Genomic DNA, 70,908 nt, shown 5'->3' with positions numbered 1-70,908 from the left:
CAACTCTGACCCTGATCATTCTGGAAACACAACTTACTCAGCCGACAACCTTCTGGTACTCTCCGAGTACTGCAACTGGACCCATAGGGATTCACCCATTCTTTCCTCACGCGATTCCCTTGCCTTCCCAAGGCGATGCCCCAAAACAACTATCTCCCCTGCCACTGTGAAGATCCTATCTTCACCAAATCCATTACTCCCGCTACTTCCAGTATGGGTCATTATCGCCAGTATCCACTAGGCATTCTTTCTACTATAATTGGTGTTGAGCACCCCACGACCAACTATCTGAATTTCACCATAGACTGCTTACCAGCACTGTTACTGACTGGAAATTTCTGCTATTCCTTATCTGCCTTTCGGATGAACTGAGACCACCCTGGTCCCTACCAATCTACCAATATCTGGATTACCGGCCCCCACCGGTCGCTAGCCCCAACTCAACTCCTAGTCGCTCCCAGCGACTTTCGAAGAAACTTCACCAATAACCGCTCAATCCACTCTGCCACTAAACCATACACCTAATACATTCGCTCTAACGAATAGGGACTGATGAATGCTACGGGCCACCCCGTAGTCTTACAACACTTCTACGCTGCCAGCCAACCAAAGCTACGGGCCGCCCCGCAGTCTTGCTAAACCAGTGCTACAGGCCACACCGTAGCCTAACCCTACTCCCATACGATTGTTGCGGGCCGCACCGCAGTCTTGCTAATCTAATGCTACGGGCCACACTGCAGTCTTACTAATCTAATGCTACGGGCCACATCGCAGTCTTACTAAACCAGTGCTACGGGCCACACCGTAGCCTAACCATACTCTCATACGATTGCTGCGGGCCGCACCGCAGTCATGCTAATCTAATGCTACAGGCCACACCGCAGTCTTAATATACTTCTCTTACTATTTAGCCACTAGTGAATGCTACGGCCATCCGGTAGTCTGACAACACCTTTCCACACCGACTAGCTGCTAGTGGATGCTACGACTAACCCGTAGTTGATCATACAACACAATCGAGTACTCCCAAGTGGTACTCATGTCCCAAATGGAACTCCCAACCGATTCCTATGTAATACGCGACCAGAAATTTCGAGAATGAGGTCTCACAATTGGCAAGTTTTCCCAACTTCCAATTTACACTATCCTCCAATCATACAGTCACCTGAGCCGTCTTTCAGAAATTTCGAAGTAGCATAATTTATGAAGATCAACCTCAAAATAGGTAATGTAAAATGCTTTTTTTCTATTTACCTCAATCATGTTATTTTATATATCCAACATGAACTTCAAGTTAGATCTATACTTGCTCAAAAAAGTATATACAGCTCAAAGTCGGTTATGATGGGTTTTGAGCATAACAAACAATCCTATTTGTGCATGAAACCCTAGATGTTGGATCTATGTTTTCTCTATTAGACATACAAGCATTGAACACAAAACTAAAAACCCTATGAGGTAATTATAGTTTTCAAAATTAAGAATAACTAGGGTTAGGATACGTACCTTGATTGTTATATTGTAATAGCAATGAAATCCTTGAAGACCTTGAACTTTAAGAGCAAGTGCCAGATGTGTAACACCTCTAATGGGTTACAAATACACCAAGCAAGAGGATGAGAGGAGAGAGGATGAGGAAGCTCTAGAAATCGACTCTTCTTAGGTTTGGAAGCATTGGACGAAATCAATAGGTTGTGGCTCTTTATATAGTTGTTTGTTGCTTAGAGCTAAAGCTAGGGTTTGCTGGAAACCCTAATCTCCAGCTTAAGGCTTAAGTAGCCCATGGACTCCCCATCTTTTAGGTCATAGATGAAAAATCTAGGGCCTCCCTAGAAGTTTTTGTCCATCCCTTCTAGGATGGTCCAAGACCCTAAATTCACAACTATTAATCAATTGCTAAACAACCCTTATACTTTTAATTAACTCATTTAATCCCAAAATTAATTTCAAATTAATTTCTGATTAAATATTAATTAAATAACATGATGTCTAATTAATATATTATTTTCATAAAATATTAATAAATCATTTTATATATTAATTTATTATTCCAAATAATAAATTCTTCCTCTTTCTCAATTGGTTATCATGTCTAGTTGCTAGTATGAAGACAACCCAAAAAGACTGTGTTATTATCAATTCAAATACATATCAATTATAGTTATGAGTTTAGACACCTAATCCAACGGTTATTGTATTAACAATGTTTTTTTTGAAGTTTTATATTAAGCTTTACAAAATTATTTTTTTCTTTAAAAGTTATAACTTTATATAACTATTGTTTATATTTGTTTGGTGTTGTAAATATTAAGCGTGTTTGAATTTATGTTATAACAAAACAAAAATGGTAAAGGGTGTTTGGAACTATGAAAGTTGTAAAATGTGTTTGTATTATTTAAGATAAATAGTTAAAAATAGATAATTAGTTATAACACAACGGAAGGTCGAAGATAGTCTCCGGTGAGTATCAATTATCTAAAATACTAATAGTAAGATTATCATTGCTTAAGCATTTGATAAATTTTAATTATGCAAATAATTAATTATTGAAAACATTAATATTTACACACATAATTTACCAACCGACATTAAAAAAAATATGACATGTAATTTTAAAGATTGCACAATATTGATTTGAATCTTATACAATTCATCAGTTTCCAACTAATTAACTATCACTGATTTAATGTAATTTTAAGAAATTAAACTTATTTTTAATTTTAAATAAAATGTCTCATTTTCAATTTTCACATCATATCATATCATCATAATCATAATCATAATCATAATGTATTATAAATGAAACATTTTTCATTTCACCACATTCATTTGAAACTCTCAATGCATTTTTCCTTTCACCACATTCATTTGAAACTCCTATGACTTTTCAATTTATTTCTAATAATATTTATAAGAAAAAACATCATAAATGGTCCCTGTGGTTTCCCAAAATCTAAAGTTTAGTACCCGTAGCTTAGAACGTCATAGATGGTCCCTGTGCTTTCAAAACTTTTGACGATTGGTCCTTATTACTAACTCCGTTAAGTTTTATCCGTTAACTGAAGGGCATTTTCGTCATTTCACTACCACATGGACTATTTATGATGTTTTCTTTTATTTTATAAAAAAATAATAATATGCAAATGGGTTATACCCCTCTCTCTCTCTCTCTCTCTCTCTCTCTTCTTTTCGTTCTTATAGCACCAGCCACCACCACCATCGTGTTTCTTACTCTTTGCTGTTGACCGGAGCTAGCCAAAAATCCTCATATGTGCTGTTGTTACTGCTTGCATCGCTCCATCGAACCAGCTCCCTCCGACCACCTTACCACATGGACTATTTATGATGTTTTCTTTTATTTTATAAAAAAAAATATGCAAAGGGGTTATACCCTCTCTCTCTCTCTCTATCTCTCTTCTTTTCGTTCTTATAGCACCAACCACCACCACCATCGTGTTTCTTACTCTTTGCTGTTGACCGGAGCTAGCCAAAAATCCTCACATGTGCTGCTGTTACTGCTTGCGTCGCTCCATCGAACCAGCTCCCTCCGACCACCTTTCACCGTTCACCACCCCTCCCTTTCAGTTCACGTCGGCAGAAAACAAACGAGCAAGGCAATGGAACTGTCATTGCACGTCGCCACCACCTGCTGCCACCGCGAGGACTCCGATCACCACCACCTATTGTCTCTTTCTTTCGTTGATCCCATCACAACCCATATTTTCTTCTTTACTCTTGTACCTAGCTGTCGTTCTGTTTTATGGAGGGTTTCGCTCCAAATCTTGATCCCAATGTTTCTACGTCATTGGAAGGACAATTGGATACAACAAAATTAGGCTCAAAATTGGTTACTGTTTTCACCTCGAATCTTCCTTCTTGTACTTATCAAGCTATTAAAGTGTCTATATGTGTTAAGAAATTCAATCCAGATGAAAAATTGGCTAAACCTAGGGTTACCAGTTTGGAAAATAGCGATCTTCTGAAGAAATTGAGCTCCAATCCTCCGATTCAGTTACATTACAGGTATGCCCTCCCTCCCTCTTCCTTATTTTTTATTCGATCAAAGCCACTCCTCCTCTTTTCCTTTTCGTGTTTTCTGCAGATTTAACGGGTATGCCCTCCTCCCCTATCTACAACCAAGATCCTTACCCCTTCTGATCATATCGATGGTTGTCTGATCATCTAAGGAATAATTTAAAACCCACACGCACACACAAATTGGTACCTGATGTTCTTGGTTAATTTTTTGATTCCTCTTCCATCCAAAATGAAGTTTTGTCTTAAAGTTTTGGTTTTGTTTGACTGTGTTTGATTCTTGGTTTGTCTGTTTACAAGCATTAAAATCAATGGCTCCTCCTATAAATTTGATTATAGTCTTTGTTTAACTATTTTTCATTATCGACTTGCTTCTTTAATTCTCGGCTCTGTTGGATTCTTGGGTTGTTTGACTATTGGATTTGTTTGATTGTGATTGAAATCAACTGATTCTTAGTTTGTTTGATTAATCATGCATATGATTAAGGATTGTAAAGAACTCTTATCTTTTCTCAAACAGCCGGAACTTTGTCAAATCAAACAGTTGGAGACGAATTGTGTTCAAGATCGTCGGTGCTAAAAGGTTGCTTTGGTTGGAGATGACAGGAGGGAAAAGGGGGGGTCGTGTGTGATGTTTCCGGAATAGAGGGAGGAGACATGTGTGGTGTTTTTGGGATGGAGAAATCAATGGTCGGTAATGGAATGGTACTCACCGGAAGTACCTATGTCGCTTTTCTAGAACAGGGCACCTGAGAGAGAGAGAGTTTATATATTAAATACTTATATTTAGTTTTTCTTTTAAAAAATAACAGAAAGGAACATAAATGGTCCCCGTGGTGGTGAAATGACAAAAATACCCTTCAGTTAACGGACAAACTTAACGGAGTTAGCAAAAAGGACCAAATATCAAAAGTTTTGAAAACATAGGGACCATCTATGAGGTTTTAAACCACGGGGACTAAACTTCAGATTTTGGGTAACCACAGGGACCATTTATGATATTTTTTTCTATTTATAAGTTGGTTAATAAGGTTAAATAAATATCAAACCTAAAGTATAATCATACATAAACTAAATTTCAATATTAAAATAATATCTCTACTTCTACTTATAAAGTTATGTTTTTTTTTTAACTTCTAACATATTAAACTTCATTTATTAGTTTTAATATAGTATTGCATTTAACCATTATCATTTTAAAAATACAATTTTGGAATAATTTATATAAAATAATTAAATTATTAATTTAAATATAACATGACATGGTAAACTTAAATATAAATTTAAGTTTAACTTAAACAACCCAAAAAATATTTTGAAAATAGTTAAAAGTGATAAATTGTAGTGTCTTTCTAATAATGATTATAAATTGGTTAAGAAAGTTAAATAAATATCAAACCTAAAGTGTAATCATAAATAAACTAAATTTCAATTTTAAAATAATTCTCTACTTCTACCTATAAAGTTATGTATTTAACTTTTAATATATTATATACTTAATTTATTAGATTTAAAATATTATTGTATGTAAACCACTATCAATTTGAAGCTATAAATTTTGAACAGTTTCAACAAAATACTTAATTTATTAATTTAAATATAACGTTATAGTATCAACTTAAATATAAATTTCAGTTCTACTTAAAAAATCAAAAAATAATTTGTAAATAGTTAAAAGTGATAAATGCAAAAACTAAATTGTAATCCCAATTTAATTAAAATATTTCCTAAAGATATTTTTATAATCGTTAAAAGTTTTCAAATAAGTAGTTTAAAATACTTACAATAACAATAGTTAAAAATAACTCTATATAAATGATTATATTGTTACCTTTAAAATAAAAAAACAATGTTTGATGTTTTAAAAAATTACAATGATAGAAATTAAAACATTAAGCAAATACATTTAAAAAAATAATTAACAATAACAACAACTATAAATCACATTAAACCACATATTATATTTAAATTTATTCATGTGTAACGCGGGTAGAAATCATTCAAAAGATTGACTATACTACAATATTAAAATCTCACATTATATTTCTATTTATAAAACTATGATTTTATCTTTTTAACATATTATAATTAACTTATTAGTTTAAATATGTTGTCTTATGTGAGCAATTATCATTTTAAAGTCACAACATTTATATAATTTATGAGTTGATGCAAAATAGTTAAATTATTAATTTCAATATAATATTAAACAATTAACTTAAATCAAAATTTCAGTTAAACTTGAAAAAAATCGACAGCCTATTTTATAAATAGTTAAAAATTATAAATTATAGTGTTAAACCTAAATTCTAATCCAAAATTAACAAAAAAAAACATGAAACTATATTTTATAATCATTAACAATTTTTAAATAAGTAGCTTAAAAATAAATTACAATAAGGATAGTTAAAAGTAATATTATATAAAAAACTATAATATTTTCTTTAAAAACAAAAACAATGTTTTTTTGTTTTAAATAACTACAATAATAGAAACTAACAATATTCATCAAATAAATATTAAAAACATTAAATTTCTGAAACCAAATTAAAATAATTAAGAGTTTTGAAATACGTTATTTTAAATAACTTACAACAACAATAGTTATATAAAAAATTATATTGTTTTTCTTTAAAAAAAATAATGTTTGATGTTTTAAATAATTACAATGATAGAAATTAAAATCTCAAGCAAATAAACTTTTTAAAATTAATTAATCATAACAATAACTGTAAATATTATTAAATCATATATTATATTTAATTTTATTCATAAGTAATCTGTAGGTAGAATTCATTAAGACACTTAGGATTATATAATTTTAAAAGATGTCTACATTATCATATAATTCAAAACAAACAATATTTATATCAACTTATTATAAGATTTATTATTTAAAAGCTAATAACAAGGTAGTTGATATATTTAAAAAACATATATTTGTAAAAATTTCAAATATATTTTTGTATTCTATGCAACGCGTGAGTATTTGCCTAGTAAAATATGTACTTAAGCTATTGATTTCACATACATATTCATTTTAAACATATTAACTTTTTAGATTCCAACTTATTAACAATCATTAATTTGATTTTTAGTACATTTAACTCATTTATTGATTTGAAAATTATACAACTCATCAACTTCCAATTAATTAACTATTTTTAATTTCATTTTTAATAATTAAAGTCAATTCTAATTTCAACTTTAATTCCAAATCTTCAAATCCAACATAAAATATACTTATGTTATTGATGTCGTATATCATGTTGACTTGAAACTTACACCATTTTTCAAATTCCAACTAATTAATCATCATTAAATTGATTTTAGTAATTTGTAATTTTAAATTTAGTGCTAACTCATCAACTTTTAAAATAAAATATACTTAAAACTTATTGATTTATGTCAAATAAAAATGAAAATATTTGAAAGACTATTTTTAAATATTTTAAAATAATAATAATAATAAATGGTTACATATAAAACATAAATCGAAATGTCAAATTAATTAAAAGGTTAATTACAAACTATTTTTTGCAATAATAATATTTTTCCAAATTGATAGTTTTCGAGTTAATTAACAATAACAAGTAGATTAAATAATTAAAAACTATACCACGTTATTTTAAAAACGACATTTATATTTCGAACAATAATTACAAAAAAAATCAAATAATTTTTTAAAAATAACTAACAATAATAATAGTTAAAAATAATATTGGTTGAAAACATGTATTTAGTTTGATTTCCACAGACAAATACACATACACACACACACACACACATATATATATATATATATATATATATATATATATATATATATATATACACACATACTGTTACGATGATAAGAGTATAAAATATTTATCGCAATTAAATAATTTTAATAATAACTAAAAAATAATAACAACTAAAAATATAATTTAACTATTTTCATGCATAACCTACATATAAAACCGATTAAGATGATATTGTTTTAATATATTTTTATATTGTCATATATTTAAAATATTAAATATATCTTATATCAACTTTATAGTAAAATTATTATTTTATAATTTATAATAGCAAAATATTTTATTAAATTATGCGCTACATGTATTCGCTAGTTGAGTATTAAAACAAGATAATTAGGAGGCCATTATGCCAAACGATTTTTTTTTTTTTTTTTTTTATAGTTTTTTCCTAAAAGCTTCCAAAGCACTGTGTCATTTTTGTCATATTTTTTGGTATAGTATCCAAAAATTCATAATATTATTTTGTTTAAAATTTTTGTTTTATTTTAAAATTTAATGATTTAGTTTGGTTAAACATATTTGATGTCTTAAAGCTTGTTACATTTTATTTTCTCTAAAAAATTAATCTCAAGATTATGAACTTATATTTTGTAATTTTATATTTTATCTTTAACTTTTTGTTATAATTTTAAAATTAATAATTTTGTTGTCTTAAAAGCTTGTTACATTTTCTTTCCTGGTAACATCAATGAACATCTATTTTGGATCACACATTCCTGTTCTTAACAAATGTCATTTTGGAGATTAAAAATTAAATTAACCTTTTACTGGATATCTTATAAAATCAAATTATTTTTTTCTAGAGAAATTGGTAATTAGATTATATTTAATTTAATTATGGGAACTTGTACAAGACTTGAGAATTTATCATCCATAAAATAAGGCAGCATTAATGTGACTGTAAATCGTGCGTCTTCGTGCATTATGGAGCTGAGGTATTTACGCCACAACTCTAGTTAGAAACCATTGTATAGAGTTGCAAACAATTGAATTTTATAGTTTAATTATAACAAATAATTATTATATATATTAAATAAAAGATGTATTTTTTAAATTTATCATATTTCACAGCTAGTCAGAACATCTCCAATGAGAAGTTTTTTAATAATTTATTATTATGCATTTTTTTTTAAACAAACACTTATTATTATTATACAACATTGTTTTTTAGTTTTTTCATTTTGACCAATATATATTTAATGGTCAATATGTTTTCGCAATGTGTACATATAACCCCTTATAGTTTAACAATATTTCAATTTAGCATTTTTATTATACCTCAATTTTATTTTTTTTATTTACTATTTAATTAATCTTATTAAATATTAATAACATCTTATTTATAAAATAGAACTTTTATGAAGATAATATAATATTTTCAATGTTTTTATATTATTTTTGTAACTATAACATAATAATTTTTCATATTTTACTTACATAAATAATTAAATGATAAATTTGTATACTCAATAATTATTTTGTTAAATAATAGACTAATTAAATGAAAAAAAAACATTTTAAAAAGATAATGATAAATTAGTTAAATTTATAAAAAAAAATAAGTTTAACCATTATAGTAGTATTTTTTGTAGAGGTCAAAATTAATTGAATATTTAACATTTATTTATAATGTAACCATTGGAGATACTCTTGTATCGGAATAACTATGTTTCATCTTTTATCGCATAGTCACAAACTTCGCTAAAAATTATTCTACAAATTCATGATAGTCTTGATAAAAACAAGAGTTAATGTCATCAAAAACCTTAAATTTTCAGTTTTTTGTTGGTTTTGCCCAAAATTGAAATTTATGTTCGCTTATGCCTGAAATATTGGAAAATTTGTTTAGTTTTGCCCATTTACCTTTTATGGTCGATCAATGCATAGTTGATTGGAGGGAAGAGGTTGAGTAGGAGTTGACATAGCAAGCCAAGTTAGCGTTGTTGCCTTTAAATGAAAAACACAAATTTTGAACACAATGGAGACCGAGAGGATTCGAACTAGGCATCGCATGCTACTGGCAACGACTTGAACAACCAAGCTAAAAGGATTTTTGGTTTTATTTTCTAACTTAATATACATAATGTGTTATGCTGGAGCAATTGTTATTATTATTATTATTACAATTTTTCGAACATTTTATATAATGAACACTGTAATTTTTTATTTTTAAATATATATATATATATCGCATAAAAATGTATTTAATATGTATATGTGTATTTATTTTTTCTATAAAAAACATATTGATGTATTTTTATGTGTATGAAAAACGTTTTTAAACGTCTAAATATGTATAGAAACATTATTTATAAAAACGTTATCTATACATATAAAAACATTTTTATACATATATAAACGTATAGAGATATTTTTGAATGTATTTATATGGTATTTTCAAATTTGTATGTATACAGTATGTTTTATACGAAATAACTACATATGCACATACTAAATACATTTAAATACGCTATTTATACGTCGTTATACATAATATATACATATAAATATGCAAAAAAAATATTTATACATAATGAATAAATATAATTATGTATAAAAACATAATGATGTGTCTTTTTATTTATAAAAAACGTATTTATATGTTTATATGTATTAAAAAGTTATGTATACTTATAAAAACATTTTTATACGTATAAAAACATTTTTTATACATATAAAACATATAGACATTTTTAAACGTATTTTATGTGGTATTTTCATATTTTATACCTATAAATACCTAAATATAGGACTTTATATTTAAAAAAAAACATATTTATACATTCTAATATAGGTATTTATAATGAAAGGAAATCTCCATAAAAGTCCTAACATTTTATCCTAAGTTATGAAAAACTCTCAAACTAAAATTTATTTACTACAAAATATGAATTACCAGTAAAAATAGTGATTTGACCCCCTTTTACTAGTTTATCGGTTTCATTACTTACATGGTTTCATTAAAGTCTCATTGTTTTACCCTAGTTTATGAATAAGTCAAAAACTAAAATTTAGTGATGATTTGTGGTGGTTGTCGAGGCCAACAAAATTAATAACCCTAAATATTACACACTAAAATAGTGCATAACGGTAAATAGATCGCATCCACGGAGATTGGTTCAGTTTTATAACTCTATGAAAAATCTCTTTGTAAAAATACTTGTAAAATGACAATAAATTAAAAATGGGGGGTTTGGTCTTTTGAAATAAACTATAATTAAACTAATATTTAAATAGACAATTTCAACAAAAATAAGAGTTTGATGTAAAATCAATAAGAGAAGGATGATTGATTTAAGGTTTCCTCACTTTGGCTTTTGATGAACATATCATTAGAATCCATTGGTGCACTATTTGATTTAAATCCTTGATTTGGCTATAGTAATCCAAGAAGCTTTAGATTACCTAGACTTTTCTTAGTTGTTAAAATGATTAGAAAAGCTCATAACAATTTCCTTAGTCAAAATCACAATTTCCATTAAGCATGTAATTAGTGAAAGTCAACTAGCATTAAGAACCAAAAAGTCACCAAATCCAATAGGAGTCAAATGCTTTCACTAACATGTTTGAGGAAATGTTTTTATGATCGTGTGAAGCAAAAACAACACAAAAATCATTTGTTGCTTGCTAATTTGAGGATCATTTACTTAATCAAGAAATTAGTCAACTAATCATTACAAACACATTTAAACTCATGAATAAAAACATACAAGTAGTGATAATATGTTAAAACACAAAACATTTCCATAAAAATTTAAGAACAAGTTCATGGATTCTTCAACATTCAACAAAATCAAAGGATTCAACAAAAGTCAACCAAGATTTGTTTAGCCAAGCATGGCCAAACTCAAGAAAACAGAGTTAGAGAAGATTGTACCAAACATTTAACAAGAATCAAGAGGTAAAAAGATTATGTTCTTGAGGTCTTCTTGGCCTTCAAAAGTCTTCAAAACTCTAGAGGGAATGTTCAAAAATCGGATGTCTAAGAGTCTCCAAAAGATGGGCACCAACCTTCCTAAAATAGCCTTCCAAATGAAATTCCAAATTTGCCCTGCAGTGCTGTGCACGACCCGCGTGCGGTTACGCGGGTGGTTCCTGGATGTGGCTTCTTTGAGGCTTGGGCCTCCATAGCTTAGCCCACTTGGCCCAATTTGATTCCAATCAGCTCCTGGCCTATTTTTCTTCAAGTTTTCTTCATTTTAAGCCCTATTTGGCTTCTCCAAATCCTCCATAGCTTGTAAACTCGCTCGATTAATAACCAACGCATGCTTGAATATTCTCCCGCATCTTGCAATTTTAAATTTTATTTTCTCCAAGCCTTCAAATAATCATCAAGCCCACTCCATGCATCAACTTCATTATCACCAAGCCTAGAATTCTTGACTTCCTCTTATTCCAACCGCTTTCCATACGTCCCTACACTCCCGCTCCACTAGTCTCCATGAAATCTGCAATAAAGCTCATGAAACTAGAAAGTACCCGAAATAGTCATAAAATAGCAAAAAGGAAAATATGCATGGAAATTAAACTAGATTATGGATGAAATATGCTAAAATAAACTATAAAAAGAAGTAAATAAAATGAAACTATCAATTTGGCCTTTTTCTCCATGTAATATACATTTCATCAGTTTCATTGTTGACTTAGACACCTAGTCATTAAATTAGTTGATATGACGACACGATGGGTTATATAATGTTACATTTATTGTAAAATTTGATGTTCATCTCATCGACTCATTTATAACTATTTAATTAGGTCATCAATGAAACCAACAAAATGTGTGTTTCCAGGAAAAACGTGTTAGGCAAGTGTTTAAGGGTTTATTTCTTGATCCCTTCTCTTGGAGGAGAAGGGACATTTTTATACCTGTGGTCGGGGGGAGGGGGAGGGGGATATACCCGGAAATAGCTTTTACCTTTTCAGGTTTGGTAGTGATAGACGACCTTTGATTGGTAGATCGTGCTTCGCGAGTAGTCGTTTGCCACTGGTGCATGGTTGCCAAGAGCAACGTTCTGAGCGCTACACCTGTCGCTCTGAGAGGCGAGGCGATTGGTGTTGTTTTTTCTCTACACTGGCTTTGGTGCTTGGGCGCCAAGGAATGAATACGGGACCACGAGAGCGAGGGCAAGAGCGATGACCCGACGTTAGGCATACACCGCTCTTTACCCAAACCGTCTATAGGGTGGTGGATGCCGTCACTCGCCATCGCCGGCCACCACAAGGTTGTTATATGTGTGTGTTTAGCTTAGTTGTGTGTGTTATTTTAGAGATTAGCATTGTAAAATGTAATTTGAAATGTGAATAATGGAAAGAAACCCTAACCACCACCGTGAGATGGTGGCTGCCGCCTCCTACCGCCACTAGTCGCCGTGTTGGGTGGTGGTGTGCTTGTTGTGTTTGATTCGTTGGGATGTTTGGACAAAGGGACTAAAACCCTAATGGGCCCAATGAAACCCTAATTGACCTAAAAGCCCAAACATGTAACTAATGGGCCTAATGAACCTTAATTGATCAAAAGACCTAGCTATTAGGTCTATTGGGCTAAGGTGGGGTTGGAAACCCTAATTAGGGTTTAGAAAACCCTAATATTTGATTTATGGGTCTTGGACTTATTGGGACCCACTTTTGGGCCATTAGAATGAAATTGTGTATTAAGCCCAATCACACCATATGATTTATTTAGAAGAGTGATGGACTTAATGGATTAAGTCCTTAATGGGTTAAGTGAGAAACACTTAACCCTAATTGTCATTATATGTGAAACCCTAATTTCACTTGGGTTTATTGTTGGGCCTTGATGATTGGGTTATTGGTGGACCATCTAAGAATAATCATATGGACTAGAATAATTTAATGGGCTTTAAGATAAGGCCCATATGTGACGGTTTGGGCCCAATTTGGAAAATTGGGCCATAATTGGGCCTTCATGATTAGGTGATATTGGGCCATTAGAATGTCGAATGTTGGACATGACTAAATGGTTGGGCCTTATGGTAAGACCTTGTAAAGGTTTGGGCCTAATTTGGAAAATTAGGCCATATGTTGGGCTTTTACTCATAGTTGACTTTTAGGCCTTCCCCCAAGTATGTATTTATGGTTATGTGTTGAAACCCAATGATTAATTGGGTGATGTTTTGATATTGGCAGTTCGGGAATCTATCATCCAGCAGTTGGGGGTTGTGTCTACGGGACTTCAATAGTGTGAGGTGAGTTACCTTCCAGTAGGGGTGGGTCTAAAGCACCAATGCCGACCCACCGGTAGGTGATTATGTTTGGGATGATTGTCTTTGTGATAATTTTCTGGTTTGCCACTATTTGATATGCTTTACGTGCAGGGATGCTACGAGATATGTGTTAGTAGTAGTAGGGGTGAAATAGTCCCCAGTTACCGGTTGAAAGATACCGAAGACAATTACCGGTTGAAAGATACCGAAGGGGTAGACAGAACCCATGCATGCCTAGCAGTATGTTTATGATATGTTATTATGTGACCATTATGGTTATGATATGCTATTATGTGATCAACATGTTTATGTTATGTTATCATGGAATCAATAAGTTTATGACATGTTATTATGTGATAGTGGTAAGGGGGTGAAATAGTCCCCGGATACCGGTTGAAAGATACCGAAGGGGAGGTTATAGGTTATCTCCCAGTTATCGGTTGAAGGATACCGAAGGGGAGGTCAGTTCCCGGTTACCGTTTGAAAGATACCGAAGGGGAGCCCAGCTCCCAGATATGCCAGACAGATACCGGTTGAAAGATACCGAGGGATAGGCATTATATGGTATGTGGTATCATGGGGGGGGGGGAACTCACTAAGTTTGTGCTTACGGTTTTCAGTTTTGGTTTCAGGTACTTCGTTTTCAAAGGAAAGAAACCGGCTCGATTGCAACACATCACACTATAGTTTTCTGCACACGAGATCTTTGGGATTACACTCTGATATGGTTTTATGATACTATGTTTTGATTATTTTTATTTTTTATTTATTATTATTATTTTTTGGAACGGAAAATACCAAGCGGAAGCCCTTCCGCCTTTACAACGGAAGCCCGGGTTCGAACTCCTTTACAGGGCAAACCCTCACCCTTTTTAATGGGATTCCAAAGGAAATTTTCCCATGAGTGGCCACCAACGGGAGTCGAACTCCCCACCTTGCCCCTCAATGGTTATAAACCCAACACCTCTTTCCCAGCTGGGTTGGGCTTCATTGGTCTATGTTTTGATTATTTACATTTTGGTTTTGACACGAGATATTATTATGAATGTTTTTATACTGATGATTTTATGTAATAACTTAATTAAAATGAAATTTTTGGCCTTAAATTTTGGGATGTTACAGTTATCTTAAAGGATAGAAGACTATATAAATACTAAGTTGATTGAAAAACACTCCCAAATCAAAAAAAGGTTTTTGATAAACACTAATATTTTAAACAAAACAAGACTTTTCCAAAAAGTAATTTTTGGTTTTCCCAAAAATTTATAACCAATAAGTTGATTCAAAAACACTCCCAAATCATGTTTTATTCTATCCAATCCAGTTCTATACGGTATATGTAACAATATATTTGATTAAAATTTTGGTTAATTTAACCCAGAGAAATTTTATAAATGTTATTTGTTTCCATCCAAAGACTGGTTGGTATGTGGAAGATGATTTGTAAATGATGATGAAAGTGTTTTCCCATGATATAGTGGTGCACCAGATGATAGGGTACAGCTGTTACGTTTCCACATCTAAACCGTTCATTTCCATCATGATCGAATTAAAGCTATTGTAGTGACCACATGGCAGCTTACTATAAGTTTGTTGTATGCGGGGCCCACTCGTATTGCTTTTACCCTATCCACCCCCTGTAACCCCTCTTCTCGTGCCTTCCATATCTCACGACTTTTCTTACTCCCGCGAACAAAAAATTCAGTTTCGTTCGTTGCCGCTCTATTCGTTGTCGTTCATGAGGAATATGCAAAAAAGGAGATGAAGATTGTAATAGAGAACAAGAAAAAACCCTAATTTTGAAAGTTGATCTTCACGGTTAGTTTGCTTCTTTGCTATTTTGCAAATTTGATCCCAGATCTACACGTGTACATTTATAATACACATATATGGATGCATGAAAAGTTTATTGGGGGATTCATGTTGTGACTCACTATGTTACGGTATATCTTCTGATTCAAAGTTGTTGGAACCTATTTTACTTGTAAGAGGTCGGTGAGAATCGGATTTTGAGCGATTGATTGTGCCATTTAATATCGGATTCCGAGAAGTTGTTGATCGACGAAATTGTGTTGATGAGAAGTTGGTTCTGTGTAGGCTCGTTATGCTTAGATGAGTGTGTTGGATTGTTGTATAATTGGTATTAGAGATTGAATTGTAATCCAGTTGTTTGATAGAGTATCAGTGAGGGTTTTAATTTCTAATTCAGGAATTAGGGTTTCTGTTGTGTTTACTTGGTTTGCGTAGTTATTTATTTGAACTTAGAATGCTGTTATGCATTTTGAATTTTTTTGATACGTGATAGTTTCTGAACTTGTAGAGGGGAACATTTAGGATGGGAGAAGGGGAGGTTTGTGTGGCTGTGTTGAGCAATGTTGGGGAAATGGAAAACGAGAAAATTCAGCAAAAGCGTGACCATCAGTGGCTAACAGTTGGTTCTGATATGGAGCCCTTGCCCAAAAAACAGGCCATAGAGGGTTCAGTGGATGATGAAGTAGATTCTTGTGCTATTACTCATTCAGAAGTGGCCCTGGTTTCTATTGAACAAGAGCCATGTCCTAAAACACCTCCCACAGAGGGTTTAGATAATATTAAAAAACCAGAGCCTTCTGTTGAACAGGATAGTAAAGAATGTTCAAATGGTTTGGAGCTAGTGCAACCAACAGAAGCTCTAAACGATAATATGCCAGATGCTTCCAGTGAGGAGCCTGTCCAAGAATGTCTGAAGGTGACAGAACAACAGAATTGTGAAAGTAAGCAAGCAACTGAGAGTTTAAATAATAATAATAATGATGTAAATCCTTCTGCTGTACAGCCTGTTACAGAAGGTTTAGATGACATGGAACTAGATCCTTGTGGTGAGAATGAGAAACACACTTTAGAGGTTTCACATGACATGGAAATAGAGCCTATTGTTGAGCAGCCTGTCAAGGAGTGTCTGAATGAGATGGCAATAGAACCAGTTGTTGAGCAGCCTGTCAAAGAGTGTCTGAATGAGGTGAAACTAGAGCCTATTGTTGAACAGCCTGTCAAGGAGTGTCTGAATGAGGTGAAACTAGAGTCTAATGTTGAACAGCCTGTCAAGGAATGTCTGAATGAGGTGAAAGTAGAGGCTATTATTGAACAACCTGTCAAGGAGTGTTTGAATGAGATCCAACCTGTCAAAGAATGTCCAAGTGAGATGGAAACAGAGGTTTGTGGCAAGATGAAGACAACTGAGGCTTTGAATGAGAGTGAACCAGAATCTTCTGTTCAAAAACCTATCAAAGATTCACTGCTTGAGATGAAAATAGAGGTTTCTAGAAGTAAACAGACAACACAAAGCTTAACTGATAATGAAATAAAGCCTCCTGTTAGGAACCATATAACCCAAGCTGTAAACGATACTGGAATAGAGCCTTCTGTTATAAAGCAGACAACAGAGGCCTTAAATGATACTGAACTAGTAATAGATCCTTGCACCAAGAAGGAGGTGAAGGAGGCTTCAAATGATGATATTTGCTCTGAAGTTTCAAACCCCAATGTATCACCTCGTGACAATTCTTCAAGTTTTCAGACTGTTAATAGTCAACCAGATGGAAAACAAGTCATAAAAGATCAAACTGTTTGTGGTGAGATTACATCATCTAGCAGTGAGGGGAGCTCAAGCCAAGATGAACATGGTACTACAAATGATACATCACATGTTGTACTTGAGGTTCCAAAGCATGCAAGTACTTCTTCTGGTATTAGGAAAATTACTTTCAAATTCAGTAAACGAAAGGAAGAGTATGATAGTCAACTGTCTGCTTCTACTGCAAAGTCAACAGGCAATTCTTTCACAAACGGGACCCGTAAGGCACCTAGGTTGCATGAAACTGGGGACTCTCTTTTATATCCTAATACTCTTGAAGCAACGACTGAAAAGGTTGCTCCTCCTGAAAGTTATCCTACAACTGTTAAAAGACTCTTATCAACTGGGATTCTCGAGGGAGCAAAAGTGAAATATATTTCTGCTTCAGTAAGTTGCATATCTCTTTACTAGTATTTTCAGCAAGTATTCTTATCTTAACAGAGTTTGGGCACCAGGGGGAGCTTATTGGAATTGTGAAGGATTGTGGCTATTTATGTGGTTGTGCATCATGCAATTTTTCTAATGTTAGTTTTTTTTTTCTTTTCATTAAAATGGTGTATTTTTGGTATTGGATTTGCTTCGCTTGATTAATGATTGAATGATGCATTCAGATTCTTCGTGCTCATGAGTTTGAGGAACATGCTGGTGGAAAAACTAGGCACCCTAATAATCACATATATCTGGAGAATGGGAAACCTGTATACAGTATAATTCAGGCAATGAAGAATTCTCCTCCCAACACAGTAGATGAAGCAATAAGAAACGTAGCTGGTTCATCTGTTAATGAGGAATTCCTTCAGGTTTGGAAAGGTGAGACTGATGGCGTTTTTGTTATTTATAGATGAAAAACTTTTATTACTTCTATTTGTTACATTTTCTTGTAATCTGCAGGGGGTCTTCAAGGAAACATGGACAGGGGTAAATCAGACAACAATCATCATATGAAGCTTATGAACCTGTATCATTCTACAACAAGGTGCATACCATTTCTCTTGCTCTTATATCTTTTCTTCTGTCCTTTTTTTAAGTAGTAGTAAGTAGTAACAGCCTTTTTCTTGGATTTTATAGATTATCAAGTTATTACAATTTTTGATTTATGTTTCTTTTAGCTGCACCAATCACACAAGAGAAGATGGTTCTATCCCGTATTATTCTTATCGTAAGAGCTCAGCTTTGGAACCTCAAACATTTGTTAGTGACACCACAAAAGAGCGGAAAACCCAATTCAAAAAGTATGCTATTTCTTGTATCCTCTCTCTCTCTCTCTCACACACACACACATACATGCATATCAGTATCAGTGTATTACAATACTTCCTTGTATATGTGTATATAGGCCAAGGTCATACACATCTAGTACTGCTGTTGAAACAAAACGGAATGCTGAAGGTGGCCATAAGAAAAGGTAGGCAAAGGGTAATTTGGTCTTTGTTGCATTGGGTGTTACATTTTCACTCATGAAATCTCTTGTATGTGATGAAAATTAACAGGGATAACGATTTACACCGCTTACTATTTATGCCAAATGGACTTCCAGATGGAACTGAATTGGCTTATTATGCCAGAGGAAAGGTGACTTTTGTCTGTTGTTTAAATCAAATAATCTGATATTCCATTTTTATCATGCCATAAAATCCTCAAATATATGTTTTTTTTTTGCAGAAAATACTTGAGGGTTACAAGCAAGGAACCGGTATAGTTTGTAGCCATTGTGACACTGAGGTAAACATTATTATCATGTTCTATGTATTTCAATTTTCTTTATAAATATTAATTCATTTACTTTGCTGTGACAGATCAGTCCTTCACAATTTGAAGCTCATGCTGGTTGGGCTGCCAAACGTCAACCGTGAGTGGAGTTTCTAGAAGCAAAAATTCTAGAATGATTTCCATATTTGTGAATCTAATAATATCCATTCTCATATTTTGATTTTCAGGTATCGGCATATTTATATCCCTAATGGGCTAACACTCCATGATATAGCTCTGTTGCTTGCAAATGGTCAAAGTATCACAACCAGCAACAGTGATGACATGTGTGCAGTATGTGGAGACAGAGGAGAGCTGATGATTTGTGATGGATGCCCTCGTGCTTTCCATGCAGGTGAAAGCTTTATCTGTTCATTTTAGTTAAATATTGAATGTAAATCTAAATATCTAATATATATAAGCTTCTAGCTTTCAGTTTGTTTGGGAGTAGTAGATGGTGTTTCATCTGAAGACTGGCATTGCCCATATTGTAGAGACAGTATTGGGTCTGGTTCTGGTAGAAAAGCATCTGCTACAGAGTCAAGGCCCATTGTGATCAGACTCACACGTGTTGTTAAAGCCCGAGAATATGAAACTGGTGGTTGTGTTATTTGTAGGGCCCATGATTTCAGTGTCGCAGAGTTTGATGATCGAACAGTAATGCTATGTGATCAGGTAGGTAAATTGTAATACTAATATTAATATAAATATATATGGTATTTATTTATTTGTGTGTTTGAATATTGTTGCAGTGTGAGAAAGAGTATCATGTTGGTTGTTTAAGAGAGAGTGGGAGATGTGATCTGAAGGCGCTCCCATCGGATAAATGGTTTTGTTGTGATCACTGTGATATGATTCATGGTGCTATTCAAGATGTGGTTGTGAATGGCGCAACTGTAATTTCGGCTCCAGTTTTGAGTATAATAAACAGGAAACATCAACATGTAGACAAAGGAGGAGTCACCAATGAGATTAGATGGCGGATGTTAAGTGGGAAAAGCCGCTATCCTGAACATTTGCCCCTCCTCTCAAGGGCTGCTGCCATTTTCCGGGTGGGTTGGGCTGGATATATCTGTCCTTTTACCAATTTTTTAATTTTATTTTTAATTAATCTGGGTTTGGGTTTGGGTTTGGTGTGGCAGGAGTGTTTTGATCCCATTGTAGCAACATCTGGCCGTGATCTAATCCCTGTAATGGTATACGGGTATGCTTTGGTTGAACTTCCATCTTTTATCAACCTTGAAATTCTACAAGTTTTCAATTTGCCCCCCTCCACTTTTGCAGGAGAAATATATCTGGACAGGAGTTTGGTGGGATATATTGTGTTGTTCTGATGGCAGGGTATGTTAATGTTTTTAAATAAATAATTTGTTTTCCAAGTAATTAATTATTCAAGTGACATATATACATACATGGGCAGGTCAGTAGTTGTATCTGCAGGGCTTCTGAGAATTTTCGGGCGGGAGGTGGCTGAGCTACCCCTGGTGGCTACCAGTAGACAACACCAAGGGAAGGTGAATGCATGCAGTGTTGATAGATATTATATATTATATATTCTTTTTAGTCTGTTATTAAAATAATTTATAATTTGTAGGGATATTTTCAAGCTCTGTTCTTTTGTATTGAGGAGTTACTGTTGTCATTGGGTGTTGAACTCCTTGTGCTTCCTGCTGCTGAAGAAGCCGAGTCAATCTGGACTAAAAAATTGGGTTTCAGAAAGATGAGTGACGATCGGGTAAATATTACTATTATTTTATTTAATTTATATTTTTGGTTTTAATGGTAATAATAAATGATGTAAATTTTTGCATACAGTATACACAGTACTCGAGGGACATCCAGCTCACCATATTCAAAGGGACATCAATGCTGGAGAAGGAATTGCATCGTGCTACATCTACATCCTGATACTACTACACTACCCATCTCTTTGTTTATTATATTAAGTTTTAAGTTTTTTTTAACTGAACAAAACATATACAAACTTTTCTTTTTAGTTTTTTTATATATAGGCGGTTTGAATTCTGACTACTTTTTTTTTTCTTATGAAGCGTGAACTAAGCTTTGTTGTTTTTTCTTTCACATGTGTTGGGGAACCTACTTTGGAAGATGATGAGTTTAGATCATTTATATATAATATGGTTATTGGATAGATAAAACAAAGGAGTAAATTACAAAAAATGGTTCTTGAATTTCGTAAAATTTTGCAATTGTTTAACCTTAACTTTTATTTTTGCAATACATTGCAAGTTTTTGGGTTTTGGGTTTATGGTTTTTGTATGTTTCTTTCTCGAATATTTTACTCTTCACCTAATTTATTAATTATTTTGTGCATATTATTAAATTGTTAAAATCATCTTGGGTCCATCACTTTCACTTTTTGGAATCTTTGATCCAATGGCATAGGAAATAATTTTCAAATCAACTCGATCTTTGGAAATTAACTTGTATTGGCTAGTCAAATCATAGAGTTTAATGGAAAGCTAGTTATTCTAAAAGCAAAACTTGTTTGGTTGGTGATGTACTTGGTTACACTAACCATAAATTTGCTAAAAACTGGGAGCCGATTGTCACCAAATTAAAGTCTAAGTCGAGTCTATGGAAGATGAAAAATCTGTCATTTGGTGGTAGACTTACGGTTGGTCAAACCGGTGTTGTGTAGTCTTTTCTTATACTATTCCTCACTCTTTAAAGCCCCAAAAACGATTAGGAGGCCCTTAAAGTTTTGACAAGAAGATTTCATTGGGGTTGTTAGTAGATAAAAATAAAATATGTTGGTTCCGTGGCAAAATGCAATACCGCCTAAAAAATTTGGGTTGGAAACCTTAGATAATGCAATTTGGCTTTACTTGCTAAGTGGTTATGGAGATTAAAGAAGAAAGAAGACTAAAAAGCACAATTTCTTTGCATAATCTTACACTTTTTTTAGCTATCTATCACACAGGTTATCGAGAATCTTATGGAGGTGGGATTGGGAAATGGGTTGTGGGTTTACCGGGGGTTTAGGTATCTATCCGACTATCACACAATGTTTTGCTCTTGGTGTAGTTTGGTAACTATTCCTCCATGATCCTCTAATTATGTTATTCGTTTATCATAACTATTTGAAAAGCACGCAACTCAAAAACTTTCAATAGGTGTTTTTGCAATCCATTGTGGACCGTTGATCTTATAGCTTCAAAATCTTTTACAAATCGTCTTTTTTCCAAGCACCGGTAGTAACTACCGTTAAGTCACTATAAAATGATGTTTGTAAGTTGTAACTGCTTTTAAGTCAGTATAATATGATATTTTTATCTTGTTTGTTTATTTATTAATTACTTTATTTTATTCAGATCTAACCCCATTCACAATTTTATTTTATTTTTCTTTTCTACCAATACTCTTTCCTAAGGGTTCATTCCTCCCACCATCTCAATCAATCAATTCATATCTTCTCACTTTCATCTCTCATCAGATTCATTTTTCATACCTCCTAATTCACACAATTATTATCTTTTTAAATCAAACATTTACTAATAAATAAAACTTAAATTAAAAATATTTTCATTAAACTACTACAAACGTTAAATAAACTCATAAAATGACAATTAAATTGAAAACAATAATTAAAAAAAGAATCCTAACATGATAATTAAATTCTAAAATGAAATTCAACAATTTACAATCGTAGACCGCTGCAATTTGCCATTTTTTATGAGGTCAAATGGTTGTAGCTACGCATCTCTTTTTCCTCTTGTTTTTCCTTGAGTGCTTGTAAATCCTCCTCCACGAGTGTCATTTTCTTTTGCTCGGTAGCTTCCGTGACACACAATTTTCTTTCCGGTGTCGCTTTCTCCCATCCCTCTTCTTTGTTTTGATGGGCGAGGTCAGTGATTTCAATGACGATATTATTTTAGAAGGTTGTGAGTATGTTGATGTCGTTTTATTTCCTTTTCATTGCTTCCGTTGTGGTGTTTCAGCAAGAATCTGTTTAGCCCCAGCCTCACGTTGGAATCAGATGGAAATATGCATATGAGAGATTGTGTAAATGTTTGAGTTTGATGTTTTGGTCCTTTTGGATGGGGATTCTCACCATATACTTAGACGGTTAAACATTTGTCGTGGAATTTTAAAATATTTCATATTGTCTCTTCTAGAAAAGCTTTCGTTTTAAAATATCTCATCACGAAATTACAATGCTTCAGGAATGGAATATTGAATCGGGTTTGGGGAATTGATTGTGTATAGTAAATGATCAGATTAAAACTAGAATTATCTTTAGAGAACTGAATAGGCTATAAGAATCTTTCATGGGTAGTTTGCTATATTGGGTACTTAGAATTATTTAAGATTTGAGTTTTGGGAATGGAATATGAAAAGTTTTGAGAACCGTCTTCGATTTTATTGTATTGGTTGTCTTTGGCTTAAACTGTTTTTTTGGACTTGCCACCATTAAAATCCATTTGAAATGGGATTTGAGAAAGTTTGAATGAAAGAGGAGAGAATTTGTATTGGTTGTGTGGTATTTATAGTTTGGTCAAAAGAGAAAAAATGAATGTCAGGAAGGATCAAGTAGGGCGAGAGGATAGAGAGATGTGGGATGACAAGGGTCACCCAACCCGTTCTTCCGTCGAATCTCTAGTACCGTCTTCGCTCGATGTCGTGTAGGCAACTGTACCATTAGTACCGCCTTGAACCCGCTCCCAAACAACCAAAGTAGAAAGACTATGTGTAAGCTAAAAGCCACCATCGCCCTACCCTTTCTCATCTCTTCTAACTCTCGCCTCTTGCGACTCCTACCCATCCGCTCATGAATATAAGACCATTTTTGGAAACTTGTTTTACAACATCAATGAACAACTCCAAAATAAAAGACGATGTATCGGTTATTATCCAACTAATAAATAAAGTGACCCTTATAGTGGTCTATGTGAACCATGTGGAAAGTGGTGATTTCAACGACTCAATCTTGAAAAAACAAAAGTAAGAATTCATAAAATCAAAGGACTCCAATATTTAACCATCAGTGTCAGAAAAAATGTAACTTTTATTTCCTGAGAACTATACATTGGTCTCCTTGGTCAAATCCAATCTTGTGATTTAAGTAGTTGCTATTTAGTGAAAAAAAAAAGAATTTAACTTGTTTTTCTTTTTCTATCGTGTTACAAAAAATAGACAAAAAAATTACACTAGTATATTGAAATATCATAGTGCTAGTTTAGTAGTTTGTCTGGATTACTGGATATTTGTTAGCATATTTATTTTCCAGTAATTTATTATTAGTATAATATTACTACAAATTATTTCTTAAGTTCAAAAATGTAGCCAAAAAAAAAAAAACTCGAGTAACAAAAATGGAATTTGTATTTGTAATCCCTTTCAAATAGAGGGGCCACTTTAGACTTTTGCAGAGTCAAGTTTGAACAAGAGGAGTATAACAATTACTTGTCGATCAAAACCAAAACCCCTAAATCCTTTTTCGGAACCCTAAATTTTTCAATCTCGCGAACGAGCAATCTGTAATGGCAACAATCAATTTAAGAAAGGGAAACACAAGGCTCCCACCAGAAGTAAACAGGGTCCTCTACGTACGCAACTTGCCATTCAACATCACTTCCGAAGAGATGTACGATATTTTCGGAAAATACGGTGCAATTCGCCAGATACGTATCGGAACCAACAAGGATACGCGAGGCACTGCCTTCGTCGTCTACGAAGATATCTACGATGCCAAAACAGCAGTCGATCATCTTTCCGGTTTTAACGTTGCCAATCGCTACCTCATTGTCTTGTATTATCAGCAGGCCAAGATGAGTAAGAAGTTTGATCAAAAGAAGAAAGAAGAGGAGCTTACCAAGCTTCAGGAAAAGTATGGTGTTACTGCCAAAGATCTACAGTGATTCAGTGAGTGAGTTGCTTGTTTTATATTCTCTCTTTTCAATTGAAGACTGATTAGTGTGTACGTGAATGGAGGAGATTGCCTTTCGTTTGAAGTTGGATTGTAAATTTGAAGTACAAGTTTTAAATTTGTATGAGCACTTGTTATACTTTGTTTTTCTTTCATGATCTGATGATAGTTTCCTTGCACTCCGAGGTTGTCAATGCATTTTGGTGCAATCATTAGCTGATGAAGCAAATACTGTTCTCTTCTTTAATTTGTGTTGTGTGTTGTTTTTATGTTGTTCTTTCCATTAAACCACCACAATTGCAATACTACAAAAAGATAGCATATCATCTGAACCTAATGGATTTCAGAATTAACAGATGATGCAAATAATATTATCTTGTAACACCCCTGTTTCTAAAATTGAAGGCAAGGTACTATATTTTCAGAAATATATATACACATATTCTGTCCCTTTCAGGAAAATCGACATGTATAAAATTGTTAATACACAATTAATTATAAGGGATTAGTTAAGATCCTTGTACTATAATTAGTCATAAGCAACTATAGGGCACACTTAAGGAATGTTTGTTTTAGAAAAAATATTACAGATTTTATTTTAAAGAAAAGTTGGAAATAAGTAAGCAAACATACAAGTAGTTTACCATATGCTTACAAAGGTGCTTACATCATATAGATAGGTTCTACAACTAGGTATAGAAACGGATTTTAGCGATGAAGCTAAGCTAGTAGATGACAAATGAGAGCTAGAAGCATGAGGAGATAAGGTACAAAATACACCATGTATAATCTTCTCATGAATGTACCATGTTTTATCAGAGTTTTGGATGTATTATAAATTGTTAAAATAGATTTTGTTTTATGCACCTACGTTTATGTAATTTCGTTAACCCATGATGAAATAAAATGTATAATCCTAGTAGCACTTGAAATAAAGTGTACTAAGGATAGATGAGGTGTCACACTTGTGTGATTTGTGTTGTGTTGTTTCTTCCATTAAAACCACCACAACTGCAATACTACAAAAAGATAGCATACCATCTGAACCTAATGGGTTGCACAATTAGGGCAAGTAATACTGTTACAATTCGGATATATACCAAAACTTACAACATCAACAATGGCTCAAAAAAAAAAAAAAAAAAAAAAACTTCAATCACAATGAAAAGCCATTTTGTGTCTCGTTTTCAACAAAAAAGCATTATTACAATGTGGATGCTGTTATGATTTTGTTATTCAAGAGTTCTTCAAAGCTGACAAAGCATCCTTTGTTGCAGCCGAGATAACAGAGTCCGAAGCATTAGGCAGGTAATAGTATTTTCCTAATACACAAAAAATATCAGTCAACAATTATTATTTAAAAAAAAAAAAAAGAAGAAAAGGAAATTGGTTTGTTTGGAATAATAATTCATACCTTGAGCCACTCGAGCAATCTCTTTAGCAAAACCAGTTGAAACAAACTTATTCTCCGTGTCAATCACCAACAAAGACATTCCCGCTTTATAAATCTTACCAGCCACTTCAAGTATCTCATCCTTTCAATAAAAATATACAATTATTATTAGTGTAATAATAATATAGTTTTTATATTTTGTAAATTGTTTTTTACTACCTTCAACTCTTGAGAAGAAGGCCTTGGTGCATCTGCAGCCATTTCTGGATCATTAGATCTTTGAAGTGAAATATTGGCTCTCCCATCTGTTATTGCCACAATCATTATCCGCCCAACATCTCCACTCTTCTCCGCATTCATCCCCACCCTAACCGCCTGTCCCCCAACAAAAAATTACTTCAAATTTTATTATTTTATTTATTTAACAAAAAGAAATTACCGTGGTAAGTCCATGAGCAAGAGGAGAACCACCACCACATGGAAGCCTCTCGAGTCTTTTCCTAGCCATTGAGATTGATCTGGAAGGAGGCAAAAGTACTTCTGCAGCATCTCCACGAAACGGAATAATTGACACCTATAAATAAATTTCAACATTTTAAATAAATTATTAAAAGATTCAATAATAAATAAAATAAATTACATTACCTGATCTCTACTTGTATAGCTTTCTGCTAACAGTTTAAGCGCTGCACCTTTTGCATTTTGCATTCGATTTAATGCCATGCTTCCACTAGCATCAACCACAAATATAACCTTACAAAAAAAAAAAAACATACGAATAAAAATAATTTCTCAAATTTAGTCATCCAATATGACAATATGTCTTACTTACCAATGCACCTGCTTTCCTAGCCATTCTTTTAGCTCTCATATCTGTTTTTTCCACATAAACTTTTCTAAGACTTTGTGTGTCTTTCTCCCTACGCAATTTCTGATAAGGTGCAGCTGCTCTTAATGTTGCATCAACAGCTAATCGTTTTACAGGACCCTGTTTCAAGTCAACCCATTTGGTCAAAAGCAGAAATTTTTAAAGCTTTATAGAGTAAAAGATATATTAAAGTTAAAACGACCTTGGGAAGCATTGGTTTGATATATCGACCTCTGTCTTCCGAGAAAATGACATTTTTAGCCCTTCCAGCTTTCCCTTTTTTTCTTTGTGCTTGTTGTGCAAAAAAGAGAAGTTTTTCATCCACCAGACCACCATCTGCATCGAAGATAAATTCTTCAGGTAATTGGTCTTGTTGCTGTTCATTTTCTTCATCCTTTTCATCTTCATTATCTTCCTCCTGTTTATATAATAATAATAATAAACATCCAGTCATTAGCATCCACATATAGTATATTTTTTTTCCTACAGCAATTAATAAGGTTGACCATGTTGACCAACTCACCTCTTCCTCCTCCTCTTCTTCATTCTGGTTCTCAGAATTTTGATTTTGTGGAGGAGGTGGCGGGGGTGGAGGCTGCTGCTGCTGATCTGGCGGGTTCTCGTTTATCATTGAACGAGGAAGAATCACAAGTTCTACCTGAGAATGGAGAAAGAATTTTGAAAAAAAATGAACTATATATATATATATATATATATATATATATATTTTAAATCCAAATGAGATACTTACAGATTTCTTGAGGTCATCCACACTGACTTTTTCACGACCTTCAAAAGCAGCTAAACATTTGGCAACACGTGCAGCATATAGTTCAGCCCTATGTCCCTGTAGTAAACCCCATCAAACTTTTAAAGATCTTTATTCAGTTATAATTCATCTTTGAGCAATTATATTTCAAAGAAACTTCTTCTTCATCAGATGTCTAAATTCTTACAGATTTACCTGGCAACCACCACGCATAGCTTCCATGACCAGATACTTGAGTTGTTCACGGCTAATGCTTACATCTTTCAAATATTCTCTTGCCAAAATAATCTGTACAAAAACAGCAGATATTTATTACACTACTAATTTAGAATTTTAAAAATAACTTGCAGGAATGATTACCTGAGTCTTTGCAGAGTCTGTTTCTTCCTCCATCATTTTATAAACCTCCTTACTTTGTTCCTGAAACTGTGTTGCAATCCCTACAGCAGCAACACGATCCTCAAAGCTCATTGGAAGATCTGCACTGCAGAATAAAGATTTCAATAAATTGTATGTAGTTTTGGAATTGTTAATAAGTATAAGAAGTCTACCTTAAATTGATTGCAATACGATCGAGTAAATGTTCACGTACAGAACCCTCTTCAGGATTATAAGTAGCAATTAACAGTGGCTTGCATGGGTGACGAAAGCTGATTCCTTCTCTCTCAACAATATTAACACCATCAGTCAACACATTAAGGAGCAAATTACTTATACCCTCATCAAGTAAGTTGATTTCATCAACATAGAGAACCCCTCTATGTGCTTCAGCCAGAAGACCTGGCTGAAATACAGTTGTTCCATTCTTGACAGACTCCTCAACATCAACAGATCCAATTAATCGATCTTCTGTAACACCAAGTGGAATCTGCAAAAAGAAAGCAATTAAGGTTAAATTTAAAGAAGATGACAATGCTAAAAGTATCACAAGATTTTCCCACTGATACTACCTGCACAAACGGTGATCTAACTACTTGGGTCTTCACATTACCAGCAGAGTCATATTCCACTCTATCAGCAAGTCCATCTTCCCATCTATTATGTATCAAACAAAGTTTTGTTGTCAGCCGACTAATCACAAGGAAACATTGCAATTCTTAAAATATCAAGCATCAAGGAATGTAATCTAGAGTTCACATAAATTTTGTTAAGAGATTTGGTAACCTTACTCTTCTGGGCAGGCTGGATCAGCATTTGAAGTTGAACCAACAACTACATCGATTGGTGGCAGAATTGCATGTAATCCGCGTGCCATAACTGTTTTAGCCGTTCCTCTTTTGCCACAGATTGCGATTCCTCCAATCTCACGATCAATTGCCCCAAGTAGAAGAGCAGTTTTAATAGCATCCTGTTAGATGACATAATAATATATGAATGTTTATAGTTGATTGAATAAGCATCATTGCCAATTCCTCCAACACGTTTGAGTTGTTTCAAGATGTAATAAAAGCAAACAATACAATCTCAGATCAGCAAAAATGCATATATACGAGAAGACGTACTTGTCCAACAACTGCGGCAAGAGGGAAATACTGTCTGCCATAAGGAATACCGGAGGTGTTGACGGTGGAAGAGGGACTATCAAGGCCGACGGCTATGGTGGCAGCGCCATTGGTGGATTCAAGAGTTGTCGATGCACGAATGCGGAAACGATAGTTGTTGTGTTTGTGCTTGAGGGAGTGGTTAGTAGAAATTGGGGGTAATTTGAAGGATGTGGAAGGGAATATGAAGGGAGTGTGGATGAGAGGGCGGTTTGTCAATGGTGATTGTGTAGAACTACCACTAGTAGAAGGCGCGGATTGCAGAAGCGCCATGGAAGAGTGATGACTGGAAACTGGAAAGGGAGAGAGAGAAAGTTTGGGTCTCTCTTATCTGGTGGGATTACCGTTATCCATCCCCGCAAGATATCTTTCCGCATATTGCTAAAATCAAATTTATTGTGTCTAAAAACTAGAAACTAATCATGGCTTTGTTTGTTTGGAGAAATTAAATATCCTTTCATATTTTTTTTCTATCTATTTTCTTATTATATTTAATGACAATTATATTAAAATATTATTGATTTTATTAAATTTGATATATGTTAATATTTAAATAGAAAGAAAATATTTAGTTTCTTTATTTATTTCTCCAACTCAAATAGTTAATGAAAAAAAAAATCTAAAATAAGATTTTTCCAAAAAGAAAGTTTAAAATTTAACCACATGTCACAAATAGCCGGTTTTCATAAATGACACCTACAAATTTGTCATTTAGAGTTTTAGACTGTTAAATCATTAATGGGCTGAAAACCATCGTTTTGGGCTGTAAAAAGTATTATGGGGCTGCGAAATGGACCCGAATGTACTTCTCTATATATATATTTTTTTCTTTTTTTTTAAATCACATTTCTTAAGTTTTTTGTTGTGCTTGTTGAGAAATTCTACATAGGAAATGGAACAAAAAAACAACAATCTACCGTTTACGACAAGTTTTCCTATTTTTTTATATGTTTTATGTAGTTTTTTTTTATGTTTTTTGGATGTTTAAATTTAAATTAGAATAATGAATTTTTGTTGCAAAAATGGTTGTTAGAAAAGTTGCCACAGTTTTATTTATTTTTTTGTTTCATGTGTGAAACATGAATTTACGTAGTTTATACATTGCAGATTTTTTTTAAACAACGTCATTTTGATGATTTTGGCATGTACTTTACCAATTTTGTAGATAAGAGCTACGAAATTCATGATTGTTTCTAAAAAACAATCATTTTCTGAAATCTTTATACAGATTATTAGGATTAATATGATTGTTTATTTTTATTTTTTTTTCATTTGTTAAGAACAAATCTTCATATATGTTCTATGTGGTTTTTTATAATATTAAGTTAATTGCTTGTTTTTTGCCTCAAAGACTGTTCATGTGGTTTAAAAACTTTTCATAGATAGTCTTTTTGGCTTGCACCATCATTTTTGGTATGTTAAATCACAACACGTGCAAGACATGGGAGGGCAAAATTGTCTTTTACAAACCATATGGACCATTCATGAACTCTACCCCTCTGGCCAATCATTAGCTCATTTCTCAAGAAACACCACCACCACCCTCAGTCGTCATCTCAAAGCATGCGTCAAAACACGGCCATATAATGAAAGGCCATGGGAAGAAATGTGTGGTTCTATTTAGGGATCACGATCAAGAAAGAATGTCTCTCTCCTCATTGGAAGAGTACAATCGTTACCAATTCTCAACCCATGTTTCCACTTGTTGGCGTTCTTGTGTGACCGCTGCGACATTGTTTCGATAAAAGAACATTTACTATTATTCACATAAACAACAATGTTATTATAGTTTCAAAGATAACTAAATTAAATGATAATCATTTACAGTCTTCTCAAACAAAAGAAGACAATATGATCTACCAAAAACCTCCTTAAATGTCCCATCACAAACTGCTAAAGCTTTCCGGACTTTAACAACTTCTCCTTGAATATACACAATCCTCTCTTCTTAAGTGGTAGATATTGATGCCACTTCATTTGCCAAGAAAACATCTTTCATAAATGAAAATGATTGAATTCCTTGAGTTGCAATTTTGAAAGATTGAATTCATACTATTAGAAAGCTTGCACACTTGACAAACTATTGTTCGATTGATGATCCTTGCTTTCCGATCAGACTAAAGGGTTATATTGATGGCTAAATAGCGACATTCATGAAACTTTAATGTTCAATCAAATCAAAACTCTTAAAAAAACACCAAAACTATCATAGTTATTTATATAATAGTAAAACTATAGGATCTCAATTACAATATAGAAAAAGTGTTGGGGGCAGTTCGTAAATTTTGGAAACATGAAATAGCATTCGTAGTCTCGTAGGCCCTACTCAAAACTCAAAAGCCTTATCGTTCTTGCAAAGCTAGGGTTTATCAAGTAAACCCTGATTTCCTCCTCTTTCCCACTAATTTGCATTCATCTGTTTTTAGAGATGGCTTTTTCGTCGGCTTTTCGTCGCATTCTCAACGGACCATCTTCTATTATGAGCTCTCAGTTCGCTTCAGCTCGATTCAACTCAACTTTAACTGCCCCAAAGCTATTTATCAGCGGTAAGTTTACAGCTTTGTGAATATTTTAATTCTCTGCTTGAAATTTCAGTCTTTATTGCGTACGCGCGAACGGAATACATTCTTTTTACATCTTAATTTTCAAGTTCATGGTCAATCTGAGGTTTTATTTGTTCGATCAAATTCTCAAATACGTCGCTCCAATGATTCATTGGCCAAACTATTTATGTCAATTTTCTAGAGCAAATTAGAAGATTGCAATGGTTTTTGAAGATTGTATTTCTTGTATATTCGATAACGGAATTGGTATCTATCTCCACTTTGTTACATTGCTTGATGTTATGTGCAGGCCTGAACAGAAACACGACTGATGAAAAACTTAAAGAAGCATTTGAACCATTTGGCCAGCTTGTGGAGGGTAAAGAAACTATATTCGCTTTCTGTAAATTTCTTAGTTTTTACCATGGTGAAAACACAATGGTCCTGAATTTTTAAACTTTACAGCAAAAGTGATCATGGATAGGGCTACTCAAAGATCAAAGGGTTTTGCATTTGTGACATATGCATCAATAGAAGAAGCTGAGAAAGCTCGTGAAGGAATGAATGCAAAGTTCTTAGATGGATGGGTTATTTTTGTGGATCCAGCAAAGCCAAAGGAATATAGACCACCTGCAGATCCTGAATCACAGCAGCAATCTGAGTTTGGATTCAAAACAAACAAGACTATTGGTTGGTGTGGCTAATTGTCATGTTTAATGAGGGTTTTAGACATATTCTTACTATGATTCCCATGGGTTTGAAATGAAGTTATGTTGACACATATATGGAATTTTTAATCATTGTTTAGAATCTGTGATTGAATGGCGTTGAAGATAAGTAATTGCTTAAAAGTTTAGATAATAAAATGAGAGAACTTTTGAGTATTAGAAAAGGTAAAATAAATAATAATAAATAAATAAAACACACAACTTATTAATTATACAAGCAATAAGAATTTTTATCTACAACATAGTTGATATTATGAAGTGGAACAAAGTTACATACTTATTTGATTTCTTGATTCGGCTTGAAACCAACCTGATTGATCAATTTCCTTGTTTCTATTTGATTTCTATATTTTTTTCATTATTGGTATCTCATAAGTTGATAGAGACCGGAGAGTATGGAGGCTGAAATAGGGAAAATGACTTAGGAGGGTAACTACCTCTTATCTGTGTTCACATATTGGCAACTTCTTATTTTTTGTATATAAGAAAGCAACTAACTTGTTTTAATTATGTAACATCCCAAAAATCATGACCAAAAATTTTGTTTTTAATTTAATATTAAAACCATAATTGTCAAACCATTAATTTAATACTTTGGCATCGGACCTCGCCCGACATCAGGCCCCGCCTGGCATCGAGCTTCGCTCGGTATACAAATCTGTCTCTCTTAGGCCTCGCCTGTCTCCGGGCCCCGTCCGCTAAACACATACAATCATATAGCATGTTAACACACAAAGAAACATACTCTACTATATCCATGTCCTAAGAAACATATTTTGCTAATAATGAGATACAGAACTTCGTCCGTACTCAGCTAGTTCCAGCCAGTGCTTCAGCAGTGCAAGATGAGTCTCCTCACTGTGTGAATGGGTGTAAGGCCACAATGCCAGCCCATGTAGTCTATGAGTAGGAAGACCCAGGGGGTTAGCCCTAGGCATTGTATGCTAGTATGTTATTCCAGACCAAGGTCTGATGTCGGGCGGTGCCCGAGGAATGTTTGCTTGCTAAATTATACTTGTTGTCTGTGTGATACTTGTATGTGCCTGGTAGAGAGGTGAGTGTGACGAGGTCTCGTATCTCATCACTAGCTGAGTACGGACGATGTTCTGTATCTCATTATTAGCAGAGTATGTTTCTTAGGACAGAGATACAATATAGTATGTTTCTTTATGTGTTAGCATGTTATATGATTATATGTGTTTAGCGGGCAGAGCCCGGAGACAGGCGGGGCCTAAGTGAGACAAATATGTATACCGAGCGGGGCTCAATGTCAGGCGGGGCCTAATGTCGGGCAGGGCCTGATGCCGGACAGGGCCCGATGCCGGAATATTAAATTAATGGTTTGACAATTATGGTTTTAATATTAAATTAAAAACGAAAATTTTGTTCATGATTTTTAGGATGTTACACAGTTAAAACAAGTTAGTTGCTTTCTTATGTACAAAAAATAAGAAGTTGTCAATATATGAACACGTATAAGAGATAGTTACCCTCCTAAGTCATTTTTCCGCTGAAATAAGTGTAACTAAATTGTATTTGCATAGTATAAAGGTCTAGATAACTATATAATTTATCTTGTTTGTATTTGTCCGTCAATATTCTAGTTTCTCTTATTTTCCTTATAACTTTCAGCATGTGTGGCTATTATTTACTAAAGATTTATTGTTTTTTAGTATTTTTTTTTTTCAACACACCATTTTTTTTGTTCATCTCAAACCTACGCTTTATATTTGAGGATTTCCATGCGTGATTACAAAAAAAATATTTTATTATTTTATATACTTATTTGTATTTGATTATTTTTGCTTCTATTGGATCCTAATCCTATGGTAGATGCAGTCGACCATCCTACCTCTCTTGCTTAATTTGTATTAGATTGGGATAATATTTTTGTTGTTATAATTGGAGATTTATATCTTTTTATAATGAAAGTATCTTAAATATTACTAAAAGAGAAACCTTATGACATCATCTTAAATAATTTGGACCAGTGATTGTATTTCAATCTTATTTTTTCCACCCTTAGATCAAATTGCTGACATCATCTTTCCCATATGGAATGTATTTAATTCCAATAAATGTTTTCCAATCATCAATCAATAACTTACATTCGTTGAAATGAAATGTATTTAATTCAAATAAAAGTTTTCCATATTTTACATCTTGAATTTTCAGTTATGAAGATTTTAATATGGTCAATTTTAAAAACATATTACTAACAAATCATTTCAATCAAGACCTTAATATCAACCATTAATATAAATCCGTTTATATTAGTAAACCGTTAATATAAAAAAAAAATTTATTAGGAAATCATTAATACCGAAAAATCATATTCAAATTATCACATACATATACGATTCATCATTGAATCCGCGACTCACATTTATTTTCAATCGTTTCTTTTCTTCAAACATTCTTCTACAACATCGTTAATATTGCTTATAACTTTCATCATCATTCTCTGCTATAAACATTCGCTCTTGTGCGCTAGAAGGTCAGTGCCTTCTTTCGCTTTTTATATTTTTTTAGATTATTTTTTGTTCCTATATCAAATGTATGTATTCATATATTTCGATTTTCTTTGTCACAAATTACATGAAATCAGTTAACTACTTTTCTGAAACTTTTCAAATAAACATGAAAATATATTAGGTACCTTTAACAAAACAAAAATTAACTATCTTGGGAACTGACATTAATTACGAAAATGTTACTTTTATATATTAAAGATGAGTATGATTTTTTTTTTAATTTTTATGTCATAAGAATCCGGTTAATTTTGGCATGATTTTAAAATATCATTGAAATTATTATGTTTTTGTATATCATATCAACCTACTTTTTTATCTTTGTATAGTAACAATAAAATTTATTAATTTACACAACAAATATAGATATTTCAAATTTCGTAATATTATTATACCTTACAAAATACAACTCCCTCCAAAATAAATTTTCGCCAGTAATTTCATCTATAATTTCAACAAATTTAAATTTGTATTTTCTTTATATAAATTTTTTTAATGATCCTGATTTTTTCTCCAAAAGTATATCAAACATTTACGTCTTAGATAATACTCCCCTATTATAATTATTATTTTCCAAAAGTATATCCGTTTAATGAGGAATTTGATATAATAAAGGAAGTGAATGTTAATTAAAATGAGATATATATTTCATAATTATTACATGAGTTTATTAAAAAAATTAATATCAAGGTGTAAACATTAAGCATTTTTAAAGTGAAATTTCAAAATACATACAAACAATGATGTTGTACAATGAAATATAAAATTGAATAGACTGAAAAAAAAACACTATTAAAGCAGTCAATCTTGAAAATAACATAGTTATGAAAAATTATAAAATAAGATAAAAATTATAAGATATTAGGAGATTTGTAAAATGTACATTTAGTAAAAGCGTTACGGTTATTAGAAAAAATAAGACCCTTAAGATTAGTGAAAATACAATATATAAACTAAATTATCACAATAGTAATGAAATGTCATTATTTGATATTTCATATAATTGAAAGATATATCAAATTACATTGATGATATATCAAAGTTGCGCCAAAAACTAATGGAAAGTTCTTGGAAAGTTCCTGATTTTTTCTCCAAAAGTATATCAAACATTTACGTCTTAGATAATACTCCCCTATTATAATTATTATTTTCCAAAAGTATATCCGTTTAATGAGGAATTTGATATAATAAAGGAAGTGAATGTTAATTAAAATGAGATATATATTTCATAATTATTACATGAGTTTATTAAAAAAATTAATATCAAGGTGTAAACATTAAGCATTTTTAAAGTGAAATTTCAAAATACATACAAACAATGATGTTGTACAATGAAATATAAAATTGAATAGACTGAAAAAAAAAACACTATTAAAGCAGTCAATCTTGAAAATAACATAGTTATGAAAAATTATAAAATAAGATAAAAATTATAAGATATTAGGAGATTTGTAAAATGTACATTTAGTAAAAGCGTTACGGTTATTAGAAAAAATAAGACCCTTAAGATTAGTGAAAATACAATATATAAACTAAATTATCACAATAGTAATGAAATGTCATTATTTGATATTTCATATAATTGAAAGATATATCAAATTACATTGATGATATATCAAAGTTGCGCCAAAAACTAATGGAAAGTTCTTGCGAACACCAAATAAATAATAACAAACATAAAAACTAGCATTTATATTTATAATCAATTTAAAGTAAACCAATCATGATTTAGAAAAGAATCTACATTGACAATATACTAAAATTAAATCTATATAACATTTTATAAATTATATTACATAACTTTATTTAAATAAATGAAATAGTTGTCAATATTTAATGCAATAGAAAAAACGGTATATTAGTTGTCAATATATGTTTAAATTAGGTAACATTATTATGCAAGGAATGTCTAATTAAAATGCTTATAAATATATAAATATCATAACTATATGAGACGAGGAACTATATGAGACGAGGAAAGTCGTTCAACTAATAAAACAAAAAATGATGTCTACAAAGAGATCTTTTAATGATTATATATATATATATATATATATATATATATATATATATATATATATATATATATATATATATATATATTTATCGTTTTCAATGTATTTTCTACACATTTCAATAATACCAATAACCATATATATTTTTTTATAATCATTATACAATATCTATAAACGATTATATGTTTTTTATGTGTTTCCCGCGTTTAACGCGGGTTATAATCTAGTTATATAAAAACACAAAAGTAATAACGCGCTAGAAAAAATAAATTACATTATACAATTTAAAAATCGGAAAACAAACGTCAATCATCCAAATGTAAAGATAATGCATTCCTCCTGATTTTTGACCTAGGGATAATGACACAAATACCCTATGAAGTTTCTAGGGTTTACTCGTTGAGTCCCTAAAATTTTTGTCGGACTTTATGGGTCTCTAAACTAGGATATGACCTGCTCTTTTAGTCTCTGTCAACCTGTAATAGCCGGTTCAGTGACCTTTTATACCAAAAAAAACTTACATTGTGCCCCTATAAAGCCAAAAAAAAAAAAAAAAAAAAAAAAAAAAAAAAAAAATTGGGATCAATATGAATTTAGTGTGAATCAACTTTAGAAGTAAAGGAAAGTTTTTTTTTTGTACAGATTGATCCCCGATCTTATTTTTTTGGCTTTATAGGAGCACAATGTGAGTTTTTTTTTGTTTAATAGTCACTAAACCGGCTATTACAGGTTGACAAGGACCAAAAGAGCAGGTCATGTCCTAGTTTAGGGACCCATAAAGCCCAACAAAAACTTTAGGGACTCAACGGGTAAACCCTAGAAAGTTCGTAGCGCATTTGTGTCATTTTTCCTTTGAACTAATTAGAAGACAAATTTTATATATCACTCAACGTATACATAGGAAACTATAATAATCGGTTATAATTGTGTTTTCCAACAATTTAACAAATCATAATAACAAAGACATAATTTGTATATCATCATTCAAAGTCGAACACTTTTTCTCAAAAGCACGATATTATTCTGAGCTTTCTAAATTTTTGCCCGTCTTGATGGAGATTTATATAAAGATAATTACCAATAATAATATCTGAAAATTGGTAAACATAAATCTATCTTTCATTAATTGATTTTGAGAATAGATACAAAACTATAGCTGAAAATAATGAAAGGATAACTAAACTAGGAAAGACAATAACTAGCTACAAAGCATATGAGATAATCACAAAATCTTTTACTCCCCCTAAAATTAGAGCATGTAAGTCTCGAATACCCACTTTGCCAAGTAAACCTTTCAACTTGATTTTTTGACCGTTAACTTTCACCAAGTTTGACTTTAGATCATTTAGGGTAGTTTGAGTAGTGGATTGAGACTTGGTCCCTGTTTGTTGTATAGGTGACATGTAGAGTCGGTGTCTGGAGCAGTGATTAGTTTAGTTAACTTTTGAGCCTTAAGGTGAGTTTTCCACAAAATACTCGTGGGTCGAAGGCATCAATGTTGCCCCACTAGGGTGTATTATGTATCATGGTATATGGAATGTTGTTATGCTATAGTGACTTGTTAGATTAGTAGATATGCATAATTTCTTGTAGTTATTAATTAGTGTTTATTTGTTGCATATGTCGACATATTAGTGGTTGGATTGAGGCGGGAGGCCAACAAATCCTTTATGGTTGGGTTTTGAGGTGGTACTATTTCGTTTGGTAGACCAACAAACCCAGGATGGTTGGGTTGAGGCAATATGCCAACAAACCCTGGATGGTTGGGTTGAGGCAATATGCCAACAAACCCTGTATGTTTAGGTTGAGGCCACGGGTCAACAAACCCTATATGCATGTATTGTAATTGTTATTGTATTATTGTGTGGAGTATTTTGGGTAACTCACTAAGTTTTAGCTTAAAATTATGGATTTCAATGTTTCAGGTACTTCAGATGATCGGAGAAAGGCAAAGGTGTAACATCCCGAGTTCAGGAGTGCAAGTTCAGGGTTCAAAGTGTAAATTGTGAAAGGGCAACTCGGCGAGTCCATGGGTGGACTCGGCGAGTAGGATCGTGATTCTGGTTGCGTGTTAAGTGGGCCAACTCGGCGAGTCGGCGGCTGGACTTGGCGAGTTGGTGCTGTGTGGAGAAAACCCTAATTTCGGAGGATGAGCCCTATATAAAGGACATTATACCCTCTCCCCAGCCTCTTTACCCTCTCTTGAAGTCCAGAAAACCCTAAGGAGCGTTTGTGAGTGATTTGAGAGCATTTGGACGTTGGAGAGGAAATTTTGAAAGAGATCTTGGAGAGTTAAGAGGCTTGGAGCAAGGGGTTTTGCAAGGATTCAGATTTCTTTTCTGTTGGAGTTTCTTTTGAGGTATTATTTCGTTGTTTGGGCTGTTATTAATCTAGATTCTTCATTTTTAGAGTATTTGGAAAGAATAACTTGTGATGTTCTGAGTTTGGAGGTTAGATCTGAGGTTGCTACCTCAGATCTGGAGTGGAGAAGGTCCAGGGTGCATTAAAGTCCCTGTTCTTGAGTGATTGGTGAAGCCATCTTGTCCCAAACCCTAACCCTAGAGTGTTATATGGTTAGATCTCTTTGGATTCATGTAAAGTTTGCCACTTTACGTGATGGATGGGTTGTAGAAGGGTAGATCTATGGTTTGGATCATCTGCATGGCCTGGAAAGCTTCTGTATGGATTAAGATCTAGGGGTACTCGGCGAGTCATAAAGGTGTACTCGGTAAGTTGCTTGAAGATGGGTAGGAACTCGACGAGTTGGAAGAACAACTCGGCAAGTTGGTTGAAGATAGCCTTGGACTCGGCGAGTCTGTTCTTGGACTCGGTGAGTCTGGTCGTGAAGTCCTAACCTTCTTCTGGTTGAGCCGTGAATCGGTGAGTCGAGGGAGGACTCGGTGAGTTGACTGCAAGGGGACTCAGAGTTGTTGGACTCGGCGAGTCTCGGGGTGACTCGGCGAGTTGAGTCACGGATTGGGGAAGTTCTGAGCATGGGGACTCGACGAGTCATCGAGTTGACTCAGCGAGTAGAGTCAGTCAAGAGGTTGACTTTGACTTTGACTTTGACCAAGGGTTGACCAGTTGTCTTCCAGGGGCATTTTGGTAATTGTTGGCATTTGTTTTGTGTTCAGAGTTGGTGTTGGCTTGTGGTGGAGATCGTGTCAGTGGTCGGAACATCTCGGTCTTATCTTTTCAGTCGGCAGTTGCGAGGTGAGTTATCCTCACTATATCGACAGGGTCTACGGCACCAAGGTCGGCCCTTTATCGGATTGTGATCTGATTGTCGTTGTTATGTTATTGCTTTACTATGTTTGCATCCTAATAGTTAGGATGGTATATGTTAGAGACCTGGTTAAGGTCGGTATCCTGGTTAGGATGATGTTATGCTATGTGATCTACTGGATCGGTTTGATTGGATGTGAATTGTTGTATGATTTAATGTTTATGCTTACATGGTTGTTGGACTGGGGTTGGGTTGAGGCGGGTCCTGCTTTGTTCTGTAGGCCAACATACCCAGGGCGGACCGGTTATCCCGAAGGCCCAACGAGCGGTCCGGATAGGCTGTAGGCCCCAAGAGGGCGGACCAGACGTGTCGAGGCTCGGAGAATGGACCAGGCCGACTGAAGGCCCAGTGCGGGGGGACCAGTCATACTGTAGACTCAGAGAGTGGACCAGGTGGATTGAAGGCCCGATGCGGGCGGACCAATCACAATGTAGACTCGATGTATATGGCTAGACTCAGAGGGTGTACCAGGTGGACTGAAGGCCAGTGCGGCGGACCAGTCACACAGTAGACCCGAAGTGCATGGCTATTTTGTGTTCTGTTATGATATGGCATGTTGTGCGTGTATGGTATATGTGGTTGGTATTTTGGGGGTATCTTACTAAGATTTCGGGCTTACAGTTGTGGTTTAATGTTTTTTTCAGGTTCTTCAGGAGATCGTGGCAAGGCAAAGGCGTGATTGTACCGCTCCTCATGATTATGTTTTATGATGTGGTTCTGGGAAGGCTCTGATAATAATTGTATTGAAAACCTTTCTGTAATAACTTTATGAAACTGGGTTGTTTTTGAAAAGTTTAAATTGGTTGAAATTTTTAGAGTGTTACAAAAGGTGTGATTGTGCATATCATCCTTATATATTTTATTGATAGATGATTTTGGAATAGTTATTAAATAGTTTTGAAAAAGAAAATTTTCACTATGATTTTTGGGACGTTACATCTGGTTGTTTGTAAATATAATAAACGACCAACCAATCTTTTGTATTGATTGGCTTCAATCTGAGGGCTCTCTTCACATCGATCTAATTTGAGGTTTTGTTCTATCGGAAAAGAGTGTATTTTAGTTTGATAAGTCAAGAGTGTATTTTCTTTGACTCATGATCATTCCTTTTGATGTTGTAATGCTCGTGTACTAGGCATTCTTCATAAAGTTTCCAAGTTGGTCCCTACGTATGGCGTACGTGATAGGTACGTCGGGCGTAGATCATTTAATGAGGATCGCGGGTTCACTCAAGTATACAAGGCGTACTCATGCATGTCCCAAACCCTAATTTTTAGGGTTTGGACCTTATTTAAACATCTTAAGACCTCAAGGCCTCTTCATAACTAACCCCCACTCTCCCTATTTCTGTTATTTAGAAACGCTAGCCACCTTATGATGTTCTTGAGCTCATAGAGTGAACTTTGTGTGTTTTGGTGCATATTGAAGAAGACGGATTCCATTGGTGAGGTGTTGGGAGCTTAGAGTTTGTGGCTCCAGGCTTGGTTTTTCATCTAGCATCTTCTGGAGGTATAAAGCTTCAAACTTTATGGCTCTTTGCTTTAGATCTAGTTTTGGGTTATGTTTTGGGCATGTTTTGATCCCATGGATTAGATCTTGTTAGTAGTAGTTACTCTAGAACCTTTTAGTATCATTTTTAGCCATTTTTAGTTTGATAAGTCATAAAACTCGGATCTTGAGGGTTGCAGTCCATCCAAGCATGAGTTGTTGGTCTATTTATGAAGTTATGGACCAAGGGTAGTCTTGGGTCCTCTTAAGCCATGCAAAAGCTTAAAGTTACCAACTTTATCAGTTAAGACCTTCCCAAGAGTTAGATCTATGAATTGGACGTTTGGACTTTAAGCATTAAGAGCTTAATATAAGTTTTTTTCATCAGTGGAGTACGATATGTGTACCCTCTAGGTACGTACGACGTAACGGGTTAAGCCATATTGCCTTTTCTGTTGTGGCCCGGTACACAGGGCATAATGGGGTGGTTTGCATGGCATACCCACCATAAGTCCATTTGGGTCTTTTTTGGGCCTTGGGTCATTATGGGTTTGGGTCTTGGTTAGATGGGTCAAGTGAGGAAAGGGTAAAATGGTCTTTTACCCTTAACATGATAGAATATGATTTGAACCATTTATTATGGGTTATTACCCTGATTATTAATTAGGGGGGATGTTTGGATATGTACAGTGTGAAGAGTCGTGGTAGTAGCACCTTGAGTGTGTGATTTTGTAACGCCCCATCTCTGGTATGTTGTTTCAGTGGCATTTATTTAGAAGTTTTCTTGAGGGACTCGGCGAGTCTATGGCCTGACTCGTCGAGTAGGGTCGAGTTTTCGAGCACGTGTTAGTCGGCGACTCGGCGATTCCATATTCGGGACTCGGCGAGTCTGCCTGCCAGGTAAAAACCCTAAATCCTCGGGTTTGCACCCTATTTAAACCACCTTATGAGCCCCCAAACTCGTCCCCTTCACCCTCAGAGCATCGTTTAGAAAACCCTAATCATTTCCTTGAGTAATTGTGCATTTCTTGTGTGAATCTTGAAGTTTTGAAGAGAAGAATGAGGCTAGATCCAAAGGAGAAGAAGAAGATCCAAGGTCTTGCACCCATTTCAGAGTTCATTGAGGTATTAGCCGAATTCCTGCTGTTTCTATGATTGATTTCTCTTTAACAAGCATATTTAGCCTCTTTTAGCCATTTCTTAGTAGAGAGATCACATTAGATTGATTAGCCTTCGGATCTAGCCATGTTTCAATTCCAAAATCATAGATCTATCACCATTATGGAGCCATTTTGCATGATAACCCTAGATCTACTCTTCTAAGTGCCTTTTTAGCCTTTATCTCCTTTTTCATGTGTATGTACACGTAAAGTTGGAAACTTTATGTGGTAAATCAACCTTAGGAACTCAGATCTATAATTTGTATGCGGTGGTGTTGAGCAGAATCGAGTTCTTAGGATCTGCATGCATGTGACTCGGCGAGTCGTTCTTTGGACTCGGCGAGTGAGGTCGCGAGTCCCCGATCTTTACCCTTTGAGTGATTCCGATTGGAGGCCAGTGAGCAGTAGGATGGACTCAGTGAGTCGGAGGTTAGACTCAGTAATGGAGGGACTCGACGAGTTGTTCATACAACTCGACGAGTCCAAGGCAATCTTCTTAGCTCAAGAACAACTCGTCGAGTTGTTCATACGACTCGGTGAGTCGGATGCAGTTTGCCTGGGTTCTTGAATCGAAGAGGGGACTCGTCGAGTCGATGCCATACTCGACGAGTAGCCACGAGTAGGGTTGAGAGGTGAGACTAGAGACTCGGCGAGTTGGAGGCCCAACTCGACGAGTCAGGTCAACTGTAGGTTGACTTTGACCGGGAGAGTTGACTTTGACCAAGGGTAAAAGAGTCATTTTGACCCAGTGCAGTGATTAGCATTTGATTGAGTGTGTTTATGGATTTGTAGCCGGGGAGATACCAGAGCAGCAGTAGTTAGCTTCCAGAGCCATACACACGGCAGCCAGTTCACGAGGTGAGTTTCCTTCGAGTAGGAACGGGTCTATGGCCACAATGTCGGCCCGTTTAGTTAGTAGTAGTTCTGGACTTCAGTCCGAAGCAGTAGTTCAGTATGCTTGATGTCTATGTGATTCAAGCGTGTTTGTGTGTTATATGTTCCGGACTTCAGTCTGATGCAGTATGCAGTATATGTGTCTATATTAGTTGATATGTGTTATGCTATGCTATGATCAGTCGGTTCCGGACTTCGGTCCGATGCAGGGGACAAGGTCCCAGTCAGTTCCGGACTTCGGTCCGATGCAGTCAGTTCCGGACTTCGGTCCGATGCAGCTAGTTCCGGACTTCGGTCCGATGCAGTGGGCAAGGCCCAGTATGTGTTTTATATGTATTGTATGGTATGTGGTAGTTTGGGGGAGCTCACTAAGCTTCGTGCTTACAGTTTCAGTTTTGGTTTTAGGTACTTCCGCAAGCAAAGGGAAGAGCTCGGGATGATGGCATCGCACACACCACAGCTTCAGTTTTTGTCCTGGGAGTTGATTCAGTTTCTTGATATGTTTGGATACAGTTGTGATACAGTTTTTCTCACAGTATTTTATCATGGTTTTTGAAACACGCAACGTATGGTTTTATTATGTGATACTTGGTTTTATGGTTTTGTTATAATAAAAATTGAAATTTTTGGGTCGTATTTTTGGGTCGTTTCAGATTTGTTTATCATCAGATTGAGGTGAGTATCCTTACTATACTTATGGGTTGATGACACCAATTTTACCCTGTTGAATTATGTTGGAGGAGTATAGTTGTCTTCGTGACACTTATCGATATGCATGTATGTGCTCGTTGTACCTATAGACAATGTACCTAGTCAGTTTATAATATAGTAAAGTAAGTTGGGTATCGAACACAGGGAACATATTCAATATACTAAAGTAACTACTAAAAATTAATCTAAAATCATACAAAAATTAAAAGGGGTTTTTATCTGTTTTTACAAGTTCAGACTAACTTAAGCACTCAACTAAAAACGATTGTAATCAAGATATTAAAAAACACTTTCGTTTATTTTTTAATACACCTTTTCCTATGGTTAGATCTTATCTATGGATTAATAAAGTTGGTTACCAGTTTATATGTAATTAGCAATCTTGGTCCGATCTACTAACATTTATACCAATTCATGTACTACTATGTAATGGTCATACACAAGCAAACACATAATTGTTTAATAATGATAATTGGGCTATGTAAGATATATCTAGATAATTATCTATAATCAAACACAATTATGTTCACAATTATATTTTCCAACACAATTAAAGTTGTTACCTTTATTACTTATCTAAGATGTAGTCAATTTTAGCTCTAGGAATTTAATGGTCACTAAATTACTAGGTAAGCAAGTTCATGCAATTTAATGGTCACTAAACTACACTTAACTTGACTTAAAGCAACAAAGATCAAAACTTTAACATGCTAGGAAATGATAATCAAACACATGCATAAAACCAACTTCATAAAATCCATAAAATAATAAGCTAACTCATAGTTTTAAGGTTTCATCTAACTAAACGAAAGTCTACTAATTCAGCTACTCATATCTGAAAGTAAACACACAACTTCATAAGAAATTGAAATGATTAAATTAATGAAAACCGTATGTAGTGTTTTAATCTTCAAATTCTCTATCTTCAAACACTTTATCCTTCCAAAGGATGTTTTAGGTTATCTCTCCAAAATATGTCTTAGCCAACCCCCTAAGTCGAAATGAGCAAAGGGATATATATATATATATATATATATATATATATATATATATATATATATATATATATATATATATATATTCCAAAAATCATGTCTCACATCGTGAGAATTAAGTTCTCTCGTTGTGATCTTAGTAGAATTCGTGTTCGGCAAGGAAACTGCATTCCGCGTAGCTATCTTCTAGAAGAATCAATCTCACGTTGTGAAATTATACTCTTCACATCATGATAAATGGGAATTAGCACTTGGCTCAAAAACCAAAGTCGTCCGAAATTTCGTCTAGTTTTCAGTCATTTTGAATCTCATCAATCGAAACTACGAGTCATGAGATATAGTCAAAATACTGACGAGATGTCAAGTTGTCCAGCAACATCCTTTTGTATCTTTTTTCAGCTCCAGTCCTCCAAGTATACAGCTTTTGTCGGTTTTAATCATTTTCTTCGAGAATGTCCATTTTTGGCTGCAAAATATAATTTAAATATTAAAAATACCAAATATCTTTGCAATTAAACAAATTATAGCTTAATTAAAATACTACCTAGAAATGTGTATAAATATGACACTATCAACCTTGTAGCCCTTTTGGCCTTTGAGGATATCCTACAAAAACAGCCAGTCTCCCCCTCACTTCAAACTTATATACTTTATTCTCTTTGTGATATGCCACCGGAGTGGAGAATGGCAAGCAGCTAACGTCGGGTCTTCGCGCTCGAATAGCGGGACGCGCAACATGGCGACCATCGGGGAAGACAGGTGACCTGCATACATTTGTTGTATAGTGGATGTGATGGTGCTCGGGCACCAGGTGCTGGTTCCTGCCTGCTGCATGAATGGTTGCTGATGAGTGTTGGTTGTGATTGTGTGGTCGGTTCCCTTTAGGGCGTTGTGGTGGTCGTCGTGGTCGGATTTGTCGTTGCAGTGGGTGTCGGTCGCCATAAACTAGCGATGAACTCCGACGATTAAGTCAGTGGTGGTCTGAGAGAGAGATGGTTGAAAGCGTAAAGAGAGTGTTAAAGGGTGGAAGATCTTAGCCTCTTCTCTTGGGGGAGAATGGTGCCTTTTATACCTGTGGCTAGGGGGAACAAATCCCTAATGGTATCTTCTACATTTGTCAGGTTTAGCAGGGGTTGATTGCTTTTGATTGGGGGATCGTGTTCTATGGGTGGTTGTTCGCTATTGGTGTAGATTCTGCCAGAAGCGGCGTCAAGAGCACTACACTTGTCGCTTTGGGGAACTCTTGGTACTATTTTGTCTTCAATGCTAGCCTTGGCGCTTGGGCACCAAGGAACAGATACGGGGTCTCGAGGGCGATGGCTAAGGCCCAACATTAGTCACGTGTTGCTTCTTGATCGATTCGTTTGTCAAACTAGCGCTTCCGTTATCTTTGACGGATTCCCGATGGGATACGTCAACAGTCTCTTTGTTTCTTACATACACAAGACATCCAAACACCCTCATGTGCTCATAACTATGTATCTTCCCATTTTGTTGTGGGGTGTGAGGATACGAGGTTTCCAGAATAATTCCTTGGTGTGCATAAAATTCAATCATTGAGCCTAATGTATTGTGAACTCACCCCCATTGTCACTTCTTATTCTCTTAACATTTTTACCAAACTGATTTTTGACCATTTTGCAAAAATCCATTAAGCAATTGCTTGCTTCATGTTTGTACTTAATGATAATACCCATACCCCTCTACTAAAATCATCAACGACTGTAAGAACGTAGCGTGCCCCATATAAAGATGGTGTATGATAGCTTCCCCATATATCACGATGTATAAGATCAAAGCATTCACTAGTTTTAATAGAACTATCAAAAAAAGGTAAAGTAGTATGTTTAGCCTTTATACATGAATCACAAACTTTGTTTTTCAATTCAGAAGTAAAATTAGCTAAAAAAATCTACTTGATGCAATTTTGCCTCGAAAGCGTTTCCTAATCTCTTATGCCAAACGGAAGCATAATTCTTGCACCTTTCTTTGTTATCAAAGCCATACGATAAAGACCTTTGTCACATTGTCCCGCGCCAATCAAGCTCCTCGTCTATAGGTCATGTGCAACAAAATAAAATTAGGAAAGAACATCACATAACAATGAAGATCTTTCGTCCAACAACTAACAAAAAGAATGTTGCATTCAAATTTCGGAATATATAACACTTCAACGATTTTAATCCTATTAGGTAAGGTTGGGGTTCCTTTTCCTTCTACTGGAACATAATCGTCGTTGGGTATGATAACAGGAGTTTCACCATTACAATTCATCTTACCTTCAAAGAGATTACGATTTCCAGTCATATGTTATGTTGCACCTGTTTCAACAACCCATGAATTATTTGTATATATTTTACTTGCTATGTTAACCATATTAACATTGTCTTCATTAGAAAAGTGTTTGATCAACTTATGGTATTGCTCACTTGTGAGTCCTAGTATGGGGCTTAATTCCATATCAGCAAAGGTTGTCTTGGATCATATTACCCTTGCCTTCATTAGTTGTGATGGCTCTTTGTTGTTCATCTTCATAAAAAAAATGATAAGTTGTTCCCAACATGGGAGTTGGTTTTGAAGCAAAAATTTGTCTTTACGGTGGAGAACACTATTAAGACCCATCATAAACACATAATCTTTCTTTTTCTTTAGTTTCATTCAATCTTTTCTCAAGATCACATGTACACTTACCACATGAGCACGTTGGAGTCAGTGATATAGACTGAATCTCCTCCCATATTTCTCGCAATTTGGTGTAGTAAACCGATATTGAACTACCATCTTGTTGAGTCGTGGCGAGGGCCTGCTTTAATTCATACACACGATGAGCACTTTCTTTGCCAAATCACTCTTCAAGATAAGCCTATATCTTTGCAGTTGTGTTCACGTATTTGACACTCAATCTGATTGTCTTTTCCATCATCATGGTGAGCCAACACTTGATCATAGCATCACAACGCATCCACCTCATGTAATTTGGGGAATTGTCATTTGATAGTTTGATCATCCCATCTACAAATCTCATTTTGTTCTTTGCAAATAGGAAGTTTTTCATCTCTTAAGCCCAATATCCATAATTCCCGTCAATAAGAACACCGTTTACATGCATTTGTAGACCTAGCAAAACATGACACGACACGAACCCGACACGAAATTATCGGGTTAGGGTCATAGATTTTGACATGTTTATGTAAACGAGTTGACACGACACAACACGATAATTAAATGGGTAGGGTTAGGGTCAAGACTTCCAACTCGAATATGACCCGTTTAATTATATATTATTTATTATAGATTTTATATTTTTATAAATATATTATATGTTATAGACTTGTAGTCGGCCAAACTCAAGAATTATAAACAATATTCAAATTTTCAAAATTACTTAATTTTACTCATCATCTCCACTTATCTCATTTGCTCCCCAACTTCAACTCTTTTCATTTTACCTTCTAAACTTACTAAAAAAAATTTCATTCCGTCTCCTAACTCCAATGTTTCACTTTTTTATTTTTGTATCCATAACTCCTATTTTCCAATCTTTAAAATGTTTCAACCAGACATGAAACAACATATTTACAAGGTCTAGATCTTAACCCAAAACCCGACACGAAGCCGACATGAAAATAAACGGGTTGACACGATAATTAAATGGGTCAAGTTAGGGTCAAGCTCTTTCAACCCGTTTAATGTCTTGACACGACACGAACCTGACACGACACGACAGGTTTTCCAGGTCTATGCATTTGTATGGGATACTCAGACGCATGTATGTAATATGGTTAGTTTGTGTCAACATGGTTATCTTTTTGGTTCCGGATTTGCCCGAGTCGTCTCCTCCCATGGTGGTGTCATTGCTTTAGGGTTTGTTCTGTGAGATCTGATTGACCCGTTCTAATATCATGAAAAACTGGTAAAGAGAAATCTATCTTTCATTAATGGATTCTAAGAATAAATACAAAATCATAGTTGGAAATAAGGAAAGGATGACAAATAAACTAGAAACTAGCTTAAATACAAGGCATAGGAGATAATCACAAAATCTTATAATATCTCTATATTTTTTAGTTACTTAATAATTGTAATAAGTCCAGCATCCAATTATGACTAATCACTAATGTGATTATATGTGACAACTTTAGTTTATACTTAATACGCTTCTAAGTTGTAACCCCTAACTCTCTTTTTTCACTTTACGCCGGCATACAAACTTGAACGCTTGCTTCTTCTCCGAGGAGGTTCAAATACTACTAAGAAACAATGTCGTCATTATGTGTTCCTCCCCAATTTGTTTCACTTAAGCTCTCTGAATTCAATTCTCGAAAGGTCAGAATCAAGTCAACTTAATTCAAATTTTGTCAAGTTTATACATTCGATTGTTTTGTGCGTCTGCATTTGTTTAATTGCGCCTATCTGGAACCATGTTATAGTAGGAGCTAAAACTCTAAACCCTAAATTTTCTTATTTCATTCATCGTAAAAGTGGGTTTTAAATGGGCTAAAACATGAGGAAATTTCTACTACATTACTCGAAACTGACTCCTAAAATTACAACATGTTCTTCGTCTTTATTTAACATTTGAACTAAAACTATATCTGATTTGAACATATGGATGTTCTTTTTTGCAGCTGTTGGGTTCATTTGCTTCTCCAAAAAGAGATTTTCGGGTATTTTCCATGTCGATAGATGTAAAAGAGGCATCAAATTTCATCTCAGCAGCTCCAATATTTTTGCCTGAAGGACCATGGAAGCAGGTAATGCATTTCCTTATTCTGAGACATGTTTTAACACAAAAGTAGGGATCATTCATCATAGTCCCAAACCTGTTGAATCTTTTGTATTTTAATTGGGAAGATTCCTGGTGGAGTTACTGCTGCTGAAGGATTCAAAGCTGCAGGGATGTATGGAGGATTGCGAGCAGCAGGACAGAAGCCTGATCTTGCACTTGTCACTTGTGATGTAGATGCCATATCTGCAGGTTCGTTGAATTTACTATTTTAGCCTTCTAGTAGTGTAAAATTGCTTGATCAAATCTTTTGACAAACTTCCTTCAGGGGCATTTACTAGAAACGTGGTTGCAGCTGCACCCGTTCTTTATTGCAAAAGTACATTACAAAAATCTACAACAGTGAGTTTTCTCTATAACTTTTTATTACCAAATCTTTTGAATTTATTTAACTGATTTCAGTTATGCTACCTCTTTAGGCCCGTGCAGTCTTGATAAATGCTGGTCAAGCAAATGCAGCCACGGTAATTTCTGACTTAACTTTTTGTTACCCATGATGTAAAATGACGTATATGCCCTTACAGGGGGATGCAGGTTACCAAGATGTAATAGATTGTTCAAATGCCCTTTCCAATGTATGTAAAGTGTAAACCTCATTGTTTTCATTTATTTCTATTTACACAGTGAAAATAATATTGATAGTTCACAATTCTACAGTTACTTCAAGTAAGCCCTGATGAAATCTTGATAGAATCAACTGGAGTAATTGGTCAACGAATAAAGAAGGTAAATAACACAGCAAATTCATTTATAGTCAATGTCTTGACCATGTGTTTGACTTATCATATTATGTGCAGGAGCCTCTTCTTAATTCACTTCCTAAGTTAATTAGTTTGCTTTCATCAAGTGTCAAGGGGTAATGTTGTAATTTGTAACTCCTTGTATTCCTTTCCTTTAAATGTTAAATTAATTATCGATTCTACTTTTGGTTTGCAGAGCAGATTCTGCTGCTGTGGCAATAACAACAACTGATCTTGTGAGCAAGAGTGTAGCAGTAGAGTTTGAGGTATCATATTTGTATTTATTTGCTTTCTTTTTTTATTTCATTTATTATCGTTTTATTACAAAAAAATATATATATTTTTGAAGGTTGGTGGAAGCCGTATAAGAATCGGGGGAATGGCAAAAGGTTCCGGAATGATCCACCCAAACATGGGAACACTTCTTGGTGTATGTACTAATATTGCTATATGATTAATTTATTACGACAAAATGTTTTGTAAAACAATTTAATTGATACAAAAAAAAAATTGTTAATTTTCAGGTTATAACGACTGACGCTTGTGTAGATACTGACATCTGGCGAAAGATGGTACAGGTTGCTGTGAATCGAAGTTTCAACCAAATCACTGTAAGTAGTAGCATCTCATTGAGGGGTATTTTAGTCATTTAACCAATTGTGACATGCGTGTATTAATAACTAAAACATTGTTTATGAAATGTTGTAGGTAGATGGGGATACTAGCACCAATGATACCATTATTGCTTTGGCTAGTGGTTTATCTGGATCAAACAGGATATCATCATTACACAGTTCTGAAGGAAACCAACTCCAAATGTGCCTTGATGCGGTGTGTTTAAATTCCCAATTTACCCTTTTTTTTGTTATATGCATTTTTACAAGTGTTTGTTTGTTGATATTTGTCAGGTAATGCAAGGGCTTGCCAAATCAATAGCATGGGATGGAGAAGGGGCAACATGTCTGATAGAGGTCTGTTTGTTTGTTTGTTTGTTTTTATTTTTTTTGGGGCAGAAGGGTATTTATGGAAATGGGAAATGATGCAGGTGACAGTGAGTGGTGCAGGGAGTGAAAGTGAAGCAGCAAAGATTGCACGTTCAGTGGCATCTTCTTCACTTACCAAGGCATGATGATTAATATGTTGATATTTGAAGGTGAAATAATTGTTTCCAATGATATAATGATGATGGTTTTTATGGGTGGTTTTATCAGGCGGCAATTTATGGTAGGGATCCGAATTGGGGGCGGATAGCCTGTGCTGCAGGGTACGCGGGGATTTGTTTTGACTCAAATGCCCTTAGAATAGCACTTGGAGATATTCTGCTTATGGAAGGAGGCCAACCACTTCCATTTGATAGGTAACAATAACACCATACACTCACATACATGATACATGATACATGATATTTGAAATACTGAAAATGCGGGAGTGTTCCAGGTCAGCAGCTAGTAATTACCTGAAAGAGGCTGGTGATGCCCATGGCACTGTCAAAATTCAAATATCCATAGGTGACTTTATTATTAAGTCGTTATTTCTGCATTAAGTCAACAAGAAACTTGAGTGATTTATTTGTTTGTTTTGGGTGGAACATCAACAGGGGATGGACCAGGAACAGGGTTAGCATGGGGATGTGATTTAAGTTATGATTATGTCAAGATTAATGCAGAGTACACCACCTAGAGACTAGAGACTAGAGAGTATAGACTCTGCTATTTCAGTTTTATTATGTTCTATAAGATATATATGAACGAAGATGTACTTGCGGATATTTTGTGTGTTACTTTATGGTGATTCTGGGAACTTAAATTCAGTTAGCTTCAGTAGCTGCTCTGTATTCTGTAACACCTAAACAATAAAGACGCAGAAACACAGTCAAAACACTAATTCCAGACAGTTAATTGGTTGTTATGAAAAGAAAACTAAAAACATCACCTATCATGCATCTATATTCAGGAAGAAAAACAAAAACGTTGTTTTATGACACATTCAATTTCTGGCTATAAGCCCCAACACGTACTTCAGCAGCTAGTAATTACCTGAAAGGGGCTGGTGATGCTCATAGCAAGTTATTTTGACAACACCAGTTGCATATAAAAGCAACACTTAAAAAAACTTTACATATGCAAATCTATCGATTCTCAAATTATTATGTCCACAGAGTACGAGTAATGCTAAAAAAACAATAACCCGTTCAGAATCGTAAACATCGAATAAAACAGTCATATTATGGTAATGGCACCGCCATCATCATTAATAGCATACCAACACGATCCAATCTCAAACTTATGAGCAATGAACACAGCAAATGAAAATAAATCAAGGATATGGGAATCGTGTATACAAAAATACTAATTTTCATTTCAAACAAACGAGATGTTGTTCTACATAGTTAAATCCAGCAATAATATTCTGAGTACAGAGAGACTACAATAACTAACTTTCCCTAAATCGCAAACAAATGTTCAGAAGATTAACAACCAACTGATGGATTGTGATATCCATCCACTAAGCTTTCTTAGGTGATTTGGTTGCTTTTGATGGAGATTTAGGCTCTTTGGTTGCTTTGTCAAGAGCCTTTTTGGGCAGAAGAACCGGGTTGATGTTTGGAAGAACACCACCATGAGCGATTGTCACGCCCGAAAGAAGTTTTCCCAATTCTTCATCATTCCTCACAGCTAAAAGAACGTGTCTGGGAATGATTCTGGTCTTCTTGTTGTCTCTGGCAGCATTTCCAGCCAACTCCAAAACCTAATTACAAATTCATTGGGAAAGAAATTCGAATTTCAGAATTAATAAACATACAAAAGTAAAATAGATCTGCAAATAATGGCATTCGTAGAAAACTCCAATGTTAATTTTACCGATAGTTAATGAACTCAATTTCAATGTTCAATTTATTGATACAGCAACGAAGGGGAATTAGGTAATTGTAAATAAATAAGCCGGAAAATACCTCAGCAGCAAGGTACTCGAGGACGGCGGCGAGGTAGACCGGAGCACCGCTTCCGACACGCTTTGCATACTGGCCTTTCTTGAGGAAACGACCCAACCTGCCGACGGGGAACTGAAGACCGGCCTTGACGGAGCGGGAAACCGGCTTCTTCTTAGGACCACCAGCCTTCCTTCCGGCGGCACCCTTTTTCACCTTTGTTCCGGCGTCCATTTCACCTTTCAACGACTAAATTAGGAAATTAACCTGACGGAAGAAGAAAGCGCCTGTGATTTTTCCGATTAAACTTATTGTGTGTGATGTTTTTGAGAAATATGTGGGGGTGTTATTTATATGGCGATTTCTTCTCTTCGCTTGGAGTATTGGTTTTTGTGGTGATGATTTTGGCCGCTAGATTGGGTTTGATCAACGGGTGAGGCTGGGAATTGCTTGATCCGTGTGGTTTTGGATTGACCAATCAGGAGAAGGGAAATAAGGAGGAAGCGCATTATTTCTTTTTAAAGGGTTAATTACTTTTTGACATTGTTTTGAAAGTAAAATAGTTATTTAAGTCAAATTTAGTAAATTCAAATACTTGACCCTAGTAATTAATGTAAGTTATACACATCAATTGTTTATGATTCGAGATTCAGTAGTGTTTTCTTATAATTATGATTTTTGAATTATGGTTTATCGGTTTGAATTGAATGTAACCTTAATAAAAAATTGGTGTTTAATTTATCTTAAAAATGAAAAAAAAAAAAAATTACCATGTTTTTGTGACATTACATATACCACTAACAATTTATTCCCACATAGTGGTAATCACAACACCAAATATACCACTAATAATTAATTCACATGTAGTGGTAATCATATCAGCAAGCATACTACTAACAATTAATTGTCACAAAGTGGTAATCACAACACCAACCATACCGTAACATTTTGATATTGATGTATTTTCACTTTTAACCCTTGTTACAAGAATTTACTGCATTTCGCCCCTTGGAGGCATTTTTGTAATTTTTTTGAAATGGCATGCATATGGTGGTCATAACCCCCAAGTACGTTAGGTGCCAGTGGTCAGGGTGCAAGCCCTAATTTTTTAGGGTTTTGACCTTATTTAAAGATCCTTAATGCCCAAGTCTTCTTCATTTCATCAACCTCCAATCCCATTTTGACCCCTTTGCAAACCCTAATTTGTTTTGAGCATTCTTGACCCATTGGTGTGTGTTTTGGTGTTCATAGAGGAAAAAGAAGGAACAAAGAACCACTTGGAATCTTTAAACAACCTTGGATCTGAAAGTTTTGTACCCACCTACATCTCTGGAAGGCATAAAGTTCATACCTTGATGGTTATGTGGTTAGACTTGGCTTGTATGATGTTATTGTGTGATTTTGTCCCTAACCAATAGTGTCCTTGAGTATCGCATGCTATAGATCCAAATGGATTGTCTTTTTATACTTTTTGGAGTAGCGCATGCTATAGATCCAAATGGGTTAGGAGGTTAGGGTTTTTGCTATTAGGTACTTAATAGCCATGCAAGACCATAAAGTTGGAAACTTTATGGTTAAAGACGTTATTTGAGGGCTAGATATGGAATTTGGACAAAAGAGTTTAAGGATTAAGCTCTTAATAAGAAAGGAAAGGAACCTATTGCGTACATTGGGCGTAATCAAGGTACGTCGTGCGTACAAGGTCAGCCAACCCGTTTTTGGTCAAGCTCGAGTATGTTAAGCGTACAAGTTGACTACGCTGGACACACTCAACTGTGTTGACCAGGTTCGACTTATTGACTTTGACTAGGATTTGACCAAGTTTGGCCTAAGGGTAATTTGGGTATTTTGATTTTGGTCCTTATTTGATGAATAGGTGACAGGTAGAGTTGATATTCAGAGTTGTGTACTGTTCAACGATATTTTCAAACTGAGATGTGAGTTTTCCATCACAGTCTTACAATACTTCAAATCAACCACGACTATCATGTTCATATTATGATGGAGATTGACGACATGTTCATATTCTGATGATCAACGGGCTACTATTACCTGGGAGCAGTTCCGGGATATTTTTGCACTCGTTACGTTCCGCGCGTGGAACGGGAGCGGCATGCTCAGGAGTTTTTGACATTGAGACAGGATGGAGAGTCTATGATGAAGATCACCCGGATGTTCACTGAGAGGGTTATGTTTTGCTCGAAGTTTGCATCAGAGCAGTCTCAGATGACTCGTTATTTGAGTATGCTCAAGACGGATATACGACAGTTTGTGGTTACACAGCGTTGTGATACCCTCCTGGATCTACAGGAAGCCGCGAGGCGGCGTGAGTTGGAAATAGAGCTGCAACTGAAGGAGCAGCATCAGGCATCGACACAGTCTCAGTTGGCGCTTAAGTGGTCTAAGACCGTTGATACACGGTCTGGGGGTCCACAGAGCCACACTTGTGGAAAGTGTGGCAGGGTTCATTCGGGAGTTTGTAGAGCAGGTGGTGAGTGCCACAAATGTGGCAAGGAGGGGCACTATGCCAGGGACCGCCATCAGTCCGCTCATCCTGCAGATATGAGGATTTGTTACCATTGTCATCAGGTTGGTAATGTGAAGACCAATTGTTTGCACCTCGCCGCCAAGTCGGCGCAGGGTTTCGCGCCAGCTGCTATGAGGATTGGAGATGGGAGGCCAGTCAAGGTGGAGCCTCCGAAGGCTCAGGGTCGCGCCTTCTAGCTCACGACCGAGGAGGCCAAGGCAGCACCGGATGTGGTTGTTGGTACGTTTCTACTCTCTGTCTCAATTATTGTATTTATATTATGCTTATTGATTGTACCTGTGATTGGGTATGTTTCTAGTAAATTCCTTGCATGCTTTGGTTTTATTTGACTCGGGGGCGAGTCGATCGTTCGTATCTCAGACTTTCAGTAGAGGGTTTGGTGTGTTGATATATGATCTTGAGTGTCCGTTGCGAGTTTCGATCGCCAATGAGCACGGGGTTTCTGCTTCTTCGGTCTACCGAGGATGCGAGTTGGAGATTTTCGGGGTGTCCTTCCCGATAGATTTGATTCCTATCCCCATGGGGGATGTATGCGTGATTGTAGGGATGGATTGGCTTAGCCGTTTTGGCGCCATGATCGATTGTGAGGGACAGCGGGTGGTGGTTCGAACCCCAAGTGGGGGAGAACTGGTAGTATATGGTGAGGGCACCAGGTTGGGATCAGGGTTTTGTTCGGTAGCCAGGGCTCGATAGTATATTCAGCACAGGTGTGCCGGTTATTTGGCGTATGTGGTAGATACACGGGTTAGAGAGCAACTCTCAGTTTTAGAGGTCCCGGTGGTTAGAGAGTTTGTTGATGTGTTTCCGGAGGAGTTACCCGGAGTGCCTCCGGCGAGGCAGGTTGAGTTCAGGATTGATCTAGTGTCAGGTGCGGCACCTATCGCCAAGGCGTCGTACCGTTTGGCACCGCCTGAGATGCAAGAGCTTTCATCTCAGTTGCAGGAGCTGTTGGGTAAGCAGTTTATTCGTTCGAGTAGTTCACCATGGGGAGCACTGATCATTTTCGTCAGGAAGAAGGATGGTTCGCACAGGATGTGTATTGACTATATGGAGCTGAACAAGTTAACGGAGAATAACCGTTATCTACTCCCGAGGATAGACGACCTTTTTCGATCAGCTGCAGGGTGCATCTTAGTTTTCCAATATTGATTTGAGATCAGGATACCACCAGGTTAAGGTGAAGGAGGAAAATGTGGAGAAGACCCACGTTTCAGACTCGTTATGATCCTTACGAGTTCGTGGTGATGCCGTTTGGACTCACCAATGCGCCAACAGTGTTCATGGATCTGATGAACCGAGTCTGCAGACCGATGCTCGATCGCTCGGTCATTGTGTTCATAGATGATATCTTGGTATATTCCAAGACCCGAGAGCAGCATGAGGAGCATCTCAGGGAGCTGCTGGAGGTTATGCAGCGAGAACGACTGTATGCCAAGTTCTCGAAGTGTGAGTTTTGGTTGCGAGAGGTCCAGTTCCTTGGACATATCGTTAACCAGGAGGGGATTTTGGTCAATCCGGCCAAGGTGGAGGCGGTTATGCAGTGGGAGACTCCGAGATCTCCCTTAGACATCAGGAGTTTCTTGGGCTTAGCAGGGTACTACCGGAGATTTATTCGAGATTTCTCCAAGATCGCGGTACCCTTTACTCGTCTTACGAGGAAGGAGGTGGATTTCCGGTGGGGGCCTGAGCAGCAGAGGGCGTTTGAGACCTTCCGACAATGTTTATGCGAGGCGCCGGTGCTGACACTCCCCGAGGGAGTTGAGGATTTTGTGGTATTTTGTGATGCATCCATCATCGGATTAGGGGCAGTCCTCATGCAGAGATGACGGGTGGTAGCCTATGCATCGCGGTAACTGAAGCCGCATGAGATGAGATACCCTACGCACGACCTCAAGTTGGGAGCAATGGTTTTCGCTCTCAAGATTTGGAGACATTATCTGTGCGGGGTCCGATGTACAATATATACGGATCACAAGAGTTTGAGGCACATCACGGATCAGCCCAACCTGAATATGAGGCAGCGCAGCTGGCTGAATGTGGTCAAGGACTATGATTGTGAGATCATTTACCATCCTGGTAAAGAGAATGTGGTTGCAGATGCTTTGAGCCGCAAGGTCCTGGACCCCAACCAGGTGTATGAGGATAGCGGTGGATTCCCCGCCGGTGGGTTTGGTCAGGGATGCGCTGACTGAGGGTATGAGACCAAAGAACTTGAAATTGGAGAGGATTAAGGGCGAAAGCGTCCGGTTTGTTCAGCATAGTCGCGGATTGTTGACCCGTTATGGTCGGGTTTGGGTTCCGATGTCCGGAGGGGTCTGACAGACGGTGATGGAGGAGGCTCATAAGTCTCATTTTTCTATTCACCCAGGAGCCACCAAGATGTATCTTGATTTGAGTTCGAGTTACTGTGGCCTGTTATGAAGCGAGATATCGCCTGGTTTGTTGAGAGGTGTTTGACCTGTAGGATGGTCAAGGTCGAGCATCAGATGCCGCATGGTAAGCTGCAGCCTCTGGAGATTCCCATGTGGAAATGGGAACGAATCGCGATGGATTTCATCATGAAGTTGCCGAAGATGGCAAGGGGTTCGATGCTATATGGGTCATCGTGGATTGATTGACCAAGAGTGCCCATTTCCTAGCCATATGGGAGAGTTCGTCGGCAGAAAAGTTAGCCGACCTGTACGTCATAGAGGTTGTCTCTCGCCATGGGGTTCCAGTTTCTATCGTTTCCGATCGAGATGTCAGGTTTACTTCCCGTTTTTTGGCAAAAGTTCCATGAGGAATTGGGTACGCGACTGCATTTTAGTACGACGTTCCATCTGCAGACTGATGGGCAGAGTGAGCGGACCATTCAGACCCTCGAGGATATGTTGAGGGCGTGTGTCATTGATTTCGGTGGGAGTTGGGATTCCCACCTACCGCTTGCAGAGTTCGCCTACAACAACAACTATCATTCCAGTATTGGCGCCCCGCCTTTCAAGCTGTTGTATGGGTGGAAGTGTAGGACCCCAGTCTGCTGGGGTGAGGTTGGGCACAGGGTGATGTGTCGGACAGAGGTAGTTCTGCAAACTACCGAGATGATACAACAAATTAGACAGCGACTGCAGGCCACTCAGAGTCGGCAGAAACGTTATGCCGACCGATGCCGATCTGAACTGGAATTTTAGGTGGGGTGACAAGGTTCTCCTGAAGGTCTCACCCTGGAAGGGTGTAATCCATTTTAGGAAGAGGGGAAAATTAGGTCCCCGTTTCATTGGGCCGTTTCAGGATTGTTGTCAGGGTTGGTAGGGTGGCCTATAGACTAGAGCTTCCGGAGGAGCATAACCGGATCCACAACACATTTCATGTTTTCGCAATTGCAAAAATGCATTATGGACCAGGAGGCAGTGGTATCATTGGATGATATGTAGGTCGATGAGCGCCTGAACTATGCCCGTGGCTATTTTGGAAAGGAAGAAGAAGATTTTATGGAACAAGGAGATACCTTTAGTAAAGGTACACTGGGAACATCGGAGGGGATTCGAGTGGACGTGGGAGCCGGAGGCGGAGATGCGCGAGCATTACCCGACATTGTTTATTACAACGGACTTCGAGGGCGAAGTCTAGTTCAATTGGGGGAGAGTTATAACGCCCCGATTCTCAGGTATTGTATAATAAGATTTTTTTTTTGGGTTAGGCCCTACTCGACGAGTTGGTTGTCCTGCTCATCGAGTAGCAGCGGGGTGGGATCGCGAGTTAAGTGCCCTACTCGACGAGTCCATATTGGGACTTGGCGAGTAGGATTTGGCAGATGAAACCCTAAATCCTGGGGTTTTCACCTTTATTTAAAGGAGCCTCAACCTCCTTTGGCCTCTTTGCAGTCTTTGAGAGCTCCTTAAAACCCTAATACGTGCGTGTGTATATGTGCCCATTGTGTGTTTGAAGCTTGAAAAGAGGATATTTGGAGGGAGAAGGCTTGGAGGAGAAGGAGATTGGAGCAAGTAAAGTGTGGGAATCAACACTTATCTCAGTTATTGTCTTCTAGAGGTAACCAAATCACTTTTTTTTTTCCTTGTGAATCTCTTCTATTGGTTGAGTTTTAGGGTTTTTGTGAGATGTTAAGTTGGAAAGATGAGTTATGGGCTAGATATGAGGTTGTAACTTCAGATCTGGACCCTCCTCAGATTCTAGAAGCATAAAGTTATAGTTTTTTGTCATGATTGAGGTCCCTCTTGAGCTTGAAGCTCCATTAAGAACTTAAAATAGGCATTTAGAGCATTTATAGCCATGCATGCACGCAAAGTTTGCAACTCTACGTGATAAGCATGCCCTAGAAGCTTGGATCTGTGATTTGGATCTGTTGCATGGCTCAAATCAAGTCTGCATGGGAAAAAGATTGCATGGACTCGGCGAGTCGCAAGGTTGACTCGGCGAGTCACATGAAGATGGTCGTGAACTCGACGAGTTGGATGAACAACTCGGCGAGTCCGATGAAGATTACCATAAGACTCGACGAGTTGAAGAACAACTCGGCGAGTCGGATGAGTTTCCCCTAGGATATGTATGCGTGTGTATCCGTCGAGTTGCAAGGAGGGAACTCGACGGGTGGCCTTAAAATTTAAACGAGAATCGAAGGAACTCGACGAGTCACCATGATGACTCGGCGAGTTGGAAAGTGCTTTAAGGAACTCGGCAAGTAGCCGAGGGTACTCAACGAGTTGGGGTCAACATGAACTGTTGACCTTGGTCGGGGACTTTTACTTTGATCAAGGGTTGACTAGTGGGTTATGGAGTACCTTATAAGGTTAAGGACTTATAAGTATATTGTACTATGATCATAGGTTGTGGAGCTCGTGTCAAGTGATCCGAGAGTTGGAGTTTATCTTCTGAGTCGACATCTTCAAGGTGAGTTATCCTCATTATATCGATAGGGTCTACGGCACAAAGACCGGCCCTTTAGTTGTTATTGTTATGATATGCTACATGTGGTTATGATCTGTTAGATCGGAATCAGGGTAGACAAATATGTTATACTCTTATGATCCGTAAGGATTAGTATGTTAGTGACATGCTAGGTCGGTACTCTAGTTACGAGAGAATTCTATGATTGATGATCAGTGAGATAGATATGTTTAATGTTTGTATATGCTAGTATATGATAGTTATGCGCACATGGTTATTTGCTTGTTGGTTGGGTTGAGGCGTTCCTGCTTTGTGCTGAAGGCCAACATACCCTATGAACGGTTCGGGGAGACTGCAGGCCCACGTGGCAGACCAGTCCTGCCGAAGGCTCGGGATAGATTCAGATAGACTGTAGGCCCAGTAGGGCGGTGACAGTGCCGCTCCTCATCCTTATGTTATGATTTTGGGACACTCTGATGGATATTGATTTGAAAACATTTTTGTAAATGATGCTATCTGATTTTTATTCATGATTGAAAAAGTTTAAATTTGGCGTAAAATTTATGGATGTTACAGTTCCACACCTGATACAACTCTCGAAAATTCTGATCGATTCTCCCCCACTTGGATTTGACGAACTCTTTCTTATTCCATAATTCTTATGGATTCCCAAACCATCAATCCCCATATATCGTGAACTGTCTATGCCCTGCGCTTACCAAAACTAGCGTGTTATTACTAGACAATCTCAATGATTGCCCAACTCATGGAATCCGGAAGAATACGGAAGAATACTCTTGAGGCCTTAACCAGTCTAATGATCCAAATCACCTCCCATGATACCATACCAATTCCTTGAGTTCTTATGCTTGCAGCTAAGAAACATAACCCTTTCCATTCACTAATAAACATTTACTCTGATTTCTATCGTCAAGAAATCATTGAAATCTAACCGACTTTAGTACATGCGAAAATACAATTTCGTTGACCCATCCAATGATCAAACAACTCACGCAACTGACACCACCATCTTCATGCTACTATTCCTTTCCTAGCAACGATAGTGTCTGGAAATCCAAAGTTATTCCATAGGCAAATGTCGTCCATACCCGAATAGATGTAATAAGTTTCTACTTACATGGACTAAACCAGTTGTTGAAATAAGTCAAACTCTGTATCTTATTTGTCTCGCTAAAACCATGATTTTCACAAGGGATGAGATGTTGCTTGCCAACCTCCCTTTACATATACATTACTTGCAATATATATATATATATATATATATATATATATATATATATATATATATATATATATATGGTTAGGTTATTTTGTTCTAACTATCTACTGTGTGCATTTAAGATTGATTATTGACCAATCATTTTAATTATTTTAGGAAAGTAATTAATGCATATGTACATGTTAAAGATATAATGAGCATTAATTAAACTTTAAGCATTTAATATGCATTAATTACTTTTTTAAAATAACTAAAATGAATGGTCCATAATCAATTTTACAAGCATACAATAAATAGTAAAAAATTTGAACCTAACTCTCTTTCTCTCTCTCTCATTTAATGTAAAATATATATATATATATATATATATATATATATATATATATATATATATATATATATATATATATATATATATATATATATATATATATATATATATATATATATATATATATATATATATACTTTACATTAAATGGAAGTATACGTGCTTTAGATATTGCATGTGAATACTTAAAGGATGCAAAAATCTTTCATATTGTTGGTTATTTTCTTTCTTTTTCTTCATGGCCGACTATGATGTTCTCCATATTGCTCCATTTTGAAGTTAGATGCAAGTATTGGTGGTCAAATGTACTTCTCCTTTAGTGCTTAATTGTGTTGAACACTCAAAGCATATGTAGTTATATTAATTAAACGAGGAGTTGAAATTCAAGAAAATACGAGATATGTATGCAAACTCACAAAATATCATGACCATATTTTCTGATTTCTCGCACAAAACAAAATAAGATACATATTTAACTACTTATAACAACATATTTTTTGATTTCATGGCGATGCACTTTTTGTTTTTTCATTTTTAATAGAAATATAATTTCTATTTTAACGTCATTTTGGACTATAAGCGTTTGGTGGTGGGACTAGGTGGGACATAACTAGATTGGACAAAACTGGACTGGACTGGACAGAACTAGACTGAACTCGTTATATAGTAATCGGCAACACCGGAACAAAAAGAAAAACACTAGAAATGGTTTTCTTTGTCATTTTGGCTTTTGTCCCATTGTGCTCTATGGTTTTGGATGAGACTAAATTTTAGAGAAATAGTCCTATTGGACTTGGTCAACAACTAACTTTGTCCCAGTCCCGTCCGTGCCAAACGCTCTGTGATAGGATCTTGTTCTGTTCTGTCCCGTCCTGTTCCGCGTAATAGTTAAAACAAAACAAAAGCCATTAGCCAAACCAATGATAACCGATAATCAATCAATGACTATCAAAATACATCAATCATCAAAATACATTCACCAATAGGTATAATTTGTTTTTGGCTACCAAACCAACCCACAACACATGCTCCATACAATTAAAAACCATACATGTAGTTTTGATAAAAATAGAGACTATTGTTTTAATTAAACCGTGTATCGAAGTAAACTCGACAATGAACTAACTTTGAGTCTTTGACCCGTCTCATATAGGGCCGTTAGCGGTGGAATATATAGGCCCAGTCCAAATCTGTTGTCGGAAGGGCGTTGACCAAGCGATTCCTATTCTCTGGTTTATCCATTCCCCTTGTATTATCATTTGCACAAATCTTCCTACCTAAACCTGGTTTCTCTCCGTTTTCCAGCCATGTTCTTCGATCCCGATCATCGACTGTCGATGCTCAATTTCATGTAATCAGCTCCTTCGTTATCGCCATCAATCAAATCACGTCTCATTTGTGGCTTTTAATTTGTATAGTCATCGGGATCTAATCGAATTGACGATCGAGTCGTTTTGATTAGGGTTTGGCCGTTTAGTTTCTTTTCGTTGTGGAAACTAGGGTTTGAAAAGCATCGAACAATGCATTCGGTGCTTTCACTCGAATTTATTACTCCCCCTTTGCTTAACTCTTTTTATGGCGGTCGTTCGTGTTCTCATCGTTTGAAACGTCGTCTTCATAAAGGAGATCGTCGTGGTAATCTTAGTTAACAATAGGCCTGTTTTTCTGTTTTCCTCCCTCTAATTAGCATCCGTCATCTCTTTCTACATCTGTCTGTTTTTCTTCTCCATTACCTTACTGATCTGACACGGTCAACTAGCTATATCTGTTTATTCCGAAATCGATCGACAATCGAAAATCGCCTTAAGACATACGGGACTGGTTGGATTCATTTCTGCGCCTGAGAAGTTTGGTCTAGCCAGATCTAATCTGCCGGAGAAGGTACCATCTATTTTATTTTTTTCCTTTCGTTTTCGTATACGTGCTTTGGATTTGTGTATTAAATTTCTAGAATATTTTGGAGCAAATGTTCCATATCTTGATAGCTATATTGAATGCTTTGTTGGAAGCGGTTTATCTGTTTTTTCATTGATATTACATGTGTTTGTCACCTCACCGACAGCTGAATAAAACTGTTTGGTGATGGTGGTTTATTTAATAATTAATATAATGCACACGAAATTGCTTTGATATTGAGATTTGAGTATGATCGAAGATCAGGTCTTGAGCATGAATCCCAACAGTTTCTCTTCAACAAATCACCATGACATCATGTTTACTAAATTGACAAATGACACACCTTTTTTTGACACAGGTTTCTTGTAACACTTTCGCTTCTGAAGCTTCAACAGTGCAGTCAGTTATTTCAAAATCCCCGATTTTTTTTTGCAAATGGACATTTGCTCCGACACTGATTTGTCAGTTGCTGATAATGCCGACGATCTTCATGATCTGCAAAACGATCCACTCGAACCCACTCATGGAGCCCTTAAACCCCTTTCTGTGGATGAACTAAGCATTAATGTCACCGAGTTTCTCAATATTCAAGATGACACAAATGAGGATTCAAACTCCTCACCATCCCATAAACCTAAAGACACAACAACAACTCAACCTCCTGAAAATTGTCTCAGCAGGTCTGCAACATTTCCTTGTCCAGATTCCATCACCTTACACGATGACAAGATCAAATCTTTGGATCAATCTGGATTCCGTTCCATTTCTTTACCTGTAAGTACAGTTTTCTTGTATTCATCATTTATGAATTATGAGTTTTATCTTTATTTATGGTGAGTGATTGGATCTTGTGTTACTTACAGACCCATTTGAAGGCTGTATCTGCCATGAAAGGTAGCCGTGAGAAACGTGGAGTGGCTCCACCAGTGAAGCTGAGGGTAAAATGGGCACCAGATGTGTACGATCCGATTCCCACTTCAGTATCACATGTTGTAACAAGCAACAGGTCATCAAGGCATAGTAGCAAGAAGAATTCAAGAAACAAGCAAAAGAATGGAAGCAAATCATCATCACGTGGAAGTAAAGGTAAAGAGAAGAAGCATGTAAGAAAACGTGGTGGAAACTCTTCAAGCACAGGGTACAAGTTGCATGAGCATGAAGAAGAAGACGATGATGGAGTTGTTTTTCATGATCAGTTCTGTGGAAGCAGCTTTCTCAAGGGTTATGGAACCAACTTGCACCTTTCATCTGTTGCAGAAGCTACTTAAGCTTTTTGTGATCATGATGATAACTGGTTTCCTGTAAATAGGATAATAATAATAATAATAATAAGATTGCAGTTTTGTTGTGAAGACGCTAGTATGAGTGGTTTGTTTGGATTTTTGTAGATATCTTGTCTTGAATTCTAGTTTGTTTTTTTTCATTGAATGGAAGTATTGCATGTTATTTTATTTACTGTTGGTTACGTATATATCTGATGAAATAAGTGTTATATTGCTTTTGTTAAATATTATGTATTAATATCTCTAACATGAAATAAGTGTTCATTCTAGATCTTCATTGTGTTCGTCTTCATAACAAAGTTGAAGAAACCTTGATGCCAAACAAGGATGAGGATGAAACCCATATCTCCATCCATCGTATTCATCCCCATAAATATTCAAGAACTTCAAAAAAATTGATATTTTTCAAATCCATATCTTCATCGTGTTCTTAGCCCCATTTTTCGAACCCATAAATATGATTTGAGTTTTGTTTCTTACAAGCAATACACAAAACCTAAAGACGAAAGTATGGACACGATCCAAACTCGAAAATCGAACAAACATCTTCACCTCATCTCATTTTTTTCAACCAATATCTTCATTGTGTTTATCCACATTTTGGAAACCTATATTTAAAGTTTGGAATGAATCTTGTGTTCATATTGTGTTGTATTGAAGATAGATCTTGCATGTTGAAAACGTACAAAGAAGATGACTGTAAAATTGTTTCTTTACCAAAAAGATGACTAGAGATATTAGATGGTAAACTGCATACAAAAATAGTTTAATGGTTGAATATATACACGAGACATAATACTTTATTCTCTCAAATCATTAATCATTTTCTAAATCATCGGTAATCATTTTAGATTTTTCGCGTCATCACATTATTTTTTTTAGAGCGGCTAACACTCACACACACAACATATTATATGGAATTTTAATTTGTGTCAAATACTCTTCAATGGTTCATTAAGTTATGTATTGAGTTCTTTAATTAAAAAATATAACTTTATTGTTGTAGTATCATCTCGAGTCTTAGAAGAACAGATGTAAAAAACGGATTTAATTTGAAGTCTATATGGAAAATTTATGATTAAAACAGGTTTGACACTTTTAACCTCAATGCAAAAAGTTGTTTGATCGAATGAAGCTAGTAAAGAACTTCCACTCGACCAAGTGATTCCCAAAAACAAGCAATTTATTATTTTGGGTTGTCCAAACTAATTCCAGTAATTCCAAAACTCCTTCAAATCATTTCTAAATGTCCTAACCGATGACCGGATCAAATGCCACAACCCCTTCAAGCGAGTATAGCATGCTTTAGACATCAATTGACATCCTAAAAAATCACTAATATAGTCAAAACATGGATCAAAGTGGCCATCAACATAAACTCCATTTATGTTTTAAACCTTGAAAATGAACATCGGTTTGAATTGTCAACCATTATTTGCGTAAATAGTATTACAAATCACCTTCTAATACATATGCTCGTCTAAAAACACCATTATAATTTATAATTTAACTAAAATATCAGATTTGGGGAGAATTCCCAAACCATAACTCGATATATGGAAACTCAAGTAAGATTAAATACACTATCCATTAGTCCCAGAGTGATGATTATAGTTACCCTTACAAAATAACTTAAAGCTCTTTTTATTCCACTTCAATTAGAGAAAAAGCCACACATGAGACCTTCCTTCTCCTTTAAATTTTCATTTGAATAAAAAAAAGGGATATGTATAGAGACAACTAGCTTCATAAATCATGCTCTTCATTAACTATTTACCCCCTAATTTAAAGTTTGTATGTAAAAGTTATAAATGAAACATGCTTGACAGTTCTAACATCAATGCAACAAGTTATTTGACCGAGCCCAGCCAAAAAGGAGCTTCCACTTGCAAGTGGGTATGTCATGATGCCCTTAAAGGAGTAGTTTTTTTATTTAAGGTTGTCCAAACTCATTCCAATATTCATACACCTTTCCAAAACATTTATCAAGGTCCTAAATGATTAATTAACAATAAATAAGATGTTTTAAACACAAGTTAACATCCTACAAAAACCATTAACTTTCAAATCATCGATCAAAGTGCTTAATAAACTATATTATATATGTTTTAAACCTTGAACTCGAACACTAGTTTGAGTTTTTTACAAAGATTTATCTAACGACCCAGATTTCTATACATCTAATATAATGAAATTCTCAGAGTTATTACTAATAATTTACAAGATTTTATTAAATCATAAAAAACAACATTTTAATCCCAGGCACAATCACGGGTGTATAATTAAACTTTCATACAAATTAGGACAACAAGGAAATAAAACCTATTCTATGTCCTTGTGCTCATACCTTTACTTATGGTACCACGGGTGCTACTACCTGAATCTGCAAAATAGAAACACATTTGCAGTATTAGACACAAAGTGTGTGGTGGGTTATATTCTTATCTATCTTCACATTCATATATTCTTCCTTTAGTCTTTATACTCTTTTCTTAACCTCTTAACATGCTATTATCATACTCTATACATACTCTATCTCTGTCTCTTCATCTATATCTACTCACATCCTCTTACCAGACTCTTCTCATTCTCTACTCTTTCTCTTCTATATTCTCGTATCTAGTGCCTCAGCACTCTATTCTCATCTAGACCCAACGGTCATATCTCATACCAAGTTTTAATGGAAAACACCCCACTTTCATTACTGGGCACAGTTACCCAATCTTACCCCTCTCTCTTATGATCCTTTGTGGATCCTTAATTCTTCTTCTTATTCTTGAATCCATCACAAATTCCTTGCTCTTAACCCATTGTGGGTTACATCTAAGTTCTTACAAAGAACTATCTAATATTGTCCCTCACAAGGAACCTTTCTCTATATCTTCTAATTGTTAACCTAATAATATTTTGGGCTTTATTTTGTATTGGGGTTTATGATTGGGCCTTTTCGCTAGGAAACCCTAATTAGCTTGTCTATATATTATGTCTTTCCTTTTCATTGTATTTGTACTTCTCTTTGATAATAATATGAAACCCTAGCCGTTATATGTATTTCATTTGTTAGTTTTCATGGTATCAGAGCTCGGTTGATTATCTGTAGTTTTTCGTTTTTTTGGGGGGCGATTACTGTTCATCGGAGTTACTGTTCATCGGCACTGTTCATCGATTATTGTTCATCGCAAGGTTACTGTTCATCGATTACTATTCATCGACATTGTTCATCGCGTGGTTACTATTCATCGACATTGTTCATCGCGCGGTTACTGTTCACGGTTACTATTCATCGGCACTATTCACGTGTACTGTTCATTGTCACCATTTGCAATTTTGGGGTATGCATTTTTTGCTCGTTTCTGTATTTGGTTTGGTTTGATTTGTTCGTTTGTCGGTTTTGAGGGTTTCGTTTTCGCCTAGCTTTGTTGATTTCGAGATCTTGATCATTTTTGCTACTACTCGTATTTATTATTTGACTGATATTGAAATATGGCCCCAAGAGATGATTCTCTTCAGTCCATTAGTATTCAACTTGATGGAAAAAACTATGCCTATTGGAGTTATGTTATGAAAAATTTCTTGCGGGGCAAGACTATGTGGGGGATTGTTACACGTGACAAGAAGAAACCAACAGACGAGAAGACCGCTAATTATCAAACCTTACTGGATTCATGGGAGACTGATAACTCCAAGATCATTACTTGGATTAATAATTCTGTCATCCAGTCTATTGGTACTCAGTTGGCGAAGTATGACACGACAAAGGAGGTTTGGGATCACTTGGCTAGGTTGTATACTCAGTCTAACTTTGCAAAGCAGTATCAGTTAGAGTTTGATATTCGATCCCTCCAACAGAACAATCTTAGTGTTCAAGAATTTTATGCAACTATGTCAGATTTGTGGGATCAGTTAGCTCTTACAGAACCTGATGTGCTGAAGGTTTTTAAGCCTTATATTGATAGAAGGGAAGAGCAACGTTTGGTTCAGTTCTTGATGGCATTACGTTCAGATTTTGAAGGTCTGCGTGGATCAATCTTGCAT

General features: G+C 35.5%; 7 protein-coding genes across 9 annotated transcripts; 5 read left to right on the top strand and 2 right to left on the bottom strand.

Annotated features, from left to right (window-relative positions):
- The first annotated feature begins 15,700 nt into the window (after positions 1–15,700).
- LOC111911731 (uncharacterized) lies at positions 15,701–21,509 on the top strand. Of its 2 annotated transcripts, XM_023907482.3 has the most exons (18): positions 15,702–15,883; positions 16,386–18,065; positions 18,134–18,202; positions 18,290–18,488; positions 18,570–18,654; positions 18,788–18,910; positions 19,015–19,083; positions 19,169–19,250; positions 19,341–19,400; positions 19,475–19,527; positions 19,616–19,782; positions 19,864–20,102; positions 20,180–20,479; positions 20,570–20,631; positions 20,712–20,768; positions 20,848–20,941; positions 21,022–21,162; positions 21,243–21,509. In XM_023907482.3, exons 2-18 carry the CDS (start codon positions 16,401–16,403, stop codon positions 21,333–21,335), a joined length of 3,558 nt encoding a protein of 1,185 aa, XP_023763250.1. In that variant the 5' UTR covers positions 15,702–15,883; positions 16,386–16,400; the 3' UTR covers positions 21,336–21,509. The 2 variants fall into 2 exon arrangements, with proteins under 2 accessions (XP_023763251.1, XP_023763250.1); XM_023907483.3 differs by lacking the exon at positions 18,134–18,202 and having other exon boundaries at positions 15,701–18,065.
- Positions 21,510–24,821: 3,312 nt separating this feature from the next.
- On the top strand, positions 24,822–25,564 carry LOC111911730 (splicing factor 3B subunit 6-like protein). The gene has a single exon (XM_023907481.3). The coding sequence runs from the start codon at positions 24,932–24,934 to the stop codon at positions 25,307–25,309; it is 378 nt and encodes a 125-aa protein (XP_023763249.1). The 5' UTR covers positions 24,822–24,931; the 3' UTR covers positions 25,310–25,564.
- A 795-nt stretch (positions 25,565–26,359) lies between these two features.
- On the bottom strand, positions 26,360–30,264 carry LOC111911728 (magnesium-chelatase subunit ChlD, chloroplastic). 2 transcript variants are annotated; one of them, XM_023907480.3, is made up of 15 exons: positions 29,850–30,262; positions 29,517–29,695; positions 29,298–29,382; positions 28,899–29,215; positions 28,708–28,831; positions 28,543–28,635; positions 28,330–28,425; positions 28,102–28,236; positions 27,781–27,996; positions 27,543–27,698; positions 27,356–27,463; positions 27,150–27,284; positions 26,930–27,085; positions 26,732–26,852; positions 26,360–26,639 (listed from the first exon to the last, which is right to left on the bottom strand). In XM_023907480.3, exons 1-15 carry the CDS (start codon positions 30,159–30,161, stop codon positions 26,554–26,556), a joined length of 2,319 nt encoding a protein of 772 aa, XP_023763248.1. In that variant the 5' UTR covers positions 30,162–30,262; the 3' UTR covers positions 26,360–26,553. The 2 variants fall into 2 exon arrangements, with proteins under 2 accessions (XP_023763248.1, XP_023763247.1); XM_023907479.3 differs by having other exon boundaries at positions 27,781–28,236; positions 29,850–30,264.
- A 1,946-nt stretch (positions 30,265–32,210) lies between these two features.
- Positions 32,211–33,268, top strand: LOC111911727 (organelle RRM domain-containing protein 2, mitochondrial). The gene is made up of 3 exons (XM_023907478.3): positions 32,211–32,434; positions 32,742–32,810; positions 32,897–33,268. The coding sequence occupies exons 1-3, from the start codon at positions 32,317–32,319 to the stop codon at positions 33,133–33,135; spliced, it is 426 nt and encodes a 141-aa protein (XP_023763246.1). The 5' UTR covers positions 32,211–32,316; the 3' UTR covers positions 33,136–33,268.
- A 17,134-nt stretch (positions 33,269–50,402) lies between these two features.
- On the top strand, positions 50,403–53,588 carry LOC111911725 (arginine biosynthesis bifunctional protein ArgJ, chloroplastic). The gene is made up of 17 exons (XM_023907475.3): positions 50,403–50,565; positions 50,868–50,993; positions 51,094–51,217; positions 51,294–51,367; positions 51,445–51,489; positions 51,550–51,600; positions 51,683–51,751; positions 51,823–51,881; positions 51,962–52,031; positions 52,115–52,195; positions 52,290–52,376; positions 52,474–52,596; positions 52,674–52,736; positions 52,811–52,888; positions 52,977–53,122; positions 53,203–53,273; positions 53,363–53,588. The coding sequence occupies exons 1-17, from the start codon at positions 50,500–50,502 to the stop codon at positions 53,443–53,445; spliced, it is 1,416 nt and encodes a 471-aa protein (XP_023763243.1). The 5' UTR covers positions 50,403–50,499; the 3' UTR covers positions 53,446–53,588.
- A 515-nt stretch (positions 53,589–54,103) lies between these two features.
- On the bottom strand, positions 54,104–55,025 carry LOC111911726 (histone H2A). The gene is made up of 2 exons (XM_023907477.3): positions 54,719–55,025; positions 54,104–54,513 (listed from the first exon to the last, which is right to left on the bottom strand). The coding sequence occupies exons 1-2, from the start codon at positions 54,926–54,928 to the stop codon at positions 54,271–54,273; spliced, it is 453 nt and encodes a 150-aa protein (XP_023763245.1). The 5' UTR covers positions 54,929–55,025; the 3' UTR covers positions 54,104–54,270.
- A 9,899-nt stretch (positions 55,026–64,924) lies between these two features.
- On the top strand, positions 64,925–67,041 carry LOC111911724 (uncharacterized). Its single transcript, XM_023907474.3, has 3 exons — positions 64,925–65,575; positions 65,949–66,364; positions 66,454–67,041. The coding sequence occupies exons 2-3, from the start codon at positions 66,026–66,028 to the stop codon at positions 66,856–66,858; spliced, it is 744 nt and encodes a 247-aa protein (XP_023763242.1). The 5' UTR covers positions 64,925–65,575; positions 65,949–66,025; the 3' UTR covers positions 66,859–67,041.
- The last annotated feature ends 3,867 nt before the right edge of the window (positions 67,042–70,908 follow it).

The sequence above is a fragment of the Lactuca sativa genome, chromosome 2 (genome assembly GCF_002870075.4).
Source record: "Lactuca sativa cultivar Salinas chromosome 2, Lsat_Salinas_v11, whole genome shotgun sequence".
Taxonomy (NCBI): Eukaryota; Viridiplantae; Streptophyta; class Magnoliopsida; order Asterales; family Asteraceae; genus Lactuca; species Lactuca sativa.
The sequence above is the reverse complement of the archived record's forward strand: the minus strand, read 5'-3'. Positions and strand labels throughout refer to the sequence as shown.

Excerpts from the sequence above, each read along its gene's own strand:
- LOC111911726 (XM_023907477.3), bottom strand. The coding sequence starts at position 54,928 with ATGGACGCCGGAACAAAGGTGAAAAAGGGTGCCGCCGGAAGGAAGGCT. Across the intron at positions 54,514-54,718 it reads TCGAGTACCTTGCTGCTGAG|GTTTTGGAGTTGGCTGGAAA; the intron begins GTATTTTCCGGC and ends ATTTGTAATTAG.
- LOC111911731 (XM_023907482.3), top strand. The coding sequence starts at position 16,401 with ATGGGAGAAGGGGAGGTTTGTGTGGCTGTGTTGAGCAATGTTGGGGAA. Across the intron at positions 18,066-18,133 it reads TGAAATATATTTCTGCTTCA|GGGGAGCTTATTGGAATTGT; the intron begins GTAAGTTGCATA and ends TTTGGGCACCAG. Across the intron at positions 19,084-19,168 it reads GAAGGTGGCCATAAGAAAAG|GGATAACGATTTACACCGCT; the intron begins GTAGGCAAAGGG and ends GAAAATTAACAG.
- LOC111911727 (XM_023907478.3), top strand. The coding sequence starts at position 32,317 with ATGGCTTTTTCGTCGGCTTTTCGTCGCATTCTCAACGGACCATCTTCT. Across the intron at positions 32,435-32,741 it reads CCCAAAGCTATTTATCAGCG|GCCTGAACAGAAACACGACT; the intron begins GTAAGTTTACAG and ends TGTTATGTGCAG. Across the intron at positions 32,811-32,896 it reads ATTTGGCCAGCTTGTGGAGG|CAAAAGTGATCATGGATAGG; the intron begins GTAAAGAAACTA and ends TAAACTTTACAG.
- LOC111911725 (XM_023907475.3), top strand. The coding sequence starts at position 50,500 with ATGTCGTCATTATGTGTTCCTCCCCAATTTGTTTCACTTAAGCTCTCT. Across the intron at positions 50,566-50,867 it reads CTGAATTCAATTCTCGAAAG|CTGTTGGGTTCATTTGCTTC; the intron begins GTCAGAATCAAG and ends TCTTTTTTGCAG. Across the intron at positions 52,597-52,673 it reads TCCAAATGTGCCTTGATGCG|GTAATGCAAGGGCTTGCCAA; the intron begins GTGTGTTTAAAT and ends GATATTTGTCAG.
- LOC111911728 (XM_023907479.3), bottom strand. The coding sequence starts at position 30,161 with ATGGCGCTTCTGCAATCCGCGCCTTCTACTAGTGGTAGTTCTACACAA. Across the intron at positions 29,696-29,849 it reads TTGCCGCAGTTGTTGGACAA|GATGCTATTAAAACTGCTCT; the intron begins GTACGTCTTCTC and ends GTCATCTAACAG. Across the intron at positions 29,216-29,297 it reads TTAGATCACCGTTTGTGCAG|ATTCCACTTGGTGTTACAGA; the intron begins GTAGTATCAGTG and ends TTCTTTTTGCAG.
- LOC111911724 (XM_023907474.3), top strand. The coding sequence starts at position 66,026 with ATGGACATTTGCTCCGACACTGATTTGTCAGTTGCTGATAATGCCGAC. Across the intron at positions 66,365-66,453 it reads TCCGTTCCATTTCTTTACCT|ACCCATTTGAAGGCTGTATC; the intron begins GTAAGTACAGTT and ends TGTTACTTACAG.
- LOC111911730 (XM_023907481.3), top strand. The coding sequence starts at position 24,932 with ATGGCAACAATCAATTTAAGAAAGGGAAACACAAGGCTCCCACCAGAA.